Source organism: Castanea sativa, chromosome 7 (genome assembly GCF_040712315.1).
Source record: "Castanea sativa cultivar Marrone di Chiusa Pesio chromosome 7, ASM4071231v1".
Taxonomy (NCBI): domain Eukaryota; kingdom Viridiplantae; phylum Streptophyta; class Magnoliopsida; order Fagales; family Fagaceae; genus Castanea; species Castanea sativa.
Genome location: NC_134019.1, coordinates 2,980,617 through 3,052,705, shown reverse-complemented (window position 1 = coordinate 3,052,705; position 72,089 = coordinate 2,980,617). Strand labels below are relative to the sequence as shown.

Below are 72,089 nucleotides of genomic sequence, written 5' to 3'. Positions count from 1 at the left end.
AAACAAAAATTAAACACGTTTCATTTTCACCTAATACTTACTCATATAAAAACAGTTGATACAATTCAACTTGCATCACACTTGAAGCATTTGCAATCTTATGGAGGCACGAGCCCCAAAACTAAATTAGATGCTACATTTTAATAGAATATGTATCATCTTTTGGTGGGTGTCATGGGGTGGCTAGGCTAACATGTTGCTCACATGTAATCGAATTTCTAGATCTATGTTTCTAATTCAAGACATGTATTTCACTAAATTAGGTTAGACAAGTTAGGGTTCTTACAACAAATACCTTGGATGTAAACCATTTTAAATAGATAACTAATCACACCATACAATCACATTAATCAGTAAAAACTCATTTTTATACACTTATTATTCCCCCCACGTCATCACATGCTTTTGGGCACACATGCATGTCTCATATTGGATAAAGTGAGATCCAAGGTCCCATATTGATAGTTATTACTTTCCATTCTTCTTCTTTCTTTCTTTTTTAAATTCTTTATTCAATGTCTAGATTGTGTGACTAGAATAGGGAACTACCTTATTTAGATCTTTCATTGATCATGGCCTCAAAATGTTAGCCAAGATTGATCCATTTGATTGCACGAGATTTAGTGCCTAACACATTCCAATACCATACCATAACCCCAAAACTATTCTTTGGTAATAATGTGTTAGACAACTAATTGAGGGTCATTAGTCAAGTAGTTAGTGGACCAAAACTAAGAGAACAAAAAAAAAACACCAAAAATCTTTGGTCCCCTCTATTTTGTGTATGTGTTTGTTTTTCAAAAAAAAAAAATAGACAAAAAAAAAATCTTTGATGATTTCTTACCATTTTTATTCGGTTATACTCTATGCTCATGCACAAATTATTGTCTCAACCTTTTTTTAAATGCATGGATGTCTCCTCAAATCTCTCTACCAACACTATTAGCTAATTCTTAATAGATTTAAAATTCAATCCCTGCTTACACCAAAAATCGATTAGTGTATTGGTCGGATAATAAAAAACTATCATCAGGAGCGAATACCATGTGTTGAAACTCTCTCTTAAAAAAAAAAAAAAAAAAAAAAGAAGCTAATTCTTAATAGAATCACTATCTTACCAACAAAAAAGAAAAAAAGAAGAAGAAGATGCAATTTCCACCATAATTTCTTACCATTTCTTCAGTTACACTCTACCCACGTTGCCCAAATGTCTTCACCAAAATAACTTAAGTATCCACTGTTACCTATTCTAAATTATAATTCTAAATGCTTTACTTTTCCTTTTATTTATTTTTTTCGGTTGATTTTCTTTACATGTTGATGCTGTTTTACTAATTTTAAAAATTAAAAAAAAAAATCTATCCATTTTTATGCCAATCATTTATAATAAATGTCCAGTGTTTGCTCCTTTAAATTTGTAAATGCTCACAAATGTTTTAAAATTTATTTTGGTGAATTTGCTTTACTAGGTGATTTTTTACTCATTTATAAATATATAAAATATATACATTCAAGTGTTATGGCAATTAACTATAAATAAGGATTGAAATGCTCCATTCATTTTTTACCTTTTTGTTTGGACACTAATTTACACTTGAAATTGCTTTCCTTATTTCAATCTTTTAATTCTTTTCATTTGGTGGGCATTAAATTGTTGGAGCATTTTAATATTAAATAAATAAAATGAATAAATGTGATAACATAAATGTAAAGATATGGGAGTGAATGTGGAAGATGAGGAGTTAGTGAAAATGTTTAATCTCACATTGAAAATGAGAGAGACTATTTTGTTCTTTTTAATTGTGGTGATTAATGGGCTAACATGAATTGTCTCAAATATTGGGCCAGATACGTGCGCAAGGGGGAGGTGAAGGGTGGAGGTGTCAAAATTGGAAATGAATCAGCACCTTGGATCCTCCTACTTGACAGCCCAATCAGAGTAATTACCATATCCGTTGGTGAGTAAATGGCCCGAATTAATATTCCATTTTTATTATGGAAAATAATGAGCCATTAACCCACTTAATGGACTATCCGTTTGGGCTTTTCATTATTCAGAAAAACTCCTTATCTCACCATTAAATTGTGTAACTCTAGCCCATCTAAATAATATTTAGCAATTAATCTTGTAACACCCACTATATCAGAATAATGGACCTAATTAATCAGATTAATTTGGGTAGTAATTTCGTGAGGCCCATTGAGCCTATAAATAGACCCATTCAGACACAATCCAGATTACTGCAATACACACACAAAAAAAAATAGAGAGATTCTTGGCAAGGAAGGGTGTTCTTTCTGGTGGAGTTTTGGGCTTGAACACTTTGTGCAGAGGTTATTCTAGCCATACGACACTTGTTGGGCTGTTGTATCCTGGGGGAGACAAGTCAGAGACGGTCTGCACCGGTTACAAAGTTTAGCCAACCAAGGGCTTGAATCTCCTTAAAGAGAGCGAGTGCCGCGCCTCAGTCCAAATAGTGTTGTGTAATTTCTCTCTTTAAATTAATAAAAAATTCAAAAGTATTATTCAGTTTCTCTTTGTGTATTTCCATTATCTTTGTGTTTTGCACCAACATAAATTATATTTATTCATAAGATATATCTCTCATAACATGTGTGAGCCTCATATGTTATGAGAGAAAGATCTTATAAAATTGTTTCATGAGATACCTTCTCGTCTAATGCATAAGCCCTTGCCTCAATTTTCTATGTATCTCATTTGAAGGATGCAGCTCTGGCCTATGACACTAGCGATTCATTTCCCATGTAGCAGCTTCACCCAAGCCCCAACTACCTCAATCAATGGATTAACGAGATTCCCATTATTACTAATTACTATTTACTATTCAGCAAAACCACAGTCTTATTTCCCCCTCAGGAAAAAGAAAAAAAAAATGTTAGAGGAATGTTCTTCCACACTTCTTTAGAGGTAATTAACTTTAATATTCTTACTAGTTAACACCTCTTTTTGTTTAGGTATCTCCGCTCTCTTTAAATTTAGACCACGACATGTTCTCATTGCTCAGCCAGAAGGCAGATTGGGCATCTTATCTATGCAAAGTCCAAACTGCATGCAACTATTGTTGGATATTTTTATAAAAAATATCATATTAATTTTAATACTCATTTATGTGAATTGAGAAAATCAATTATCCCTTAATGTCAGATGCGTTAATTGCTAAATTTTAAAAATTCAAAATTTGAATAGCTATTGTCAATGGTTTTAATTAGAAAATCTCTGAAAATTAATGTGAATTTTAATACCATATATTGTGAGCTTTTAGTGTACTTTCCATTCTAAATGTTTTGTATTCAAACGTTCTTATTTAAATATGGCATAATAACGTTATATTTGTAAGAATCTTCAGCACTTAAACGTACAGTTATTACTAAATTATTTTATGTTATAATAAGTTACCATATATACAAAAATGTTTACTATTTGGTTTAATGGAAAGTGGTCAAACAGCTAGCAATCTTTTTGAGAGTAAACGGCAGAATTAGAGCTAGCAATTTTTGTAACATAAATCCAGCAAGAAGACTTTTGAAAAGCTATTGTAATAATGGGCCATTATGGGCCATTAAATGCTTGGGATTATAATCCTTTCCTTTTTGTTCTCAACGTACAAAAGGTTTATATAATATATATATATATATATATATATATTTATTTATTTATTTATAATCATTTAAAGTTTTAAATATAGAAAACGTTTTTACTTTTTTGGCTAATGACAAGCAACATATCTGGTTATATATATTCATGAAAGGAAATAAAAGTCAAAGACACATCTTTATTTTTGAATTACAAAGCTGCAAATTTTTCAAAAACAATTTTTTTTTCTAAACACTTACCATCTTTTGCTTCCTACTACTCACAAAAAATATTTTATCTTTTACAAAATTTTCTGGGAAAAAAAAGTACTATAGAGAGCTTATATCCTACGAGTAGTATAGGCTCGCAAGGATAATCAACAAAGGTGGCTGGGCTGTTGTATCATGGGGACAACGTGCAGAAACTATTTGTCTAACTACATCGGATATACCGTAGACGGCATGATTTGTCTGAAGACAATGACTTGATCCACGCCTCATCTCCGCCACCTCTTTTTGGTAAAATTAAATTGTATAATTTTCAAGGAAAATTCAGGTATTATCTCTCCTTTATTTCCAACAACTATTACCACCCACATGAAACTCATGCGAAAGTGGTCAAAAACCCAAACATTTATAAGTGTCCAAAACTAGTTGGCCCAAATGTGAAAACAATAAATAAATTGAAGAAATTATTATGTTTTCTTTTGAAGTAATTAAAAAAAAAAAAAAAAACTATTGGTAAGGTGAAGAAATTTATGTAATCAGCAAAATGTTGTATGTCTTTGTTAGCCGACTGCTCTCTCTTTTCGTGTGGTCACCGACAATAATTTTGCACGTGCTCAATGAGGAAATAGTTTAAATATAGAAGTGGTTTACAAATAATACAAAATATTTATTTATTTATTTATTAACTATAAAGCAAATTTGACCCTCTAACTTTTTTCAAATTTTATTTCAGTCCTTTTAATTTTATATTTATTTAATTAAAGTATTTCCGTTAACTTTTGTTAAAAAATTTTTGAAAAAAAAAATGGAAAATATTTTTCAATCATAAATTGAATTTTTTTAATTTAAAAAATTTGAAGAAAAATTTATAAAATTAAAAAATTAACTATAACATATAACAAAAGTTGATGGAAAAGTCTTAATTAAATAAATCTGAAAGTTAGAGGATTGAAATGAATAAAAGCAAAGTTAGAGAACAGAAATAAAATTTGAAGAAATTTAGAGGGTCAGTTTTGCATTTTACTCTTATTTACTTAGGGAGGCATATATTTGGTACATGACAATTGACAAGCCTAAATTATTCTAAACACCTGATTCGTGATCATGTATATCAAATTTCTTTTCCCCCTGTTTTGGTAGAAAACTTCAGGCTCGTGTCACGTCTATTATTTGCATATAACTGATTTTGATTTTGATTTTGATTTTTTTTTTGGGTTTGAGCATTGTACCAACTCCAGTAAAATAGTATGAAGCTCAAAATATTAATGAAATCCAAAAATCACCCATTGTGTGGTCATATCAAATTATGAACCGGTTATACAAGGTGAAATTTTGATATAGTGTTTATGCAAAACACTGTAACTAATACAAAATGACTTTTTATTATTTTGTTGCGTTTCTAAATAAAGAAAATAAATAATAATTGTTGTGTGTAAAGAGATAAAAATTATTAAAAAATCGAAAAATTTGATATATTTTAATAAAATAGAGCCGATAATCAAATGTGAATGTTTTAAAAAATAGTTAGTTAAAATAGAAAAAGTATAGACAGTAATTTTGACATAAAATATTGTAAATGCGGTGAGCCTATCTGGCAGTGGCTGTCCATGCGGTGAGCCTAGTCCTTATAAGGAATGAAAGCGGGGTGCAAAGACCGGTCTACTACGTTAGTAAGTCTTTGAATGAGGCCGAGGTGCGCTATCTGCCCTTGGAAAAAGCGCTTCTGGCCGTAGTCCACGCCACGCGCAAACTTCCTCATTATTTCCAGTCTCATACCGTGGTTGTTCTAACCCAATTGCCTCTCAAGGCGGTGTTACGCAGTGCTGATTACTCTAGCAGGGTGGCAAAATGGGGAACCATTTTGGGAGCCTTTGATGTCAAGTACAAGCCTCGCACCTCGGTGAAGGGCCAGGTCCTCCCTGACTTGGTGGCAGAGTTTACCGAACCATTGCTAGAAGAAACTCCAAAAGAAGTACACATGGATGAAAAATCAGTTGGTGTGATTACAGCTGCAATGCCTTCGATCTGGAAAGTGTATGTGGATGGGGCGGCTAATCAGAGAGGGTCTGGTGTTGGACTTGTTCTAACGTCCCCTGAGGGAATTGTCTTCGAAAAACCGTTGAGATTGGCATTCTCGGCTACTAACAATGAGGCCGAATATGAAGCAGTCTTGGTAGGCATGCAGATGGTACGTAAGATGGGTGGAAAGGAAATCCATGTGTTCTCGAACTCTCAGTTAGTGGTCGGCCAAGTGATGGGGACCATGGAGGCTAGAGACCCCAGAATGCAGGAATACTTGGTCCAGGTCACGCGTCAGCAAGCTGAATTTGACTCCTTCGTCTTAGCTCATATTTCTAGGAGTGCAAACACTCATGCAGATTCTTTGGCTACGTTGGCGACTTCCTCGGTTCGGGACTTGCCTAGGGTTATACTCGTGGAGGATTTGTTGGAGCCAACTCTTACTGTCGTCAGCACAGTTCACATTCATCTGATAAGGCCTGGTCCTAGCTGGATGGACTCGGTCGTGTCTTTTCTTAAGAATGACATCCTTCCCGACGACAAATCTGAAGCGGATAAGATACGTCGAAAGGCGCCACGCTTCTGGTTGTCCGAGGATCAGAAACTGTATAAACGATCCTTTTCAGGACCGTACTTGCTGTGTGTGCACCCTGACTCAACGGAAGGGCTCCTGGAAGAATTGCATGAAGGGATTTGTGGTAGCCACACTGGGGGAAGATCCTTAGCCCACAGAGCTCTGACTCAGGGTTATTGGTGGCCCAATATGCAAAGGGAGGCTCAGGACTACGCCAGGAAATGTGATCAATGCCAGAGGTTCGCCCCTAACATCCATCAACCTGGAGGAGTTCTTAACCCCCTTTCCAGTCCTTGGCCCTTCGCACAGTGGGGATTGGACATAGTGGGGCCATTTCCGAGGGCAGCAGGTAACAAAAGATGGCTGCTTGTAGGAACAGATTACTTTACTAAATGGGTCGAGGCTGAACCCTTGGCAAACATTAGAGACGTTGATTCCAAGAAGTTTGTGTGGAAGAACATTGTCACTAGATTCGGGATACCTCATACGCTTATATCAGACAATGGTGTTCAATTTGACAGCAAGGCTTTTAGGAAGTATTGTAGTGATATGGGTATCATAAATAGATACTCCACCCCAGCTTATCCTCAGGGAAATGGGCAAGCCGAGGCCGTTAACAAGGTCATAGTCAGTGGGCTTAAGAAAAGGTTGGATGATGCGAAAGGCAGATGGGTAGAAGAACTCCCTCATGTTCTGTGGACGTATCGGACCACCCCGCGCAGATCCACTAGAGAAACACCATTCTCCATGACTTATGGAGCCGAGGCGGTGATACCACTGGAATCTGGGTTTCCCACCCTGAAGATGAGTTCTTTTAACCCCGAGAGCAACGATGGACTTCTGGAGAAAGATCTTGACTTACTTGAAGAACAACGTGAGGCAGCCATGGTCCAGATGGCTTATTATCAACAAAAACTTAAACGGGGATATGATGCCCACGTGAAGCTAAGACCACTTGCACCTGGTGATCTTGTACTAAGGAAAGTTGTAGGTACTTCTAAGAACCCAGCTTGGGGTAAGCTGGGACCCAACTGGGAAGACCCCTATCGCATTGTTTCAGTAGCAGGCATAGGATCATATCGGCTAGCTGACCTAGACGAAAGAATTGTACCACGCCCATGGAATGTAAATAATCTTAGAAGGTATTATTATTAATAAAATGTGCTTTTGTCAGTTAATATTTCAAAGTTATGAGTACTTCTGACGCTTGAAGTTACAATCCTTAAGAATCAAACAGAAACTTGGTTAAGTGTCGTCCTCAGACCACAAACCTTGTGGAAATTGATATCTTGTCACTTGTTAAACAGAACCTTAGTTATGCCGGGTCCTCGGACCTCCTACTTTGGAAAAATTAACATTTGAAGTTACAATCCTTAAGAATCAAACAGAAACTTGGTTAAGTGTCGTCCTCGGACCACAAACCTTGTGGAAATTGATATCTTGTCACTTGTTAAACAGAACCTTAATTATGCCGGGTCCTCGGACCTCCTACTTTGGGAAAATTAACATTTGAAGTTACAATCCTTAAGAATCAAACAGAAACTTGGTTAAGTGTCGTCCTCGGACCACAAACCTTGTAGAAATTGATATCTTGTCACTTGTTAAACAGAACCTTAGTTATGCCGGGTCCTCAGACCTCCTACTTTCGGAAAATTAACATTTGAAGTTACAATCATTAAGAATCAAACAGAAACTTGGTTAAGTGTCGTCCTCGGACCACAAACCTTGTGGAAATTGATATCTTGTCACTTGTTAAACAGAACCTTAGTTATGCCGGGTCCTCGGACCTCCTACTTTGGGAAAATTAACATTTGAAGTTACCATTCTTAAGAATCAAACAGAAACTTGGTTAAGTGTAGTCCTCGGACCACAAACCTTGTGGAAATTGATGTCTTGTCGTTTGTTAAACAGAACCTTAGTTATGCCGGGTCCTCGGACCTCCTACTTTGGAAAAATTAACATTTGAAGTTACTGATCTAAATAATCAAACAGCAACTTGGTTAAGTCTTGTTCTCGGACCGCAGACTTGATTAAAGTTAATTTCTTATTGCGTCTGAAAATTAGTGCCTTACTGTTTGTTAGATCGGATCTTAAAGTTCTATATCTTTAAGTGTTAAGCAAATTTATGTAAGGAATGGTCCTTGGATCTTACATCCTACTAAAAACAAAACCACACACTATAAGGGTTTAACCGTTATATAAGGTCTTTTCTTTTACCAAGGCATTGTTTAAAATATCTTAACCATGTCATCTGCTGTTAAGTTTTTAATACTAAAACATGCGAATTACTGCGTGGAGGTTATGATTGTGTAATACTTGGAGTTAGATTTGTTTGTTCTGTCCCTTTTTGACTATGTACTAATGGCAATCTTTATGACAAATACAAAAAGAATAAAGTAAAACGGATGCAACATAGGTGAGAATCAAATGAAACTGTTCTTCATTAAACATTCAAATATACATTACATATTTAATTCAAATATGGAAAAAGAGAAGTCTTAAGCTAGGTCCTAAGCTTTTGGAGGGGGGTCTTGTTGAGAAGTGCTGGTGGCCTCGGTCTTTCTCAACTCCAGCTCAAAGGGAGACAGCACTTGCTTTTCTTTGTCTGCTGCCTTTGTTGGAGGGACGTTGGACTCCACATTCTGGCTCAGGTCCTTCTCGGCATCCCCGTCTCCTTCCTTTTCTTTATTGGAACCCGAAGGTTCTGTAGGATCTGGAATTAGCTTTGGGACCATGGGAGGAAGAGCAGGAAGAGTTGTTTCAGGGGTAGGAGTAGCGGCGGGAGCCTCTTCAATCTCCTCGTATCTCCGGGGAAGCCGAACATTCTCGGACTTCCTCGGATCCGAGGATAGAGGAACTCTGCTACGTTCGAGCTTCCCGGACCTTTTGACGGTACTCCCGCACAAGGCCGCAAAGGCTTCTGTCAGTTGCTCCTCGGTGACCGCTACCCTTTCCTCATAACTCGCCTGCTTGGCGGCTTCTAGAGAACGGTGGAATGCGCCGGCTTCCTCCTTCATTCGCGCAAGTTCCTTCTCCAAATCCGAGCGCTCCCTTTGGGCTTGGGAGAGCTCGTCATCTTTTTCACGAAGAAGCTTGCGCTGCCCTTCTATCTGGGTCTTCATGGTCTTCAGGTTCGCCTCGGCCCCATTTTTCTCTCTCTTTAGCTCAACCACCTCCGAGGTAAGCTTCTCATTTTCAGCAAGGGCTGTGCCCAAGGACTTCTCAGTCTCCAGCCTGATTTCAAGCTCAGTTCTGGCCTTCTTCCGAGTGTCTTCTATAAATTTCTCGGCTACGAAGACTTCCTGAATGGCCTGCAGTAAAGTGCGAGGAAGTCAGATATAGCAAGACACTTGTGAATAATCTGATATTGTTAAAAGTGGAATCTTCCTAAAAGGGTTAAACTTACCAGCGCTAAATCCCTTTTTAAAGAGAGGAATAGTTGTGGCTGGCTCATTTTTTCCAAGGTTTCCATGTCCTTGGGCAGCAGAAGAGGGCGCTCCAACACTTCGGCCAAGTGGTGGGCATGGCCTTGTTGAACCGCCCTTATACTGGATTGACAGGAGATGGGTGCACCGTCCAGCCTTAAGTCAGGGGACCAGGTGGCCGGTGCTCGGCGCACTTCAGCGACGTCCCTGATCTCCCCGCTTTCAACTGAGCGGGCCCTGCCTTTGCCTTTATCCAGCTTCTGCTGCTGAACGGCTGGCGGTTGTTGTCGCGGTTTCTTTGGTTCCTTGCCGCCTGTCCCCTCGGCCTCCCCCTTTCTTTTCTTTTTGGGATCCTCGGCTGGAAGTTTTGGCTCAGCTGGAGGAGGGGGAGGTGGCAAGGATGAAAGAGCTTGGGACCCCCCCGTCTTTCTCTCAACAACCTTCGCAGCTCTATTAGTTAGGAGACCCTTCATCCTGTCCATATCCTCCTCGGATTCGTCCTCTGGTTGGGCAACGACTAACCCTGCAATCCCAGAGGCCTCAGTGGCTTCTTCTTCCTCGTCAGAGAGTACGACGAACTGGTTCCCTCGAGGTCTTTCGGTGTCTTCAAATTGGAACTGTTCTATCTCCTCGTCTAGCGTATTTGAAGAAGACACTTGCTCCTCTAGGACAACGGTTGCCTGGGAATGTGTAGCTAGAGGGACCGCGGCAATCGGTTGTAAATACAGTATGGTGTTAGGACTGTCAGGGAGATCATGGTCATCCAAAAAATGGGGCCGGGCTACGTTTATCTTCTTTCGCCTTCGGTCACCCGCGACTATGGCGTTTTCTATCTCCTGGAAGTCCGAGGAAATGGGATTGTACCCCAGAATCAGATGAGCAGCCCTGAGTTGTAGGTCCTCGCTGACAAACACTTCGGAGCGCAGTACTCGGTTGAGATCTGCAACGTTGCAGTGGCTTAAGCGTGGGCGCACGTGTTGCTTATCTGCAAAGAAAAACACCAAAGCAAACGAACATGGTCAGATTCACACAACATATAATAAACTTAGAATAAACATGAATACATGTGAATACGTATTTTTGTGAGTGTTAGAGGAAGTTGTGCGGTGGGGGGGTTAATCCTAAGGTGTCGCACCTGGATCTCCCCACTCAACTGGGCAGTGGAGGCCGTCGTGCCAGTTCCCAGAGACGATCAGGTAGTCATCCTTCATGCCTTTGTTGGATTTGGGCAGACAGGAGATTAGCCTAACGACGCTGGAACGAGATTTAATGTAGTAGCCTACGTTGGAGAGTTTATGGGACTCGTACAGAAAGACGACATCGTGCCAGGTGAGGTTTAGGCCCATTTGCTCGTTGAGAGCATCAACGCTACCCAAAACTCTAAAAACGTTTGGGAGGCACTGATCGGGACACAATTGGTGGTTGCGAAGGTACTCCCTAGTTACAGGCTTCATTGGGAGGGTCATCCCACCCTCTACAAAGGCTATCATTGGGATGATAACCTCTCCCTCCTTTCTAGAGTCGGCCACGGCTTCCGCCGGGCAATATTTTAAACCTACATCGCCGGGAATGTGATACTTGGCTCTGAAGCCTTCCATTCCAGCGGCGGTATCAACTAGACACTTGAACTTTCCCATAAAATGTGAACGAAAGGTTAAATTCTAAAAGGGGGAGTGATTATGAGGAGAGCCGAGGACTGGGTCCGAGGAGAAAGGGTTAAGAGAAAAAAGGAATAAGAACTTACAGACTTGAAGTTGTGCGAATTTCCACGGAGTTGTGTAGACAAAAGGTGATTGCAGATGTTTTGATGGGATTAGTCTCTGGAGAAATAAATGAAGGCGCAGGTTCCCGAAGCATCACGACGTGCGAGAAGCGGCCTTGAAATTATATTTGTCCCGCCCAAATTTTCATGGAATGATAAGGACCGTTGGATGCTCATCTCACCGTTGAACGTGGGGGACAAGTTATAACTTACTGTAATAAATGCGCGCGTTTTTTAAAATAAAACCGCCAAGTGTCACCCTCCGGAACGCGAAACGGTTTTCACACGTGTGGTTATTTGCAGAAAGTGTGGAGGAGGTGTTCGTTGGATCAAAACCCTATTTTTCTCCTCGGATGATGAAAAATAGAGTTTTGAGGGGCTATTGTGGGGAGTAAAAGGACCCAAGTGGGCATATGGGCCTTTAGGCTGTAACATGGAGGGCCGACCTGCTCCAGGGTTAAAACTCTATGAGTTGGCCCATGCGCCGAGTGTCCGAGGATACAGCCGTGGGAGAGTTTCACCTCGGACAGATCCAAGAGAACTCAAGATTTCATTATAAAGGTCAAGGCACAACTCTGGAAAGACTAATGGTTAAAAGGGGACATCCTGAATCTTCTAGATGCACCAGTATTAAAGAAAATATCAAGGGTAAAGGCTGCCACCTCCGCATTAAAGGCTCTGCACCTACCTCCCTGGCCGCATTAATGGGGAGGTGACCCCTGAACAGTGAGGAGGAAACTTCTAGTCACTGTTCAAAAAGTATCAGGGAAAGAAGTATAAAAGGGGGGTAAAGGCCAAGGGGAAGGGGGATCGAAAACTAAGAAATTAATTAAGAAATTGTAATCTGTAAGGAAGAAAGAGAAATAATAAAGAAGTAGTCCTCGGCTCAGGTCCGAGGAGATCCTTTTACAATCATCGTTTGTTATTTACCTATGTTTGTTTCTAAAAACCTGTTATCAAGCTCTCAGCACTTCTAACCTAGGTTTCAAGCCCACACTCTACAAATTTTATTGTTTAAGGCTCGTTGGGCCTGAGCCCGTGATTGTCTTCGGGTCCAGGTGCAATTGTGCACTTACAAGTGTTATGGCAATTAACTATAAATAAGGATTGATTCTCAAAAAAAAAAAAAAGTATAAATAAGGATTGAAATGCTCCATTCATTTTTTACCTTTTTGTTTGGACACACCAATTCACACTTGAATTTGTTTTCCTTATGTCAATCTTTTAATTCTTTTTATTTGGTGGGCATTAAATTATATTTATTCATAAGATATATCTCTCATAACATGTATGAGTCCCATATGTTATGAGAGAGAGGACTTATAAGATTGTTTCATGAGATACCTCATCGTCTAATGCATAAGCCCTCGCCTCAGTTTTCTATATATCTCATTGGAAGGAGGTAGCTCTGGCCTACGACACTGTAGCGATTAATTTCCCATGCAGCAGCTTCACCCAAGTCTTAACTAGCTCAAGGTCCATGCTTACTCTATCCTAAGCTTCTGAACCTTAATAAGCAGCATATCTTTAAGGGTGTCTTGTACACTTGCACGAGTCATCACAATAGTGCTCCCCCTTTCTCAATTATCATCTCCTCTATTTTCTTCATCCTGGTGTGAGCTATTGTTTTTGGATCTTTTTTTGCTATGCAACAAAAGCTTTTTTTTTTTTTTGGTGAACTAAGGATTTTATTGAAAAGTAAAACATAAATACAAAGACAATACTAAGAGTGGGTTCTAGTTAGCTCAATTAGTCTGATGGTTGAATAAGAGATCTGAGGTTTGATCCTCGTCTATACCAAAAACTGATTGGTGTCGTGGTCTAATGATAAAGAGTTATTATTAGGAGGGAACGCTATAAATTAAAAATCTCTAAAAATAAAAACAATAAAGTAAGTTGTGGGCGTAATTCCTTTTTATTTCGAACCCAAAGTAATAACTAAATAACCCAATTTATTTGTCATTCCAAAATTGACCCGGCATATTCCAATGAGATGTAAATTGAATAATTTCAACCAATCAAATTGATGTATTTTTATGGTTTTTTTTTCCTATCTAATAAAATAAGTGATGATTTCATATACAACCTTGATCTAAGGGGTCAAATGACTCAGTTGAACCTCCATTTTAAAAGGCAATTAACACAACATTAAGAAACTTGAGGCCGTAGTCTCTAACATCAACGAATAAAGGCACAAATGGGAGTTCATCATTTTTGTAACCATATGGAATCATAGAATATGGTGGATGCGGCATTTAAAAAGAGTAAAATCAATCCCTAGGCAGGTGAGGTTGAAGCAATTAGGTGGGTAATTTTGGTGGCAAAAAAAAAAAAAAAAAACTGTGTCATGGAAGGTTTAAAATGCCTTAGTTTCAAATCTATTGATTTTAAATATAATTTCAAATACATTGATATTAAAGGTTTAAAATTTTTGGTGGATTTGGTCAAATCCAAATCTTTAATATTTTAAAATTATCTAAACAAGGTATCTGAATTTTGATAACTCAAATTCAAATCCAAATCCAAATCCACGTGTCCAAATCATACTATTCAATGGCACCACAAATAATTAAAGAATCACTAGACTTAGCCATTATTTTCTATGCATGTTACTCCGACTAGGTCTAGGTGTATTGGGATGCTAAGAATCGAAGAATCACTAATCTTAGAGAATGTCTTGGATTTTAGATAGAAGACGGTTAATTATTTTTGGGTAATAGGACAAAAGAAAGTTATTCCTATTGGTGTGGGCTTCAATGAGCTCATTCTAAAGTACATGAGCAAATAAATTAAAAATGAAAAAGAAAAAATAGAATTGTCATAAAAAGGGACTTTTCTTCTATAAATTAAACATACGCATATACTCTCTCTTTGCACCGATAAAATTTTCTTTCAAATCGGTTTAAAAAGAATCTCATTCAATGTATCATGTGATAATATATAAAACTATCCACATTTATTATTTAAACAAGTCATATAATTCATTATATATATTATATGATTAAAAGTACACGTGAGGAGTTTTATGATTTTTATTCATTGCCACATGCGTTGTCATCTAATTAGTGACTATGACTCTCTTAAGGTAGCCAAATGTTTCGTCATCTAATTAGTGACACGCATGAATGGATTAACGAGATTCCCGCTATTACTATCTACTATTCAACGAAACCACAGCCTTATTTCATTCTCAGGATAAAAAGAAAAAAAATGTTAGAGGAATGTTCTTCCACACTTCTTTAGAGGTAAACTTTAATATTCTTAATAGTTAACACCTCTTTTTGTTTATGTATCTCTGCTCTCTTAAAATTTTAGACCAAGACATGTTCCCATTGCTCAGCCAGAAGGCAGATTGGGCATCTTATCTATGCAAAGTCCAAACTGCATGCAACTATGAACCATCTATGGTAGGTCAAGGAGGCTCTAGCTGCTTTGTTAGCAGCAGCAAATCACGTCCCACCCACATGAAACTCGTGCAAAAGTGGTAAAAAACCCAAACATTTATAAGTGTCAAAACTAGTTGGCCCATATGTGAAAACAATAAATAAATTGAAGAAATTATTATGTTTTCTTTTGAAGTAATTACAAAAATATATATAGTTGGTGAGGTGAAGAAATTTATGTAATCAGCAAAATGTTGTATGTCATTGTTAGCCGACTGCTCTCTCTTTTCTGTGGTCACCAACAATAATTTTGCACGTGGTCAATAAGGAAATAGTGTAAATATAGAAGTGGTTTACAAATAATATAAAATATATATTTATTTATGAAAAATGCTAACGAATTTTCTTAGGGCATTGATTAATAATTTATTTGAAGAAAGTTTTTTATGAGAAAAGAAAAAAAAAGTAATTAATATTTTGACAATGTTTTTCATTTCTCATAAAAGCAGTGGCAGCTTCATGAATTTTTTTCAAGGTGTTTCTCAATAAGCATAAACTACACAATTTAATAAAAAGAAAATTTTATATATTGACAACAACAACAATAAAAAAACACGCAACTACATAAAATTTACAATTGCCTTCTACGAGTTTTCATATTTTGAAATCGTTGCATTATAGTTTCATTATCAATGCTACAAACTACATTTTTTTCAATATACATAACCAAATAATCATTCATCCACTGATCTCTCATTCGATTGCGCAGTTCATTCTTTATTAATAAAATTATTAATTATTGTTGTTTAGTTGTTTCATTATTTGTTTGTCTTTTATAAACTATAATTTGGTATATTGTTGTTTCATTAATTATAAAATTATTAATTGTTATTTAGCCTAACATAATTTAATTTGTTTGTCTTTTATAATGTATTGGTTAATTATATTGCTTTAATTATTGTTGTTTAGCCTAACAATAAACTTTATTGCTTTAATTTGTGTGCCCATCTACCCTCACCCCACTTAACAGACAAGCACAAGCCTCATGCCTTATGCCTCAATCATAAGAACCAGCTGTCAATTATAAAATTTCAAAATTATAAAATTTCAAAATTATAAAATTTCAAAATTATAAATCACAATACACATTACACTAAAAACAATTAATATCTTACCACCACCAACACCAACACCAACACACACCAACACCAATGGATAAGATAAAGCCAAAATCAAAGAGTCAAAAAAAAAAAGAAGCTAAATATTAATAAAGCTAAAATTGGGCCAACCAATGAGCCAATCACAGACTTACAGTTCAAGAGAGAGAGAGAGAGAGAGAGAGAGACTCTTAAAGATAATAAAGAATAAAGAGAGAGAGAGAAAGAGACTGAGACTCTCATTCAGTCATTCATTAATTTCATTTCATATTTTCATAGTTTTCAACTTTTCATTTCAGTGAGAGATTGAGAAAGAGTCAGAGAGAAAAAGAGAGAGAAATACCTTGAGGGAGGGAGCACCAAGCATCGGAGTAGCCGAGGCATCCTGCGATCTACGATGAGGGGCGAGCGACGATGACGAGGGGAGAGGGCGACGACGACGAAAATGTGCTCCGTTCTCCGATGAGCAAGTGAGCTGAGGCGTTGTTCTGCAAGCGAGCGAGCTACGACGATGTGCTTAGATTTGCTTTAGGCTTTAGTGATTTCTGATTTAGAAGTGGTTTCTGATTTAGTGGGGATTTGCTCTGTATTGGGGTTTGATATATATATATATATATATATATATATATATATATATATATTTTTTTTTTTTTTTTTTTTTTGAGAATCCATGGGTAGTACCTCTGTAATCTGTTAGGCTTGCCTTTGTTACAATTTTTTTTTTCTAGATTTTAGTTCAATTTTTTTTGGGCTTTTTTTTTTTTTGCTTGACAGTAGAACAAATAATTTTTTTTAAAAAAATTTGAGGGTGTTCCTAATTTTGTGACTGTGGGGGTTCCTAATACAAATCAAATATAAAAAAATTTTAATTATTATATATATATTTTTTCAAGTCAGGGTGTCCCTAGGAACACGCTGAGATGTACGTCGTGCTATCATTGCATAAAAGTAGTGTCAAAATTTTCTAAAATAAATTATTAACTAATACTCTAAAGATACTAATTAGCATGACCTTTATTTATTTAAAGAAAACATCAATAATAGTGCAAATGGTATACACTTCAGCTGCCACGCATGAAATGGTATATACTTATATTACCAAACTTCCCAAAAGGACAGGCCATATTGATTGGAGTTCTTAATCCCCTGCCCCACAGGCACATATCTGATCGAGTAAACAAAAGGAAGCTAGCTAGGGAGGCATATATTTTAATATTTGGTACATGACAAGCCTAAATTATTCTAAACACCTGATTCGTGATCATGTATATTAATTTTTTTTTCCCTGTTTTGGTAGAAAACTTCAGGCTCATGTCACTTCTATTATTTGCATATTACTGATTTTTAAAATTTTTTTGGGTTTGAGCATTGTACCAACTCAAGTAAAATAGTAAGAAGCTCAAAATATTAATGAAATCCAAAAATCACCCACCGTGTGGTCACATCAAATTATGAACCAGTTATACAAGGTGAAATTTTGCTATAGTGTTTATGCAAATATGCAAGTCACTGTAGAGAATGCAAAACAACTTTTTATTTTTTCGTTGGGTTTTTTAAAGTTTGAAGAAATAAATAAATGGTGATTGTTGTGTATAAACTTTATAAAGAGAAAAAAAATGGTTAAAAAATCGAGAAATTTTACATATTTTAATAAAATAGAGTAGATAATCAAATGCGAATGTTTTAAAAAATAGTTAATTAAAATGAGAGAAGTATGCTCTTATTTTAAAATAAACAGTAATTTTGACATAAAATATTGGCAATTCACTGTTACTTGTGATTGTTTAGCATGAGTTTTTCTTTAAATTTTTTTAACTTATATATATATATATATATATATATATAATCTTAATTTTTTAAGTACAACTAGTCAACTATACTTTTATCAAATTAATAAAAAAATGCATCAATTTACTGTTTTACACTCTTCTAGATGGGTCCATTGTACTCCAACGCAATTGGAAGCAATTATTAGCAGGCTGCCAGGTAATAACTTTTGCAGGCAATCGTGGGTGCAACTGTGTGTGTGAACTGTGTGAACAAACATATCAGAGTGGTTTTCATTACATGACTGCATTGCACATCACCATCTTATTTTAATTCCAATATAGATAAAAAAAGCCAAGGCATACATACATATGTGATATGACTAAATTTTAAATTGCACAACAATTTTCTGCTGGGAGAGCCATTGAATTGAAGTCAAAGCTACGTGACCAACTGGAGTCCACTAAGTGACACACTCCATGTATGTATTTATGTATAACTTTTTGGTACTTATACATTTATTCCTCTATATATATATATATATCTCTCTCTCTCTCTCTCTCTCTATATATATATATATATATAGAAGCATAGTCAGAAATTTTTGTTTGAGAGGTCGAGTTGTGGCACTAATATATTTATCAAGATAACTCCGCACACACATATATATATACATACATGCTTTTTTATTACATATACACATATATATACACACACATTTTTTATTTCATAAGTTATATTTATATATATACACACACAATCATCAACAACAACAAGAAACTTAGTATTTTCAATCAAAATTATATTTGATGACAATCTTTCATAAAATAAAATTCATTTTTACCATTTTCATAGTGAAATTCTTAAAAAGTATTATTTTCGATACAAATTATCAAATTTTATACTAAAATTAGTAAAAAAATCTTTCCATTGAACTAATGTAATTTTCAAATACTAGTCCAAAACTTGGAGAAATAAGTTTAGTTACGAATATATTTGAAGCTATCTTGCTCAAACACATTATGTGGCTACTAAAGAGACATTTCATATGTTGTTTTAGTGACAAGATTTTTTTAAATGAGTTAGTAACTTGTTAATCGCCACATAACGAGTTGAAATAGATAGATTCAAATATGTTTGGTGCTAAAATTTTTCAAATATTTTACAGATATAAGAGCACATTTTACAATAAAAAATAGAATTAAGAAAAATAAAGTTATATCTCTCTAACTATTAGACCAATTATTTTTTTTAAGAGTATCATTGGACCAATTCAATTATATGGAGGGCCAACTCTTATTTTTGTATACTAAATTTTAAAAATATAAAAATAATTATATATATTAAAAAAATTTTAATTTTGGGGGGCCTTGGCCCCCAACCTATTACTTACCTCCGCCTTTATATATATATATATATATATATATATATATATATATAGAGTGTGCGTTTGGGTAACGGCAGGCGTGCGCATTTTGCTTTTTTTTTTTTTGGGTCCCACGCACTGTTCATGGACCAACAAATATAGAAAAATGCAGCAATAACTTTAAAACTGGGTCCTACGGGAACTATTCATAGTTTAAAAATTATTTTGTTACAGTGTTTTTAGTAATAAGGTACTGTTTGGATTGCGTGTCTCTCATGTCCACGTTTTGCGTTTTATTATTTTATTAATTTTTTTTTCCAGGTCAACACCTCTTGCACTATTCATGTCCCATGAACATTGCAAATAGGTAAATGAACAGTAACCCGTGCATAAATAATAACTTTTTTATCATTTTCTTTATTGTTTTCAGTTTTCAACAAAATAAGCGATGTCCAAACGTACCTTAAATTTTTAATTTTCAGCAATAAACAGTATCCAAACAAACTCATAGTATCACACAAAAGATGAATTTGGTGAGATTGGTCTATCAATTTGCTACTTCACACAGGGAAGAAAATTGTTAAATGTTAATATGAGCCACTCTTTAGTAGTGCTCGTAATAAACTTTAACACTAAAACGCGGGTATAGGTCGCGTTTTTAGCAGTGCTTGTAATAAATTTTCGAAAACTATTCTTAAAATTGGACTTATACAGTAGGTTTTTTTTTGTTGTTGTTATTTATACTTTATTTGTTTCCTGTTTGATAAAAGTGACAGAGACGTAGTTACGTGGGGTACAGATTTAATTCATTGTACGTAGTACGTACGTGTTAAATGATCATTTATTGTAACCAATTCATGATTAGATAGAAAAATTTAATACGATCCTTCCACTCAATTTTCTGTTGAAAAAGTCGTATAAAATACCAAACATATTTCTATCTTTGACTGTGAAATTATGGTGCGTGCGTATCATCTTGAATTAGCTAGAAAGTAATAATACTCATAATTAATAATAATTAAGTAGGTGTTTTGATTCTTTTGGAGCTTTTTGCTTCAAGGAAATACGTGGCATCACCAAGTCAAATCCTTTGCCAGTCATACATACATACATACATATATATATATATATATATCACATCAAATGTATGAGATTGAATATTTCAACTTTCGGATTTTCATAAAACAAAAAAGAAGGTTGCTGCCCAAATTCAAGTCCAATGTAAGTATGTGACGCTGAAAAGTGAAAACGCCTGGAACTACATGGGCTGCGAGTTCAAGTGTTCAACCATTTTGTCTTTATTGATATTAGTTTTATGATAGACTTTTCCTTTAAATTACTGTAGTTTGTAGGAAAGTTGTTTTGACAATTTGAATGGCTTGTTGGATTAAAACTAATTTATAGATAGACAAAGGAACTTGAACAATATAATGGATAGGATAAGACTTCTTTAAATCGGTTTGAATTTTTTTGTCATTAATTAATCCTATTTTAGATCACATTAGATAGGTGTACTGGTAACTTTTTTTCATAGTTTTTATGTTTGTTATTTTGGTTAAGAGGTTTTAAACGCAGACCCTCTTGAGGTCTTAAGAACTACTAGGCCAATTCTCTTGAGATTATTATCCCCGTGATGTTGAATTAATTAATTAGATCATTGTATCAATCATGAGCTTTGTTTTGACAGCTTAAAAAGTCAATGGAAGAAAATGTGTCATTAACTCTATTTTAGATCACATTAAATTAATGTATTTGTTATGATTTAATATATATAAAAGCCAAAATTGAAAAAAAAAATCAATTCAATTCTAAATTGGGTAGCTAATTTTGCGTAAGGTGTTTTATCTAGATTTTTTTTTTAAAATTGTGTTAAAGTAAATAATGCATTAACATATGATATAGAAGCCAAGAGGACCAACAATAAAGACACTCGAACCTCTTAAAACCAAAATTAAGAGAAGATCCAATTAGATTCCAAATTGATTTCAATTAATGACTAATTTGATGCCAAGTGTCCAATTCAATATATTTCTTAATTTTGGTGCAGTTATTTTCAACACTTCAAGAACCTAAGAGTGCAATTAAAAAGACACTAAATAATGTAAACATAATTCAAATTTATTAGTCTTTTATGTAACACTATGAATGCATCTAATTTGATTTGTATACTATATTTGTGTAATTGTGAATGTTCTTAATTTTATTTATTTATATATATGCATGAGGTTACAAGCTAGTATGCTTTAATCATAAGATAATGTAATCAACTATGTGATTTGTTTAAATTACTTAGTAAATTATATGATTAAAATATGCACACCACTATGTTGATATGGGAGAAAATTTTGTCTCTGCCTCTATTTTAGATCACATTACATTGAAAAATTTGTAACTTTCCCCAGTTTGCTATTTTGTTTCCTTTAATTTTAAATCACCAGTGTATAATCTGTATATATGCACTGTAGAATTAAAAACAACACATGTACACATATATGAATTCAAATTATACCTTGTTTAAGTCGTAGAGTTAGAAATGAGTTTTACTCTCTCTTTCTTCATTATTTTTTGGATATACACATGAGTTTACTCTTTTTTATTGGTTTTTTTATTTATTTATAGTTTATTTATATTAGACTCTTCGTCTTTTGCACAATATTAACTTACCTAAAAATTTAAAAAAAAAAAAAATATATATATATATATATAGATAGGACACGTGGGGGAAAATTATAGTACAATTTGAATTTAATTTGAAATCTAATTAGATTTGTTCTCAGCTTTACCTATTATATATATATATATATATATATATATATATATATATATATATATATATATTCATATTCACTTCAATCATATGACCATGTAATTAGTCACGTGACTTGTTTAGAAGGCTTAATGAATCATATGATTAAAACAACTGCAATTCCATGTAATAATTTGATATTTCTTTAAATTAATTTGAAGGAAAGTTTTGTCCATAATTCTATTTTAGATCACATTAAATTGGTGGATTTGAAATCTTTTTCCAATTTGTTGTTTCTTTCCATTAACCCAACCACAAAAATGTTATTTTTTTCTTGGAATTTACCAATTTAAAAAGATTTATTTACTATAAAAGGCTTTTTTTTGGATAATTCAATAGTGTTATAGGGATAATTCAATAATTTTTTTTGAGTTAAGGGATAATTCAATAATTGAGAGAGGATGAATTTGACTTTATAGACGTTTTATTTAAAAAAATCAAGAAGAGTAAGTAAAACTATAAAACTCTTAAAAAAGAAGAACACTCTTAAAATAAAGAAGAAATTTTTTAAAAGGTTAATAAATAGGAAATAGTGATAATTTTTTTTTTTTTTTTTTGGGACGAGCAGAAAAATAGTGATAACACTGTGCAGGTGGTCAGGTTGATTGGTTCCTAACAAATACTAATTCAAAACATAGATTACTAACATATACGTGGACAAGTTTGCCAAGTTACCAATATAAGAATTAGTAGTCTTTCCTCTTCCTTTTTGGGCAAGCGAATAGGCAACTGCAAAGTTACAATCACGTTAAATATCAATATTGTTAAAAAAAATGAGAGCACGTTAAATGACAATTTTCTTTTTAAAATAAATTATAATTAAATATTTAACCAATTTCATCATTAAAAATTAAAGATTAATAACACCTATACACTCCTTGTTATACACTCACTATATACATATTCGGCACATAGATTGAAATCGTGTTTTAAAGTTAAAATCCTCAGATCTTGTTTTTCACAATTTTAACAAAAATTATATTTTAAAAATCACAAATTCAAAAAGAAATTTGTATAAAGTATGCAATAGTAACGGGTTTCAATTTACTCAACTAATAAAATCTCTAATGGTTGAATATGAGATTTAAAATTCAATCTCCGCTTACGCCAAAAAACTGATTGGTGTCTTGATATGATGATAAAAAATTATTCAAGTCTAACCTTTTATTTTATCATATATTTTCATAAATTAAAAAAAGTATATATATATTTGAGTAATTACATGTACTATTATTAAAAGGTACTAATATTTATTTGATATTAAAAAAAAAATAAAAAAATGAATATTATTATATGTGGATGGAGCGGTGACCGAAGTTGTGGTTTTGATTTGATTACTACATAACATAAAACTCTCTCTCTACATTTTTTGGATCTGAGAGGGCTTCTCCTTTTCTCTGTTTGTCTCTGTTATCTTTGAAAAACAACAACACAACACAACACAGCACAAAACTGGTCCTATATAAAAATTTAACATCACCAATTATTAGCTTCTCTTTCTCTCTCTCTCTCTCATTTCTCTTTTTCACTGGTTTCTCCTTTCTCGAACCTCCCAAAGCCATCAAGCTCGCTCGATCTTTCTCTTCCCCAAAAACCAAAAAAAAAAAAAAACTCTTCAATTTCCAAACCTCTCTTCCTCCTCTTCGTCTCTGATCTGTACAATAATAACAACAATATTCGATCTCTCAATTCGAGTTTTTCCTTTCTTTATTTTTTTTTTGGTTTTTTTAAATATTCGATCAGAAAGCTGTTTCTTGCTTTGCTTTTGTGTGTCTCTCAACAAAACCAGATAGAAGAAGCATTTGGCTTTGTGAATGGAAAAAGAGAAAAAGTTTGTTATATTGAAATTATTATTATTATAGGTTGTGATAATAGTAATAATAATTTCAATATTTTTGCCAAAAAATATACCAAAAAGAAAAAAAAAAAAAAGAGTGAAGGTCACGGACCATGTTGTATTTGAAGCAACCAAGCTCCATTGTATGCAAAGGAATCTCGAAGCTCAAGCTGTTGTTAGAAGATTGAATGCAATTACGATACTATCCCTGAGCTCTCGGCTTAGCTCGGGGGATTTTTGAAGTTTAATTTATTGTTGTTGTTGTTTCTCTCTGTATCTGTATCTGCATCTGTGTATCAATGGCGTGGTGCTTAGAGAACAACGGAGAAACTCTCTATTCTTCACAGTCCTCCATCACTGAAGAGCCTCTCGCTCCTCCTCCTCCTCTTTCCTCCAATGCTTATATGCAGAAATTCAGGCTCTACGAGACTCGATCGGTAATCGCATTTCTCAATTTTTCTATATATATATATATATATAAGATCTCTTCCTTTTTTTTTTTTTTTTTTTTCAATTCACGACTTTCGCTCAAAAATTGAGTCGTTCAAGTTCAATTGCCAAGTTTCACTTTCACTAGCAAGATCACAAAATGAGCTAATTCAAGTTGTGCATTTGAGTCACTTGTACTTGCTTCACAACTGTATTTTTTTTTTTTTTTTATTGGTTATAGAATGCTTCTATTGGTTAAAGAATTTGGAGCACCATAACTGCCCTTGTTAGATTGAACAAAGTGTTGAGATTGCTGCGTAAAATGTTATAGGTCTCTCTCACTCCTTTTGATTTTTTTATGCTATAGCAGAAGCTCAGATACCAATTATTGGGATAACTGTAAAGATTACTAAATTAACAAGCACACACACTGGAAACTTGAGAATTTACAGCACTCTACCTCTCTTACATAGCTCTCACTTGTGGGTATCTATTGCAACCCTAAAAAGCTATCAAACTACTCTTCTTCTAGGAGTTTTCTCCTCGATCAAGAGAATTCTAGAAATCTTTCTTCTAAGAGTATTTCTTTGGCTTCGGATAACTCATGTGAGAGGACCCTTGGGTCAAAGCCACCAAAAACATTCACAGTACTATCTATATATAAGCCTTCAGCTATCCATTTTCTCCTAAGTGAGTTTCTCTCTTACTCTCATTTTTTTTTGTTTCTTGCACTTTCCTACTAAAAACGAAAAACAAAAATCTGGGTCACTTGTCATTTGTCGATTCAGTCCCCATTTTCACTGTTTTTCAAGGTTGAAGGAATATGTTGGATTCTCTACCTCATGAAATCCTGACCAATGTTTTCGTTCGCCTACCTATAAAATCCATAGTAAAATGCACAGCAGTCTGCAAAACATGGAAATCTCTCATCCAAAACCCAACCTTCATTTCCAACCATCTCCACCACTCCTCCAACAACCCCCTACTCCTCTTCAGGCTCTGCTCTTCGGAGCTTGCCAAAGCATTTATTAAGTTGACTGTTGGAGAAAATGAAAAAGAACAATACGTTTTGCATTTTGACAACCAAGATTTCAATGAGTACACCAGGTTTGATGACTTCCCTCTTCATGGTTAAAGCTATGGCGGAATATTTCATGTAGTGGGTACTTGTAATGGCCTCATCTTCCTTGCTGATGTTTTATTTGGGTACCATAATAATTTCTTTCTCTGGAACCCTTGTATTAGAAAGTTTGTCAAACTTCCTAAACCCAATATTACCTGCTTTACACGTGGTGGCTACAACACCTCTGTTAGCTTTGGATTTGATTCCAAAACCAATGACTATAAGGTGGTGAGGTTTCTGACTATTGAAGAAAAAGGCCAGAGGGGTAAGGTGGAGGTTTACTCACTCTCCATTGGAAAATGGAGAATGGTTACTGCTTTGCCTCCTAGAGGTGCTGCACGTGGTCATGACCCGGCGGCTTTTGTCGATGGGGCTCTGCATTGGGTTGCTTTGAGGAAGACTGGGAAAAAATTTCTTAATTTTGTTATGGTGTTTGATTTGGGGGAAGAGGTCTTCCGTGAGATAGCGCTGCTGAAACTATCAAAATAGAGATGAGTATTTGGAGAGGGTATTTATTTTAGCGCATGGGAATTCCCTTGCCCTGTTTCAACGGGGGTATTACTATCTCAGTATATGGGTGATGGAACGCTATGTGGATGTGTCATCATGGACCAAAAGAGATCTCATAGATCACATAAATCATAGATCTCAACACAGTAAGTTTGAAAAATCTCTCAATGCAACTTTCATAGCCTTAATTCCTAAGAAGAATGATGCCTCCAACATTCTAGACTTTAGACCTATTAGCTTGGTGGGGAGTGTTTACAAGATTTTGGCTAAGGTCTTGGCAAACTGGCTGAAAGAGGTCTTGGATCAATTGATTTCTGAGTCTCAGAACAGTTTTGTGGGTGGTAGAAAAGTCTTTGGTTCAGTTCTAATTGCTAATGAATGTGTTGATAGTAGGGTGAAGAGTAAGAATCCGGGGGTTATTTGTAAATTAGACATTGAGAAAGCCTATGAACATGTGAACTGGGAGGCTCTCCTAGATTTGTTGAAGAGAATGAGATTTGGGGTGAGGTGGTGTAGGTGGATCCACACTTGCATATCCATAGTCCAATTTTCTGTCTTGTTTAATGGGTCTTCAGCTGATTTTTTTGGGAGTTCGAGGGGATTGAGACAAGGGGACCCACTATCTCCCATGTTGTTTCTGGTTATGATGGAGGTCTTCAGTAAGATGATGAAAAGAGCTGAAGGGGCTGGTTTGCTTCGAGGTTTTAGAGTGGACGGTAGTCGGGGTGGAGGGGTTTGTGTTTCGCATCTTTTGTTTGCGGATGATACGATTTTGTTTTGTGATGCAAATGAGGAGCAGATTTTACATGTTCGGATGCTTCTTTGTTTTCAGGCAGTGACAGGTTTAAAGGTTAATTCGTTAAAGAGTGAGATGGTTCCCATTGGGGAGGTTCCTAATGTCCATGTTTTGGCAGAGATTTTGGGATGCCGGATTGGGTCTTTGCCTATGACCTATCTTGGTATGCCTTTGGAGGCGTCCCACAAGTCCTCTGCTGTTTGGAATCCTATCTTGGAGAAAATTGAGCGTAAGTTGGCCGGATGGAGGAAGATGTATTTGTCAAAAGGTGGAAGACTAACGTTGCTTAAAAGCACATTATCTAATCTCCCTACATATTATTTATCTTTGTTTACTATCCTTACACATGTGGCCAATAAAATTGAGAGGTTGCAAATGGATTTCTTGTGGGGGGATTCCAAGACACATTTGGTGGGATGGGACAAGGTGTGCGCACCCTTGAAAAATGGCGGGTTAGGAGTAAGAAAATTAACTACTTTTAATAAAGCCTTACTAGGAAAGTGGTTATGGCGGTTTGGGATTGAAGAGTCAAGGCTTTGGAGAAGGGTTGTAGCTCTAAAGTTTGGGGTAGAATGAGGGGGATAGACATTCAAGCTAAGTAGAGGGGTTCATGGGTGTAGTTTGTGGAGAAGTATCCGAATGGATTGGGAGGATTTTAGCAAAAATATTCAGTTTAAGGTAGGGGTGGGAGATAGAGTTAAGTTTTGGACAGATCAATGGTGTGGGGATTCTCCACTTCAATCGACTTTTCCGGGTGTGTATGGAATTGCGTCCAATAAAGAGGCATCGGTGGCCTCTTCTCTTGAACGATTAGGGATAGAGGAATGGAGAAGCTGGGATGTTCATTTGGTTCGAAGACCAAATGATTGGGAAATGGGTGGTGTGGATGATTTTCTCCGCACCTTGGGGTCAAATTTACCTCCCACTGAGAATGAAGATCGCATACGATGGAAGTTGACAAAGAATGGGGATTTTGATATCCGATCGTTTTATAATAAGTTAAGAAGACCTTTGCCCTTTATTTTTCCTTGGAAAGGTGTGTGGAAGGTTAAGGCTCCTCGACGTATCTCATTCTTTATGTGGATTGCTGTTTGGATAAGATTCTTACAGGTGATAGTTTGAGGGGTAGAGGGATGGATTTTGTTAACTAGTGCATTATGTGTTGTTGTAATGGGGAGACAGTGGATCATCTGCTACTTCATTGTGGTAAGGCTTATAGGTTGTGGAGTTTGGTGTTTAGATCTTTTGGGATTTCTTGGGTCTTGCCAAGAACGGTTGCGGATACTTTATTTGGTTGGTGGAATTGGCTTGGAGAGCATTCGTCTAGCATTTAGAATTTAGTTCTTTTGTGCTTAATGTGGTGTCTTTGGAGGGAGCGAAATTGGAGGACATTTGAGGAGATAGAAAGCTCAGATGATCAGCTATTGACCTCTTTCAGTGGCTCTCTATTTGATTGGTCTAAGGCTTGGGGACTCACCTTTAGTGACTCTCTCCCTATGTTCCTTGACACTCTTCTTTGTATTTAGTATCTTAACTCTCCTTTTTCTTTCTTTATCTTTTCTCTCTATAATTTTCCCTCTGCCTTATGTTTTTCTGCATAAGGTAATGTTTTTGAATATATATCCTTTTTACTTATCAAAAATATAAGCCTTCAAATCCTATTCCTTAGTGTACAAGAAATATTGATTTTTTTTTTTTTGGTTGGGATAGATAGAATAATTTTATTGAAATGAGACTACTTCTTGAAAATAGACATGAAGTAGCCTAAAGAATTACGGTTGGAAAAATATCTACAAATGAGAGTCTCTATGAAGGAATAAATACAATTACTATCAGTGAGACCCAAAACAAGGCCATTTATAAAGAGAACTAATGAAGGATGCTTGAATTTGAGCTGACGTGTACTTCACAACGCTGATATCTCTCCGTCCATATATTCCACATCAAACATAAAGGAGTAAGATTCCAAATATTTGAATTAGGACCCCTACTCTGCCACCCACATAATAAATACCCATTGAATCCCAAGCAACTTGAATATCAAACTTCACAACTCAAAGGCCACACTACAATGAATCAAGATGTGGTCCACAATCTCCCCACTACAACAGCACATACAGAGCAACTCACCATAGTGTAATCCCCCTAGATGAGGTTCTCACAAGGAATATACATTCTTTTCTGGGTTTAAGGGATACCTCAGTGCTTTAGCACCTCTTGTGGAGCATTGGTAGTAGTGTCGGAACCCATCTAGCCCCTTTCCCCTATTTACCTAGCAAAAAAAAGATGGCCATTCCTTTCACACAAAGAAAACCCCCCCAAAAAAAAAAAACCAAATCTAATTTCCTTCCTCACCATATAGAGCCAAATACTTAACCAAGTCCAAATAGAGATTTGAGGCAATTTCCAACAAATCTCTACCTTGACTTAAATTTCCTCAAGCAATCTTCTTCTTTATTATCCATCACGTTAATGCAATTGCTTTTCTCAAGTAGGATGATTATTGTTAGCACAGCCAAAGACAAAGTTGCATGGGCTTATATCAAATAATTGCAAACTTGTACCAAATCTTCCCCCAAACTATACTTGGACTAACCAGGGAATTTGATACCATTTTTTATGCAATAGTGGAAGGTCTGATACCAATTATTGAGATAGCAAAAGCTCTTACACCACTTGTGTGATAACACCTCACAGATTTGAACAAATAACAGTAAAGAAAAATAAGAATACAAATGTTTACTTGTTTTATCTCAAAAAAGAAAAAATGTTTACTTGTTTTTGCAAAATGCCTACCTCCACAGAGAGGGAGATCAAATCTATTATACTAAATGAGGATTACAACACCCAACCTTTCTTACATAGCTCTTATCCTTTTGACCCCCAAAGAACTATTAAACAACTCTTCCTGAGTTTTTACCTTCTCTTAAGAGAGCTGTCCTTTTTAGAGTTTTTTCCTCTCCCCATATTGGGATCCAAATAGGTAACAAAGTCAACCGTCCTTTCTCACCCAGAAAAGCTAAATAGGTAACCACGTCCAAATGGGAGCTTGAGGAAATTTCCAACAGATATTAATGGATTTTATTTTGTAACTTGTTTTTTGTTATAAATAGTTATTTATCGGCAACATATTTCTATCTTGGCATTTTAAAATTGTGAATTATTTGGATCATACGAAAGTTTAATTGGTATATTGTGTGTAGCAGTAAATTTTCTGTAGACAAACCAACTTAAGCAAAATCTACTACGTTTTATGCTGCAGAATTTTTACATGATAGGGAGGGACAAGGGTAGAACATATTGGAGAGTGCTAAAGATTGACCGGCTGGAGCCTTGTGAGTTAAACATTCGTGAAGATTCTACTGCATATACAGAAAGGGAATGCTCTGACCTTTTGAGGCGGATAAATGAAGGAAACAAGTCCACGGGTGGACTAAAGTTTGTCACTACTTGTTATGGAATTGTTGGTATGCAGGGCCTTTGTATGCATTCTTATATCTTAATAAACCAACAACATTATGACGGTACTCATATTGGTTTGCTGTTTTCAGGATTCATCAAATTTTTGGGGCCTTATTATATGCTGCTTATCACAAAAAGAAGACAGATTGGTGCAATATGCGGTCATACTGTATATGCTGTCTCCAAGACTGAGATGATTCCGTTTCTGAATTCTACTGATGAGTCCAGTATCGCTAATTCTAGGAATGAGAACAGGTCATTAATCCATTCTGCATGTAAATGTATTTTGTCCATGGTACTTGTGAAGGGAACCATGAATGTTACTCAGCTTTGTATCTGTCTTTTGTGAAAATTAATGTCTCTGATGTGGTTCTTCCAGTTCTTCTTTCTTTTTAACCTGGTAGGAACATGCAATCTGACTTTGGACCATATTCTTTCTTTCATTTTTATGCACTTCAAAGTTATAAGTTAGAGCATAATAAATTTGTGAATGCTAAAATATGTTGTGACCATCTTAAATGAATATTATTTAGTCTATACTGACAGAATTATTCCACTTCTCCCCACTTTTAATCTTTCTTAGAGATAGCATTAATTGTATTGGTAATTGTCATATTAAGTTCAGAGCTTCTGCTTTGATTGGTTACAAATGATGCTTGATTCATTTTTTAGTTAGTGTGTAACACAAACACACACATGCCCAACCAAGTGTGAGGGGAATCTTCTGTATTCTCTCGACAGTTCCTTATTTAAACATTTATCTTATTCTTTTTTACCAATTATTCTTGCTCTAAATATGGTCATTATTGTCGCTAACTTTATATTCTTTGTTGAGTTGATATCTTAGATACAAGAAGCTCCTATGCACGGTGGATCTAACAAAGGACTTCTTTTTTAGCTACTCATATCATGTTATGCGTAGTCTTCAAAAGAACTTAAGTAATCACGAGACTGGCCATGTTCTCTACGAAACCATGTTTGTTTGGAATGAGTTCTTGACCCGGGAAATCCGGAATCACCTCCAGAATACTCTTTGGACAGTTGCTTTGGTTTATGGCTTTTTTAAGCAGGTAAGGAATGAATGATGTTTTTGATGATCTAACAATAACTAATTAAATTAGTATGGGGGATGTGGATGTTAGTATAACTTTCACATCATTCTGTTCAAAAGATTGTTGGAACTTTCTGGATTCATTTGTGAATCCTAGTTTGCTGAAACATTACCGTCATTATTCAAATCATTTGAAATTTTATTGTACCAGCTTCTGACTCTGTTCATGTGCAATTTCATGTATTAATTGATGCCCTTCTCTTTGGAATGAGATTATTTAGTTCTTTCCTCTGTATTCTCCATGTCTTTGTACTTGTTTCATATATGTACTTAAATCTTTGGAGTTAGTCTTATGAAGTGAGTATAATGCAGATACATAATATTTCTTTGGGGTATTATCATTCCTACTGAATGTTGTTATTTCTGGTTTACTACATTCGCTAAAATTTGTTGACTTGTTATTTTTAAATATTGTCTGCCCAACTATACAGATAATGATTTTGTTCCTTTTTTTTAGTGTTTTTTATTTATTTATTTATTATTTTATCTCTGATGGATTCATGCTACTCAAATCTAGGCAACACTCTCTGTGTCTGGACGAGAGTTCAAAGTGGCCCTCATTGCTAGACGTTCTCGTCACTATGCAGGCACCAGGTAAGAGTTCATACAGATTTGGCTTTTTCCTGGTTACACCATGTGCTTAGTATGGGGATGGATACACATATATGAGAAATTTACTTTTGAGTCATGTGGTTTATCAATGGTATTAAATTTAAATATAACCTTTTTGAGAAACTTGGATCAATCTTTTCCATATGTTATTTGGAATGCATTGTTCTAATGCTTCCTCGATTCAAACTGCTTATATGGTTTTATAACCTTTCAGTAAATATAATCTCTATACGGTTCATGCAATCATTGGATTAACCCAAATGAATAATTAACATAGTTCACCAGAAACTTATTTTTTTGTGGATTGATTTTGACATGACTCTCACTCGGTTGTGCAACATGACTTGGGTTCTGGGTTCTCTGGTTGCCATTGTTATAGAATAAAGATTATATGATATGGTTAAGATTGAGTATTTATATACATCCTTAGCATATTTACCTCATGTGGCATATGAGGGCCTCACTTATTGTTTACTTCTAATTTAGGTATCTAAAACGAGGTGTAAATGAGAAAGGTAGAGTTGCTAATGATGTTGAGACAGAACAGATTGTGTTTGAAGATGTTCCAGAAGGGTTTCCCATGCAAATAAGCTCTGTTGTCCAGAACCGAGGCTCAATCCCTCTTTTTTGGTCACAGGAAACTTCACGCTTGAATCTTAAACCAGACATTATATGTATGTCCTTGCATAAGTAGTGGCAGTTAAGTGTATGGCATTTATTTTTGTAACTAACTTCTGTCCTTTTCCAGTGTCAAAGAAGGACCAAAATTATGAAGCTACCAGACTTCATTTTGAAAATCTTGTCAGGAGATATGGAAACCCCATAATTATTTTGAATTTAATTAAGGTCAGTTTCTATAGGTTTAGTAATTTTTGTCATCGTTATTCTTTATCTTTTTATCATCACTATCATATATTCTTTCTATTCATTTATTTTTCTCTATATATTGTTAAAAATTTCCTCAAGGAGAGAGCTTTACACTATGAAAGAGTCTTACTGACACTCTGAATATTAGAACACTTGATCTATATTTCATGTAACTTTTATTTTAACATACATTGTGATTGATTTTTGGAATTTGGCAATTGATAGACACATGAGAAGAAGCCTCGAGAGTCCATTCTTCGTGCAGAGTTTGCTAATGCAATTGAGTTCATTAATAAAGATTTATCTGAGGAGAACCGTCTTAGATTTCTTCATTGGGATCTACACAGACATTCTCGGAGGTATACATGTGCTCAATTCTTGCCCCCCCCCCCCCTCCGCCCCCTTTTTATTTCTTTCAAATAATTCTATATTTTCTTGAGAATTTGATTTTTATTGCAAAATTGTTTCTTACTCTTCCCCTGCAATTCCAGCAAAGCTACAAATGTTTTGCTGCTTCTTGGCAAAGTGGCTGCATATGCACTTACGATTACTGGGTTCTTCTATTGCCAAGTAACTCCAGCCTTGAGGCATGAAGGGAGTCTAAGATGGCATTCCTCCGAGTAAGGGTTTTTTTTTTTTTTTTTTTTTTTTTTTTTTTTTTTTCTGGTTTCTATGGTCATCTCTTCAAATTATAATGTTTAAGATTAACTAATTTACATGTTTTCTGTTTTCAGAATCTGATGATGTGGCTGGCATTTGAAATTTGATGCAGGAATATAGACAATGGGGACTTATCTCCTCAGAGGCACTACGACACTGATGATGTGGATGCTGATAACTTTGAGAGGAAACTCAATGGTGGAAAGCATGGTGCTAGTGATGTTGCTAACGGGAATCATTCTGTCAAGGAACCCATGTTCCAAAGGGGAGTGCTCAGGACCAATTGTATTGATTGCCTGGATCGCACAAATGTTGCACAATATGCTTATGGATTAGCAGCTCTTGGACACCAACTTCATGCTCTGGGTGTTATAGACAAGCCAAAGATAGATCTTGATGCTCCTTTAGCAGACAATTTGATGGGATTTTATGAGAGAATGGGTGACACTCTTGCTCACCAATATGGTGGCTCAGCCGCTCACAACAAGGTAATTATCACTTGTGATACTCTTTCAAAGTGCTTAGTCTTTATTGCTTTCAAATTATTAAGTGTGTTGATGAAATTATGTATAATTTCCTTTCCTCTTTTTTTTGCCCTTCCTAAACTGATCATACCGAATTACTGGGGTTAGAATTTTGCTTTTAAAATTGTTTTTATTGGTGTAGGGTCTGTCTATGGATCTGATTTTGTTTCAACTGACTAATTAAACTCTTATAAAAGATAATCTGGTCTGATAGTATTATGATCTGATTGATTACTTGTATGTTTTTAAATACTAAATAATATCCACCATTATATTACCCAAGACTTGATGGTGGATGTAAGTTCTGTATATGGCATTAGATAAGGTTGTGTCCTTTTCAAAGAAGATACATATGATACCTTCACTAGGCAATTAGAAATATGGCACATTCATTGTCTCTGACTCACTGTCACTTGTTCATTCGTAGGTTCTCTCCATCTCTCTGGTTGCATTTCTATGATTTATAACTTTCCTGATCTTGTTTTTAAATTCTTTTTTTTTTTATAAGTAAATAATCCTTAAATAAAATTTGTGCAAAAGAGGCACTCAACCCTAATACAGCAGGAAGTATACAAGAGATAAGACCCCAAAAGAAAGAAAGAAAGAAAAGATTAAAGCCAACTTCTAAAATCCAGAAAATCCGAAAGATGTAGCAAAGAAGAGAAGGTAAGCAGCAGGAAGAATCCATCCAAGCATGAAGGAACAGCAACTTTAACTCCAGTAATGATGGCTCATGACCCTCAAATTTCCTAGAATTCTTTTCCCTGCAAAGACACTATGTTAGGCCTTCCATCTGTCTTACTCCTACTATGCCTACCAAATTTCCCTGTCCAACAAGCAAACATGTTGACTTCCAACTTGGACATTGCCCAATCTATCCCAATTGAACTAAATACAAGCAATCAAAACTCTCTAGCCAAACTTCATTGGAGTAAAAGATGGTCCACGGTCAAACTCTCCCAATCTTACTTTGCATCACTCATTACTTTCTAAACATCTTTCATCTCTGAGCTCCTTTTATATATCTTTCTTAATTGAGTCTAATTTTCTGGATAACATTGATTAATCTTCTCATCTCTGAGCTCCTTTTATGCATTCTCTCATTCATCTGCAATGTTATTAGACTGAATGTTGTTTCCTTGTTAAATCGGATCACGATATATGGAATGTATTCTGATTAGTCTGAGTCGATTCGTTCATGGGCCTAGTTAGCCGGAGTGCATCCTTCTAAGTTTCCTGGTGTGAGAATATAGCTTTTATGACAGTTAAGAAGTGGACAGGCTGCAAAAACCGTATATGTCCAATTACTCATTCCCTATGGTCTTTTATGATTCAGGCCTTTGGTATTCATTGGGTTATGCCAGGTTTGGTGGCAGGTTTGCTATCTTGTTGGCATTAGTGGCTTGGGAAGCATAATTCGGACATTTGGAATTTGGTTCCAGGGTGCTTAATGTGGACTGTGTGGTTGGAACGAAATCGTCGATCTTTTGAGGATAAAGAGAAGATGTTGGATGAGTTAAAGGTTTTGAGCCATCGCAGTTTTTTGGAGTGGTCTCGTTGTTGAGGTTTTACCGATTGTTCTTCTCTCTCTGAGTTTATGTCTTCCCTTAGCTTAGTTTCCTGATTTCCCTCTTTGTGTTGTGTTGTGTTGTGTGCTTTTTTTTTTTTCATCATCATGAACATCTTGTACTTTTCTCTTATTGTTTTATCTTTAATATTATTTTTCTGATTACCTATCAAAAAAAGAAGAATATCTGTTCTGGGTTGTTTTGACACAAGAGATCTCCTTTTTCAGAATTGTGGATTCTAAGCCACACTTGTGTTTAATAGGGTGGACTTGTTGTCCTAGTTGTCAAGACCAGCTCTAATTAATGCCTAGCAAATGATGAACTAAATGTGGCCTTGCAAGTCCAAAAACAGAAGAAGTTACTAGGAGGAGGGTTCACAAGACTTGTACCAAAGGACAAGTAGACCATGATATCATGATAGTGAACTATTAGTTCAAAAGCATAAGCTGTTAGAAAGTAGGCACATACTTGTAACATTAATAGCTATGCTCTCCATATTTTGAAATGTAAACTGAACCATAGTCTTAGGGAATTTGATGTTAAACTATGCAGTATAGTTTGATATGGTTACTGTAATGGGTACCTGGTTGTGGATCAACCATAACACTCTTACAAGTATTCATTATGTTTCCTAAGTAATTATCTTAATCTTTATCAATCTGCTTCATTTGTTAACCTTTTCAACTTCTGGTGCCATAGATATTCTCTGAGAGAAGGGGTCAGTGGAAAGCAGCAACTCAGTCCCAAGAATTTTTCAGAACTCTTCAACGGTATTACAGCAATGCTTATATGGATGCAGAGAAACAAGATGCAATTAATGTGTAAGTCTTGCATTTGAAATCTTGTATTAATTTTTTGGAGAAAGAAAGGTCTATTTCTGGTTAAATCTTCTGGTGCCTGCCAGTAGTACACCGTTCTACAAGTTGAATATACATGTTGATTACTTGTTCTCTAGTCAGGGCATTTGTTTATTGGAGTCTTGGAATTTTTTTGGCTCAAATAATATAACTTATCCTCTTGCCTTTTCTAACTAAAGATGGGGTGGCAGTGAGATGAGCTTTAAAGTGTGGTTTTACAGCAGTTTTATCGGGTACTGGGCTTCATAACCAACCAGTATGCCTCCTCCTTCATTAGGGGTCCAGTGTTTTTATAGATGTAATGGGTACCAGATTATTCTTGCTGAGGTATGGAGGACATCAATTGCTGCAATGGTTGGAAGTCATGAATGGCTTTCACCTGCAATGCTCAAGATCTCCCCTGAAATTTTAGCTTAATCTGAAAATCCTAGACCAGGAGAAAAAACAACTTTCACAAAGCAACTGCCCTACCCCTGGATGCCAACTGTGTCCTTGCGGTAATCTCTTAGTTTCTATGCAGTGGAGACAATGAGGTTGGTCCATTAATTTTCCTTCCTCTTGCTGCATTTTGCTCCAAAGGGTTGAAGGGAGATAGTGCATTAAATTGTTTGCAATGGCTAACTTGATCCTAAAGTATAAGTGCTTGCAGTTTTGTATTAAAATTTTATTTTTCAAATAATTTGTGCAGATTTCTGGGGCACTTTCAGCCACAACAGGGCAAACCTGCACTTTGGGAACTGGGTTCAGACCAGCACTACGATGCTGTGAGGAATGGACAAACAAATGTGGATGAAGATGGAAGGTAAGTAGCTGGCTAAGTGAAGCCTTGAACTTCATCAGTTAATTGCACCTGGTGGATAAAAGATATATTCTAGACAAAAATAGATATATGCCCTCAAATGTTATCTGCCTTTCTTAATTTCTAGTTTCACTGGATCTCTTTTCTTTCAAGAAATATTCTTTAACAGGCTTGGCTTGAAACTGAATGACTGCTAGGATATGTACTTGTGAAAAGTTAGTGGTTTAATACCAAATAGACTTTCCATCCATTAACAGCATGCAAAAATATCTTTTTCATTGATGGTATATAGGATGTGTTTTTTACTGATGGCTTATTGTTTCAATGGTATGAGATAATTACTGATGGACTTTGGGCCTAAGGCATTAATAAAACCAGGTGTGGCACTGAACTGATGCCTGAGTTCTATGGTGCCTTTTTGCCTACTAGTTAGCTATGATGAAAATTTTTCTTCTTTGTATATAATTTTAAATTTCAAAAATGATTTAATTGTTGAAATCAAAGTATACCATGTAAGATAGTAAATGTTATCCAAAGTGCAAAGAATCATCTATGATGGGGGTTAAAATCCTACATACTTAAAAGGTAAGGCAATAAAGCAGCTTATTTGTTGACAAAAATATGACATTGATATTAAAGAAAATAAGTTTGATATCATGATTTTCTGAGAATTTTTATGGGAAAAATCTAGTGGGTCAAGATCATGCCTACCTTAATTTTTCCTCTCAAACGAAAAAAGAAAAAAAGAAAAAGGATTTTATAAATTACTAATGGTAATGCATACTTTATGGATTGCTGAATTTTTAACTGTTGTGCTTACTTTAACCAAAATATCTGTTACAGCCATTGCTGCTTCAGCTTATTTGATAATTGTTGAGTTTTTTATTTTTCAAGGTCAATTTTCAAACGATCCTTATCAGATGGGAACCTTCTTCGTGATATCAGCTCACCCATATCAGCCACAAATGTGAAGCAGGTGAAAATGTCTCACTCCGCTTTACCTGATCAATCACAAGGAGCAAGCAACTTTCTATCTGAGTCTTCACCAGAAATCTCAACTTGTGGCAGTGATATAGCTTTTTCAAGGTTTGGTTACATTGCTGTCTTTGTTAGATTCCTTAAGCCATTGTTCAAACTTCAATTGGTTTACCATCATTTTCCTTTTCTTGTTCTCTTGGTGAATACACTTCATGGATATAAATACACATAAGATATGATTTTCTTTTCCTTTTTTTATTTTTTGGTTTTGTTTTTTGGGGTGGTGTTTGCTGTGTTGGTTTGTAGCTATGCTTTGTAATCTGATTTTATTTTTTTCTTCCGCTACCAGTTTGTAGTTTCTGTGGGTTTAGCATTTGTTGTCTTTTGCCATTAACCGCATGTTATAAGGATCATTGTGCTTAATAAAGTTTTTGCTCATTCATGGGGGAAGATTTGGGGGGGGGGGGGGTTAGAGAGAGAGAGAGAGAGAGAATGGTTGGAAGGTGGTAAAGTAGGTTTAGGGTAAAAGATAAAAGGCCTATGAACAAGTCCTCATATATTTGTCCAAAACTAAGGTTAAAGAAAAAAAAAAGTTTATATATTGGTTTGGACTGCATTGTCTGGCTTGACAGGCCTCAGATAATTGTACAAGACTGGCTAGATATGGGCCAAGTGTGTCAGGTTGGGTGGGCCACCTGGCCCATGATTGGGTCTAATACCAATTGTTCTAGAAGCTTAAACTGTTAAGAAATTGTGAATTTAGATAATTTAATTTAAAACTCTCCCTTCATGTGTCGACCTAAATTGCCCTTATTAAGTGGGGCCCAACGTGTGGGAAATTTTTTAAATTGGAGGTAAGGTGGAGATATGATTTGAACCCAAGACTGCTTTGCTACTATGATACTTACAAAAGTTTAAGCTGTTAAGAAATTTTGAATTTAATCATTTAATCTAACAGGGTTCATGTGTTTCTGATTGGACACGGAAATTCTTGCTGGGTTGTTAGACCTGTTTGAAAGTTGCAAAATAGCTATTTTGATTTTTTTTCAATAAACTAGTTTCATATGACGTATTTTTGACATTTTCACCCTTATCCGGAAACGCGCCTGTTCTTCATAGTTTATTAGCAACTAATTGAGTGGCGCCACCATTTATTAAATTCATATAAGTGAATGCATTCATAACGATATGCAGCATGGTTTACTTTTGGGATACATTAGACTAATTTGGTCCGTCTCCTGTGGATGTCTTTATGTAGGTATACTCCTTCAATGCCTAGCAGGCAGCTTTTTGGAGATATGCAAAGAGATCGATGCCTTGAGAGTGATCGTATATACTATTCTGAACATGGTGATTCATCTACCTGCTCAAATTTTGTTGACCTAGACTGGTTATCTTCCTCTGGGAATTCATGTGAGGAAGACCAATTTGAGAGGTAATTTTTATTTAGCTCTAAGATGGTGATAATCTTGCTAATTTATTGTGCAAAAGCCCAAACATAAAAAATAACCATCTAAGCATGAAAAAGCTTAGAGCAAGAATCACAAGCTTCTTTGTTGCAATGGTAAAAATCTAGCATGGTGAATAGAAAGTGTGTACGTTTGATTGTTTAGAGTGACCACTTCACGGAAAATGTTTAAAATTAGGCTAAGTATGAACATGGAAGGTTGGAGCAAGAATCACAAACTTCTTTGTTCCAATGGTAAAAATCAATGAGGGTGAATAGCAAGTGCGCATGTGTGATTATTTAGAGTGGCCACTTCATGGAAAATGTTTAAAGTCAGGCTAAGAAGCACGGACACGGACATGACACAACACGACATGAGACAACAATTCTTGAAAAGTTAGGACATTACACAGTGACGATACGACGAGTAATTAATTAATTAATATATATATATATCTTTGGTTATATTTGATTTATTTTCAGGCATTTTTATGTTTATTTTAACTTTTCAAAAATAAATAACTATAAAAATCTTTAAAACCATATCCAAAATCAAAGGAATTTTTTTCAAATAATTTTTTTCACCTCCCTACACAATGGAACATGCATGAAGGAGTGTTCCCAGCATGTCCATGCTTCTTAAAAATTAGGACCATATCCAGATTACCCCTCTCAGTATCCTCCTCTTGTAGGATCGTTACTGGGTAATGATCCTGTGAGAGTAGATTGTTTGTTGTTGGTGTGTTTCCTTGTAGCTTTTGTAACAAGGATGTTAGCTCACATTTGAACTATAACTGAAGAAGTTCACCTCTCCAAATATGGCTGCAGGACATCAATGCTCACAAATTCTCCACCTGCTGGGCTCTCATCAGAAAATGTTGTCAATGGAGTGATGGGAGAAACTACCCCATCCACAAGTGAATATGGATACAGCATGAAAGTAAGTACCTCCTTTGGATGTTAGTAGCAATGTAGCATTGATGTGCAACTAGTATTTGTTATGAATGGACAGTACTTAGATAGAAGTTGTCTCAAATTATATGGGAAGTATACATGCAATAGTTACTTGTATACCAAACTTGAAACATTAGTTGATACACTGAGATATCTCATTTGCAAACACCTTTTTAATTGTTATATTTTTTTCTAATAAAATATAAAAAGATCAAGAAATTTTATTTTGGATAGTTGTTCTAGACAATTAGTTGTCATGTTTGTTAAGAATTAGTTGAGGTGTCAATTTTACAATTTATAGTTAGGATCAAGATCCTCTAGAGTTCTTAGTGAACTCTACAACATAGAGTTCTTTAAATCCTCATTTTTTCTTTTTTATACAATAGAGGGCCAAGATTATGCCACATCATTAATCCACTGATATAACCCTAAAATAGTGGTTTAAAAAAGAATCATTCTTAATCAATATGACAGTTAAACTAAACCATGTTTCTAAGTGGCAAAGATCCCCAAAATTAAGACTGCCCAAGGTTAACCTGTCCACCTCCCTCCCCCTCTGATGGCTAGTTGCCAGAATCATATTCTCGATTCAAGATGAAAGGTGGCAACCAAAATAAAAGCAGCCTATTGCTTTAGAGTTTGGATCAGGCTCCTAATAAGCCTGCAGTGGTGGGAACATTCCCCAATCTCTTTTTCTCTCCCATACTTTTTCATGTCATTCAATGATGGAAGTCTTAATCAAAATAAGAGATTCCTTTAAGTTCTCCCTTTCTCTTAGGCTTGCTAGCCTTTAGAACTAAAAAGACAAGACAATGCAATCCCATGATATGCTCAGAAAATAAATAAATATATAAAAAATAAGGCCTTGTTTGGTTTGAGAGTGAGCCATATTCCATCACTCATTACTCAAAACTCATCATCCTATAACTCTTTTTTTTTTAACTTGAAAACCCCCAAGACCCATCTCAACTCTGTTTGGCTCATAAATCTGGTAGAGCTTTCTTTCTAAAAACTCAAATATTTTCACTTTATGTGGGACCCATGGACTGAATGAGTTCAGACTCTCTCTCTAGCCAGACTGCTTCTTCTAATTTCTCTCTCTCTCTCTCTCTCTCTCTCTCTCTCCGGACCCAAGAAGCTCCTTTGAAGCTTCAGTCCATTCATGGCTGACCAACAAGGTCAGCCGCTCCCCTCTCCTCACCGGCCGCTACAATTTGAGTGATGGAAACAAAAATTGAAAACAAATTCAAACAAGCTTCTCATGCATGGGACCCACCATATTTGAGTGATGAGGGATGAATTTTGAGTGATGAGTGATGAGTGAGTAAAAACATGAAATCCAAACAGCCCCTAAACATTTCACGAACGTGTGTAAAATTTTCGGTGTTTTAGATAAAAAGGAAGACAAGGGAGGCTGTTTCACAAATAAATCAGAACTTTTGATGGAGATAGACACCATAGTGATGTAATGGAAAGGCACATAGGTTTTGCTTGTGTGGCTCTTGGAATCATAAATGTCATAAGAATTATTTTATTTTTCAAACCATTACTATGATGAAGTTGAACAGAATTTGCTTTGATGGAGATTGACATCATAATGGTGTAATGGAAAGCTAAACAGATTTTTCTTGTGTGGCTCTTGGAAATGCAAACATCTTAGTGATAAGAATGATTTTTCCTTTAAACCATTATTTTAGGGTGGATGGATGATGTGGTATAATCTTGGCCCTTTTTAGGATCTTGATGCTACCATAAAATCTAGACTCATTAGAGCACATACTTTTGTATGCTTACCATTTTATTTTATTTTTTCCTCAAGAGAAATGGCATTACAAAAGGTCTTAAATTAAAGTATTTTCCTTACAAATATACAACAAAATAGATACAGGTAGCAGGTAGGTCTGGAGGCAATTGGAAATCTTGGGCACCATGCTTTTCAGCCCATTTGACTAGAGAGTATGCTAAGGCCATACTCACGGATATGTTATCTTTACAAATATACAACAAAACCGTGAGTGTGCTACCTTATTTTTATCCAATCAAATTGAAACACAAAATCCTCCCTACTTGAAGCCAACTCACGGACATCATGCAGGACATACCCCACTTCCCATTTTGAGCCACAGCACTTGCATTCTTGATTGTGACTATTACCCTTTAGCGTCACTTTTAATTATGACTTTCTCCCTTCTCAAGAGCCACTTCAACTGTATACCGCAAATTGGAAAGAGCCGCTTCAACTGTATCCCTCAAATTTATTGTTGTCCATCTTTAAACCTCATCACCAATCACAACCTCAATAACTATTTGAGACGTTAAAATTTTTACTTCAATAACTGGTTGAGACATCAGCCTTTTTACTGTTGTACTAGCTATTTCTTGATATGCACGATAACTTTAAAAATTAATATATGTCAAAAAGAAAAACGTTCCATATGCACATAATAATTAAAAATATAAAAATAATCTCACTTTTTTTTTTTTTTGAGAAATAAACTAACTGCTAAACACATACTTAATTGCACTCTCTCACGAAGCTCAAACACATTACTTAACCCAAAGTATCACTACAAAAGGGCCTAACTCTCTCTCTAAAATGTGGAATACATGGAATAGTAATTCAAAAGAAATAGTTATTCATCTCTAAGAAGGTTGTAATAGTTATTTCTTGATACGTGTAATAACTTTAAAAATTAATATAAGTAATTTTGTTTCTATATGCACATGATCCTTAAAAAATAATCCCTCTCTCTCTATCTCTCTCTCTCTCTCCCTCTCTCTCTCTCTCTCTATATATATATATAATGTTGGGTTTAAGTTATATCAAGTGTAACTTTAAGCATTGATACACTACATGATTTTTTTTATTAGATGTGAATTTTGATAAATCTTCCGTGACATTTTCTTCTTATACCCTCTATGCATAAAATAAAATATTTTATGATAATAATCTGAGATCAAGAACTATCTCATCTAATAAATATTTAAATTTAAATTTTTTATTTCAAAATTATTTATTAAATATAAGTTTTTAGATTGAATAGTAAATAACATTCGTTAGCACAAAATTTGGCATGCGTGTTAAGATTATATGTAATATATAATCCAATGATGAGATTTTTATAATATTATTCTAATAAAAATTATTAAGTGGTGTAACATTTCTTAAAGTTGATCTTGACCCATATATTCTTATAAAAAAATAAAAAATTTATAAGAATTTGAAACTAAGCATAACTTTAAAAATATTTAATTTTCAGATAATTGAGTCCAATGTAAATATAAATATATGAGTAAGATGTAAATATAAATGTAAGATATTTCGTAAATATAATTTATGAAATGACAAAGTTTGGTTACAAATTTAGTTATAGTTAATAGTTACAACTATCAGTAAAAAAATTACCATGACTACATATTTTGAAAATCTAACTGTTGGATTGTATGATCTTTATGTTCTTAACACGCATATCAAATTTCATTCCAATTAGATGTTATTTACCATTCTATCCATAAAATTATTTTCTATGCATAATTTTAGACTACAAAAACTTGAAATTTAAACTTTTGATTGATAACATAGTTATTGATTTTTGATTTTTCTGGAAATTTTGAAAGCATGGAAAATATAAGGAAAAAAATGTAATCCAATGGTGAATTTGTCAATAAAATGAGAGTGGAGTTGTAGCCAAACTTTTTTCTTTGTGAAATACAAGCTTGGGTTTGTTTGAATTTTATAACCAAACATATGAATAGGATACAACATCTTCTATTACCAATAATACATATTCCTGTACCTAATGAAATTATCATCTGGTGTATCTTAATGTGCCCTTAGTTTTACCCAACCATCCCGCTGTCTTTTCTCAAACCTCTCTAGAGACCCTTCCATCAGCACCCCTTTCCATTAGTACGTGGTGTCAACTTTAAACCTCCAACAAAACTACAATACTTCCTGTGAATATTTCTCACTAGTTCTTGTGTGTCCATTCCTGATCTGTCAAAACAAATTCTGTTCCTAATTTACCATAGAGCATCCAACGTTAGTGCTCCTATCAATAATATTTCCTCATCTTGTACATCTCCCTTTCTTAGCAGAGATTGGGGAAACGTGTTACTTCAAAAGTCCTATTGCCAAGGTAATTCTGATATGATCAAATCTTGGATCCCATTGAGTGCCAAACCAAGCTATCCTTACAACTTCACAACAAAGAAATAGATGAATTTTAGTTTTTCTTTCTTTACCACATAAATGGCAAAGATCATTCTCCTTATTCAAGTACTTTGCCAATTGACGCTTCAATGAAAAGTCAACAGTGTTTTCACTCTCCATGGAAGCATTTTGATCCATTCATGTAGTTCACTTTTCCAAATGCCTGCTCACAGCATTTTGCACCTCATATTGAACCGGAGTATTTGATCTGCCCAATATTTCTTGACCAAGAACATCAGTTTTCTATCCTCAGGCCTCTCAATCTGATCTTCCCTTGGCCCTTGGCACAACAGAGAGGAATCATTATAATTGCCTGCACAGATTCATCCATAAACAGCTGCCATAATCTATGTTCATCACACTCCCATCCTTCTGACATTTAGTAAATTTGAAATAACCAATGGCTGGTTCCTGGCTTATTCAGACCTCATAATTGGCTTGAAGCCTTTTTTGATAATTCAACAATTGAAGGAGGGAGAGTTTGATCCCTAGATAATTCCTTTGGAAACATTAGGAGGTGCCAACCAAATGAGCTACAAGGCTCTTGGTGGTTGGCTTGAAGCCTTTGATCCAAGTTATCCAAGGATCAAGACAAACATCCACATTCTGACCTCTATTTAAGCTTAAATTGTTGGTTGGTCTGATGGTTTATACTATTACTTTCAGTATTTAGAGAATGCGTACTTTAGTTTTTATTCGACAGGTGATATCTGCTAATGCAACTTCTTTTCCTGTGTTATGCGTATTGCACAGAATTCTGAGGTTCTTGAGGACTATTCAGACTGCTTTGTGAGATGGGTGGACCAAGGAGAGGCGCTGTGTCATTGAAGTTAGGCTCATTTCCTCCCCTAATTTAGTATATTCCCACTATCATTTCTTAGGCTTCTGCAACGATGCTGATCGACTAAGAAGAGACTAATGAGAGTACGCAGGCATAGCGGGAACAAGGGATACAGGAAACAGTGAAACCTGGCATTCTGTATGACATATTTCCAAGAACGCAATCCATCTGGGCTCTGTGACTAAAATCATTAATATCCATCGAAAAATCCCAATCAGTACCCAATAGCAGTAGAAGAGTAAATAGGCAACGGTTAAAATTCTTTTTGGAGCTCATTGTTCACTTCATTCTTCACTTCATGTGCCGCGTAGTCACCATTCGTGTAAATATTATCACTCTGCTCATGGGAGCTCCACTTGTAGAATTGCAGGTCATTGATTCTTTTTGTTTGCTTCATCTTTATCTGTGGTCAAGCATGCTTGCGATCAGGTGTTTGGAGGATATCCCTACCATTGTAGGAACTGTCGTTTGAGGTGTCTGGTCCTAGAGTCCGAAGATAAGTCCCTATGGACCACGTGACTTTGGTTCATTGAAATTGACATTTCTTTACGCCAAGCTTGCAAGCTTGCTGGCAATTAGTGTATGGAAATCTTTGTAACAAAATTGTAATAGAAAAATGTGCGGAATGTTCTTAACTAAGCTTGATTAAGCTGCCATATGACATGCCCAGCTCAAGAGAGAGAACTCATTTAAGTTTGTGAAAGCTAACTAATTTGCACTGGCCATTGCTATTTACAGCGGATGTAATAAATTGTAGAAAAATAATCGTAATATTTGCAAATTGCTCAATTGGACTCATCTTTTACTCAACAAAGTGGTTGCGTTTTGATCCCAAAAGACAGGATTGTCAAATATTGGGAGAAATGTGGATCAAGAACTGACATGTAAAAAGTAAACAAACCTCTAATGAATTGCATCATTGTCACGTGATACTACCGGTATCACTTTTAGAAAATGTGGTATTAAATACACAATACTTGCTTATGAGATTTGGATGAAGTAGTTGGTAACTACTCTCGTGCCCAATTAAAAATATTGTATCTAATGCACTAGAATCCACTTCTACGGGGTTAGAGAGGTTGCAAGGCAACCCTCAAATTTTTTTTTTTTTTTTTTTTAAATTTTTTTCTTATTCTTCGTTAAAGAGAAATTCACAGAAAATTTCATCAGCAATCAATTCAATAGTGGCCAATGAATGACATACGTGATAAATGAGGAAATCGCCTACTTGGGATGGTCATGATTCTAATGTTAAACCCACAATAAAAACCTTTTAAATCAATGTTAAAGTCAGGCCACCAGGCCGCCTCTTAAAAAATGCAATGCATCAATTCTGTTGAGAATATCTCTTGGAAACAAGAAAATTTGTCCAAGGCGCAAGATCATTAATACCTCGAGTATAGCAGCATAAAATAATTTTCAGAATAAACCCAAAATACAACAAAACAGAGTCACGGTGGTCTGCCCAAGAGTAGCATATCAAAAAATGAACCAGAGTGTGAGGATGGCACCAGAACTAGTCCTAAAATCCCAATGCTTCAGCTCAGAACACAAGATAGAACCCAAAAACTCCTATTCTCCAGCGGAAAGGTCAACCAAGAATGGGAAAGATACGGGCTATGTGATCAAATGGAATGCCATCTGCATTGTTTTTCTTCAGCTCAGGATGGTTGAATTCACTGCGAGGTAGGACAATGAGTTGGCCTCTGCCATGACCTTTCTCAAGGATCCAACCACAATTCGCTACCTGGTGCTCGAGGAATTTGTCCAAGGACAGACCTTCAATGTTGATAGCCTGCATACAGATGGGAACATGAAGTTTTACACAGGAAGACAATTATATGAAGCAATAATAAAGAAATTCTAACACCACAAAAAAGCTAAATAAAAGAAAACCAATACCACACTCAATGACTAATCAAATATAGGGAAATTTGATAGATTATTGGAAAGTAGAATAATAAAAGTAAATTGCAAATAAATAAATAACCCATGACCCCTCTTCGTATCTCATCAGAAATTACTGGTGCTCACATTACACAACCCACCACGTTTTAGCATCATAAATCCTACTGAACATAATCTTGAAACGACTTTTTTTCAGTTACTACTGAGAAGTATCTTCTATATCAGCCCAGTGTTACCTCCCTAAATGACACAAGCCCTGTGCCAACCACTAATAGCTAGCCATCAAACAATATTCAAGAAATACAAAACACTCTGCAAGGAAAGGACAAAATATCAAGGCATACCTCAGCAAGCACAGGTCTGGGAACTTTTTGATAAGTCAAGGAAAGGACATGAATTGCATAGGCTTGGATTGCTTGCTCAAAACCTGCATTTTATTTCCTTATAAGCAATAATGCTCACTTACGCACAAAGAGAGAAACAAGTAGACAACAGCAGCAGGGGAGCTAACAATAATGACAGAAACAATATAAATTGAGCAGCAGACAAAGTCATTCTTACTATTTGTTTCTAGATCAGAAAAAATAATGAGTCATCAGCCATTTCAGCATCAAACAGAAGACATCAAATGTTTATAGCAAAAGAACTTTTTTTTTTTAAGTGGTAAATTCCACACACCTAGTGGGTCTAGAATTCATGACCTCAGCCTCTCCATCCCATGGTTGTGGGAGAAGGAAGTGTCAGTTGCTTTAGTAAACAATATTATATTATGCCAAAATATGACAATGACGATACCACCACCACCACCAACAACAAAAACATCGATTTAATATGCTTGTGAACATATCATGCATACAAATCTCATACTAGCAATTGGATCAAAATTATTGAGAAGTGAAAACCAACAGATATCCTAACAATAATATCAATAGTTATAATGTGTCCAAAGGAGAAATAATATAGAGGGACCCCATCAGATTATCCTAATCTATAAGCACATCAGGAATCTAATATGTGGCTGTAAAAAAAATGTCTTCTCCAATGTGTCGAAGGCACTCTTTTGCAAGAATTATGCTCCTTTTTTCTTGTCATAATTCCATGATCTATATGTATAAGTGATTATTCTACTAACAACATGAATCCATGATAAATGAAACAATTACATTTATTCAACTGGACAATAGAAATATCCAAATAATATATGTATGATGGACATACACTAACACAATTGATTACTACCTGGCACAGCTTCAACTATGTGACGACTCTTAGCTGCTTCATCCCAGAACTGACGGAATCTTCCTGTCTGCAAAGAAAGTAGGTGTTCACATTTGATACATGCATGCTGAGTTAAGATTAAGAAACACAGCAAAAACATACCTCCAAATAGTGTGAGAGCACTATCAGGGTCTTGAACTGCTCCTCCATTTGCTGATAATCAGATGAAAGAAGGAAGGAAAATTTTCATCAACAATGGCTACGAGGAAGCTTGTTAAAACCCAAAAAGTGGAAGTAAAAGAACATCTATCAACTAAATTTAACAATCTATTAATTTATAAGATCATGAAACTGAAGAATCTGAATGCCGTGTGCTGCTGTAAACTCGGTGAACCCTGTGCATAATTTCTCTCAAAGTGTATATCTATATATTTTACTATCTATTAAGAATTTCTAGAACATATTCAACACACTTGTGGTAGATATGCATAACACTAAAGAAAACTATGCAAAAAATTGAAAGTAGAGAAAGAGAATGATACCACTCTTTCTGGAATCAAAAAGAGACAGAGGCTAAAATCTGGAGCTGGCATTGCCATGAGTGCCTAATCAACAAAAAATCAAAAACCCCAAAAAAAAAAAAAACATAATTTAGCAATAATATGTTGGTGCTGGGAAATAAATATGAAAATGTAAAAGTTAAGTAAAAGGGTTAAAGGCAAAATCAATTAAGCAAACCTTGACCAAAATGCGAGCCACAATTTGGGTACTCATTCGCTCTGGTTCAAACTGCAACAAACACACACACACACCCACAAATCAATTTTCCCCTAATAGCTTAGTACTGCTACTAATAAGCCTAACAATTACAAAAAATAAAAAACACAAACAACTCAGACCCACCAAAGAAAGCTACCTGATAAAGGCGAAGAAGGCACAGATTTGCATCAAGACTGTATGTTTGTGAAGACACCTACAATTATTATATAAAAAAAAAAAAATCAACATCTTTCATTACCAGATTCTCAAAAGCCCACAATATTAACACTCTTATAATTATTTTTAACAATATTTAAAATAGAGATGATGAAGTACCTGTTCGTTAACGTAGTTTTCGAGATCAGGAAGGATGTCTGGATTGTACGGATTCACAGCCACCAGCTGCTCCACCGTATACGGCACCGTTTGTTGTTGTTGTTGTTGTTGTTGTGGTGGCTGAACAACCTCTCTCCCCATTCTTTAACTTTTTTTTTTTTGTTTTAAAACTTAAAACTAATACTATTATTACTATCTCTCACTTTTTCTTTTTCTTTTTTTTCTCTCAAAACCTTAAAAATTCTGTGTCTATAACACAAACTCAACTATAGTTTAGAGACAGATTTTCAGAGAGATAGATGGGCAGACACACGCAGAGACAGAACACAAAGAGACTCTCTCACTCACTCACGAACGCACGCACGAACAAGGGTTTTTACTTCTTTTCGTTTCGCTAAGCCTGTTAACCTTAATATATTTAAATTACCTTTATGTCCCCCACCCTTACTTATTACAACAAAAACGTCTTTGTTTCTATCATTCTTTTCGTGACGACTTCCACGTTTGCTTTACAATACATATTTACTACCTCGGGAGTGTGTCGTGTTAGTAAGGCACCCAACACTTTACGAAGGCGACTAATATCTTCTTTATTTTTTTTTTTTTTTTTTTTTTTTTTTTTTTTTTTTTTTAATATCTTCTTTAGTTAGTAATCTCTCATATTAATATTGGTGTCATTTACTCTTTTTTTTTTTTAATGAATAATCTATATATCTATGTATAAAACCAAAGCTTCTGAAATTCTTATATTTTTTCACGTCAACACAATATTTAAATAAAATTTTTTTTATTTAATCCAATTTTTTTTTTTGAAACTTTGTTTAGTTCAAATTTAATAAGGAGTGAAACTCTATCTTTTTAACAAGTCCAAATTAAATTGAAACTCAAACTCAAACTCATCATTATCATTAATATTAATATTTAAATAAAATTATTTTTGTTTAATCCACCGAAACCTCTGAAACTCTTACAATTTTCCACGTTAGCACAATATTTAAATAAAATTGTTTTTTTTTAGTCCAAATTTAACAAGGAATGGAACTCTATCTTTTTAACAAGTCCAAATTAAACTCAAACTCAAACTCATCATAATCATTAATATTAATATTTAAATAAAATTATTTTTGTTTAATCCAAACTTAACCAGGGTTGAAACACTATTTCTCTAACAAGTCCAACTAAAACTAAAATTCAAATTCATCATTATCATTTTTAAAAAATATTTAAATAAAAATATTTTTGTTTCGTCTAAATTTAACAAGGAGTGAAACTCTATCTCTGTAAAAAAGTTCAACTAAAACTCAAACTCATCATTATTATTTTTTTAAAACAAAATTATTTTTGTTTAATCCAAATTTAACAAGGAGTGAAACTATAACTCTCTAACAAGTCAGATTTTAACTCAAACTCAAACATTGATAATTTATTTCTAAATTTGTGAGGTTAATCATGAATACTATAAAAGCAAATCAAATCCCTATATATATTTTAAAGCTGAGTAGAAGTATAAGCTATTTTTATGTTTTTTTTTTCTCCTCTATTTTCTTTAAAAAATTTATTTTATGGTTTTTCATGTATTTTTAAAATGTAATTTTCGTACATAAACCACCAAACTCTCTCTAGCCGATTTTTACAAGATAAAAAAGTTTACAATAATTAAAATTATTCTTTTGAATGTAACTCATCTTTCTCTTATATTTCTCTATTGTTTAGTCATATATATCTTGTTTTATTTCAATAATTTTTAAGTCATGAATAATCTGATTCTTTAATATATTTTGGTCTTTCAAAAGTTTTAATATCTGAATTTTTAAATTATTTTTTTGCTGTATTTGAAATTGTTTGAAAAATTTTTTATAAGCCATTATAAGTTCAAGCAATGACTTCTTCATCAAATTGTAACACAAATTGAAATCATACAATAGCAAATTATACAATGGTGTAGTTTCTTAAATTTTTTATAAAATTATTTTTATCTACCTCACAAATAAGTAGGCTCCTATACATAGCACGGATTAGCGACTAGTAACTTATATATAGATATGGAACAAGGAATGGTCCTAGACTCCGAGCCCATCTTAATCTTCAGGAGAAAATGCCCAAGAATGAAGAGATGAGATGGAAACAAGCGGGATTAAATTGTGCGGAAGATAATTAATATCTCCCGATACAAAGAAAACCCAAACAAGATAGGAAGTTAAGGGCTAACTTAAAATCTCAGGGATGTGTAGAGAGCAGATTTTGCAAAGCATCAATTACACCTTTGGAGTCCCCCTCGAACATAACATAGAAAGACTGTGGGAGACATCAAATTTAACAGCTTGAAGGGTTGTTTGAGTTTTTTCAAGGGTCGGATCTAATGGAGGAAATACACTCGAATGAGCAAAAATGATATCCCTAGCTCATTTCTTCCCATCGTGATAGTAAAGTTAGCATGAGGTCTAATAGTTACATCAAAATTTATCATGGTCCAGCCTGATTGAGGACTGGGCCATGTGAACTTTAGATTTGATGAGAGAGACTTCCAAGCATTTAAGTGTTCGACATAGGCCTTATATATTGCTTTAACATCTTTCTTGGGATCCAGCTTGTGATTGGAAAGATGACTTGATTCCTTAGCCTCCAAATTAGGGGCAAAACTACAACCAAGGGGTGTGGGAACCATGGCCACCCAATATTTCTTTTAAAAAAATCCTTTATGATATTTATAACTATTAAACATTTTTTAAGATATAGCCTACAAAATAGGAATTGGCCCTCCCAAGCAAAAATTCCTAGTTCCACCCTGCTCCAAATGTTACCAAAGAGAATAGGTGCAAATAGTGTGAGGTTGAGACCTTCCTCTAATGAAACCTAAAAATGGTGATGAGGGAAAATAGTGTCTCAAAATATCACTTGAAGTGCCATTACATTGCACTACATATGCCATTTCATGTATACTTAAAATAGTGATTTTTCAGTCTAAAAAAAAATTTACCAAGCAAACTTTCCACTCATGCCACCGCATGCCGGTATTAAAAACGTTGTCAACTTGTAGGGGAATAAAATAGATGAATAAGTTCTTCTTCTTCTTCTTCTTTTTTTTTTTTTTTTTTTTTTTTATGAGAAACAGATTAATGAGCTCCATGTTTTACTAACTTCATTTATTTATTTATAAATTTAAAAAAAAAAATAGACTCCATGTTGCACCCAGCATCACTAATATATAGTCTATAATAGTAGAATAGAATGCTACTACAAAAGATCAAAACGTTGTCAACTTATTAGAGAGGAAAATAGATAACCTCCATGCTCCCACCACTACAAAATATGTTGACAGTCTAATACTACCGCTACTACTAAGTGAGTATGACAACAATTATAATTTTCATTACTGTTATCGCAAGTTAATTACAAGGCAGCAGAAAAACAAACATTTACTCACCTATCTAGGTACATAACATGCACAGCTTGCATGGCAAAATTTCCTTCTATTTCTAGATCAATGTGACGGAGAATTTAAATGTAGTAGAACTACAAGTGTTTTGTTATAGATTTAACAGATTCGATATCAAATTCCAGCCCATCCATGACTTCTTATCTGAAGGGTTTGCAAAGCTTAGCTCAAACATCTCCTTACTCTGTTCACCGGATTCACAGAAGCCAACCAATTTTGCAACTATTTCAGCACTCTCTTTAATGTGATCCATGTCATAAGGGTTTGTCCACAACTTGTTCACCAATTGTAATCTCCTTTGTTTTCCGCCCGAAGGAATTTCCCATTTTGAGTAAAGGGATTCTATTTCATCTGCTGTTAGTTTAGAACTCACCCTCTTAGCTAGATATTCCCTTTCTTGCTTAAGAGCCTTGACACTGCATTCAACACCAACAAAAATAATTATTAGCACAAGTCATGAGAAATTAATTTTGGTAACATGATATTGCCTACTTGTATCAATCATAGGTTGGTCTAAATCAATGTTACTGTGAAACAAAATACTGTTGGAACTACTACAAATGTGTAAAATACCTTGCTGAAACAGAGCCTGCAGGTTCATCACCTAAAAGTGCAGGACTTGCATTGCCAAGCTCTGCAAAGTGCTGCTCCAACCATGTCAACCTTCTGAGTTCAACCTCCATATATATCTCATCAGCAGGGTCTCCCTTGAATAATAGAAAAAATTGAGTGCGGTGAACAAGTGAGACATGGCACAAATGCCACAACATTACAATTTGCTTCCTCTCATCCTCGAACTTTAACTTCCATGGCTTTAATGGACTCTGATCAATTATATTAGGCTCATCGGTTCCAGCCACAGTCTCTAGCTCCAATACCTAAATCAATAAATGAAATGAAAGTGAATTAAAGTGAAGATACCAGCACTCTTTGTGTTGTTCAACATAATAGAAAAATTACAACTTAGATTTCACATTCCAGTATTAAAGAGTGATTTGAAATACTAATCAAAATGACTGTCCAGCATGGATAATCATCCATGCAGGTTTTGGGACATGGAATTATAATGGATGAATTATTTGAAGAGGTAATTTCCTTTAAAAGAAAATAAGGGGGACAAGCCAAGCAATTTTGAGACTAAATGCCAGATAAATAAACATTTCCATAATTTTCTCAAAAACCAGAACTTAATGCCTAATTGATAAGATGGTAAGTAGCATAGCTCAATTACTCTTAATCCATGAAATAGAAACTAGATCATGCTGGTCGAATAAGAAGTTAAATTGTGAGGTAAGATACAAGGAACTTTGGGCCATATAAATGGTTCTTACCTGGCAAACAAGAAGCTGCTTTTGGTATTGAAGCTTTGCTACCCGTTCTTTTAACTCAGTAACATAGGCTCTAATGCTCCGTATGTTCTCCTCAGCAGCATTCTTAAACATCCTCTGCATTTTCTTCACGTTAACTGAATTTGATTGCTGTGAAGCAGGAGGTCCGTCCTTTACTGGAGTTGCTTGAAATGGCCTGGGCAATGTATCACTACTAGGCAAAGCATCTTTATTCTCAGGGACTTTGTTCTCCAACTCGTATTCCATTTTACGAGAAGTGGACAAAGGTGAGCAAGGGGATCGAATTATATTTTGCATGTTTGCATTGTTGCTGACAGCAAAAGGAAGAAATTTTTTCTTTTTGGATTGGGTCTTGCACTCAGGAGTCTCCTTGCTACTTGCGAAAGATGAAACCAGCTGGTCTATAGATTCCTGAACACTCTCAAGTTTCTTTTCTAAAGATTCAATGGTGCTTCCTTGAGTCTTCAATCGGGATATTTCTTCCATCAGGTTGGTCTTATCTCCAATAACAATTTCTTCAGGAATGAAACTAATTGCTTGCATGTCCTTTATTTCAGACAACAGCTTCGCAATATTTTCACCAGTTTCTTGACTCCCTATTCTATGGGAAGAAACCTCCTTATGCAGTACTTCAAGCGCCCGATTTGCTTCCTCACCAAGCTGCCTCTGCCGCTGCTCAAGCTTTCGTATTTCATGCACAAGCATGGATGGATCCGTTGAAGTAACAGATTGCCTCACCATTGCCTGCCTTCCAACTGCATTTCTTGGTCTATTTACTGGTGTAGTTTTACCAGAAGCTGATTGATCTTCATCAGGAAAAGAAAGACACCTAACAACTTGACAAGAAGGCCCACATTGGTCCAAACCCTGAAAGTGTTATATGATTTAGACAAACACTTAAATGAGTCAAAGACAAAACTATAACCATAAACATTTAATAGTGTCGCCATGGACCTTTTGTGCCTTGCGTGATTTTCTCTCTTCTTCAAGTTGGTGCTCTACAAGGTCTCTCTGTCTCTTTAGCTCTTCCATCTCCCTCTCCATCTACAGAACAGATTTTTCTTCACGGTTAAACATACATAGAGATTGAGAAAATGCTCCACCCCACCCCTCCCCTTTTTCAATTTTCAAATCATGCAAACAACTTTGCCTCTTTTTCTATTTTCTTTTTGCTTGATAAAAAGAATAATAACATATACTACATATTGATCAAGTAGATGCCTAAAAACCCAAGTCATTAGGCCCAAGCCCAATTCAACAGCAACAATGTAAAGAACACAATGTCGTAAACGTTAAGCTGGCGTATATCTTAGTGCATGTCAAATTTATATGTAGCCAAGGGTTTAAAGGGGAAAGAGGATGCAGGTAGCTGTAGCCCTTGGGTAAAGTTCATTGGAATTTCATTTTTATGAAGCCATTTACCAGAAGGTAAGACTCACACAAAATCTCAGTGGCTAAAAAAATACCACAATTTAGCCATGTCATTTAAGACATACGTATATAATGATTGACTGGAAATGTATTTAAGTTAAATAAAATTATGGTTATGGAAGTTCCAAATTATTAATTAGTCAAGAAACAAGCATACCTGCTGTATTTTTAGGTCCTTCTCCAATAGTAATGACTTCAAACATGAAGATGAAGAAGACTCAGGACTCTGTAGCTTTGCTTCAAGCCTAGCCACTTCCTTCTGCAAATCCTTCAGGAGTCGCTTGTCTGAAACAACCTAAACAGAAAATCCAGTAGCAACTTGAGCTGTAATTATTGTTTCAGGTACTTTGTATGTAATTCATGCATACAATGTATCAACACAATCACATGACAAAATAGAAAGATCTACAATTACATATACACATGCATAATTGCATAAAAAAAGATATATAAAATATCCTTGTGTTTCTTTTTATATCAACATTTACGTGGATAAGATTAATATAACCTTACATTGTTATGGTTTCTTTACAAGCAAACTTTTAAAAAAGGAACCCCAGTGCACACAGGTTATGCAACTGACATGACACTAAATAAGTCATTACTTGGGTATCTCATGGTAAGTGATTCCTTCGAAAAGAAGGAGCTTCAGAGGTCACAAAAAAAATATTTGCAATCTTTTTTTTTCTTTTTTTTTTTTTCCTTCTCAGTATAATTAGTGCAAAATTATTCACGGTGGGCTGAAAAGTAACAGGAACACATTGTCCTCAGTGACTGCAAGAAATTCCCAAAAGTAACCTATATGCATGTGCACCTACATATAAATGGACACATGCACATTCATATAAAAAAAAGATGTCCCCCTAAGTGCCCCTTCTTGAATGCAAAATATGAGCTTAATTGCTTTATTTCTTATAGACCAAAGATCCTACCTTCTAGAAAAGTATATCAGCCTGAATTATAGTTTCTAACAACTTTATCTGCATTAAACTTAGATCAATACAAAAGCAATGAAGAGCTTCTGCTGGCTTTTATAGAAAAGCACTCCCTTATGACAATATTAGTATAAAACATTTAACCACTAGACATTCAGGACAGAGAAGTGTTTACTATAATTAATATCACTGAATATTGTGTGCTTGAGACGAGTATAATATAATTTTCACCAACTAAAATATTGGATTATCCTACCATGTTTACTTGGGCATTATTGGTAACTTCCTTTGCACTAGTTGCAAATGAGAGTGTATTCCTTGTTTGCTCCACATGACTTAAAGCAGGACTCATGGTGCAAATAATGGCTGTACGAGCATTTCCCCCAAGTGAAGACTGCAGTATTCGTGTAAGCTTTGAATCCCTGTATGGTATGTGACCACTCCTTTTGCCTTCGCTGAAAAAAAAGAACCATAAGATAAATAATAAAAGGCAGTTAATTTACAGTCCTAACATTTTCCATCTGTCAAGATGAATACTTTTTTCTTATTGGTTAGTTACACACAACCATTAGGTTTTGAAACAATTAACCTCACCCCCTCCCCTTCACCACCTTACTCTTACAAGAGAGGAGGAGATGTGATATGAGCTAGAGATCATTGAAGAAGACAAATATCAAGATACTTATATATAAAATTTACTTAGAATCTCATTTTACAATGCCTGTATAGATTCATTCATCAGAATCTGCTACTAAGTCATTCATTTGAACAGCTTTTCAACCATCTCTAGTTCAATTACCAATAATTTTATATTGGGAATTTGATAATAAAGCACTAAAACAATTTTAGAAAATCGGAAGTTCCAGATGTATTAAATGGTGGTGCTTCAGCTTATGCAGTTGCTTACCTTAGCTTCCTGATCACTTTTGTCAGTGTCAACAAGCTACGGTTGATGTGACTGCCTTCCTTCAATCTTGTGCCATCTGCATTTGTTTGAGAGGCACGTTCACTTCCAGCAAGATCCACAAGATTCTGTATGGTTCCAGAACTCCAATCAACATAACAGAACAATTCTTTACTAACAGGAAGCCAAAATGAGGGGAAACTGACATGCATACCAAACTTGCTATGAAAGACTTTACACATCCAGAACTTTCCCGAAGGCTACTCTGTACAGTCTGCAAGTACAAAGCCAAAAAAATGAAAATTCCAGCCTTATGCATGAACACATAAACCGTAAAAATAGTGCATCATCATAAACGCAAATAAGAAGATGATGGATTGTGTCTGTAACCTAAGAAAGTGAGAAGGATATATCTAAGCTTGATACTCCTATAAATATAATCCTGATAAAGGACAGAAGAATGGGGGAACAACCTACTCCATCACAAGAAAACTAGAAAATTGAGAGAAGCCTAATAAGGTAAGAAAATCCAAGTCAAAATAAAGCCTACTACACTACTGATTAGCATATGTGAAGTTTAAAATTAAGGCTTAAAAAAAAAAATAGAGAATAAACAGAGTTAGCAGCCCTTCAACCCCCCTCCCCACTTCCCCCTTCCCCAACCCCTTCATCCCCAAAAAACAGGAGGAAAAGAAAATTGATGACTAAGGTATTGTCATTTTGTACTCAAAAAGTTTAACAACATATGCAGGATAATTTATATTGGAAAAAAAAAAAAAAAACTCATACAAGTAATTAATTAACTCTATATACCAGCCTTATTATCTGATGTGATCTTGAGCTTTTATCATTTAGAGCAGTTTCTCCCACCTGCCTTTGAGCTGCACCAACAAATTTTTCTTACCATTTAGAGCACATAGAACATTAAAGAAGATGCAACTACTATCTTCTTTGTTAATATAATGGCTAAATATTTAAACTCACTATTTCCTAATAGCTTAAACTTTTGGAACAAACAGTAATTTATAATAGTATCAAAGCAAGCGATCTTAAGTTTGAACCCTATCTCTACTCTACCTCCCATTTATTTTATTTTAAAAAAAAATTCAAACGTGTTGGGCCCCACTTATTAAGAAGGCAAGGGGAGTGTTAGAATAATGATATTATTCACAATTTCCTAAAAGGTTAAGATGTTGGGATTAGTGGTAATTTATCATTATTAAACGTAGTAGGCTTTCTCTTCCTTTACACATTTAGATTCATTTAATATTTATAAGGAGATAAAAAAGCTAGTTGATATTAAACACTTTAAGTAGTTTTGTTAGTTAACAAAGCAAGATTCAAATCATTCAATTCCAGTAAATATTAAGTTTTCATTTTAAAATACAAAAAAAAAAAAACTAAAATCATATAATCCCTCCTAAATGAGATTGATTGAATGTTTATTAGCTTTGCTAACAGACTGATTAGTCATTTAAAGAAAACCCTAAACAGCCTCTCGGATGTTAATGCTGGTAAAGTAGGAACCCATGCTCCATAGAAAAAAAAATTTATAGCATATAATTTGCTTAGATTCATAGATTACCTTCACAAATTCGAATTAAATGCTGCAGATGTTGGCCATCCTTAACAACCTCTTCAACAAGTTTTTCCACAACAGTACCTTTCTTCTGTGTTTTAGAAAATGAAAAAAAAAAAAGAAAAAAAAAAGACAGAAACTAAGGGTTACAGCAAACACATAATGAATCTATCTAAAAACTTCTTCAAGGGCAGGTTACCTCATGATCATCCAAAAGCCGAAGGGAACCAGATTCCCGATTCAAAAGGTCAACAACTGTCTCATTGTAGATCTCTAAAGCAGAAACCCTCACAACAAAATCCCTCTCCTGGTGCTGTGGCGAGATTTAAATAATTTTACACAACTTGAAAGATAGTATAAGATTATAGATAATAGTAAGCTATGAGATTTAACATGCATGTTTTTCCTTCATAAGATAGTATGTTTCAGCTTGATTTACAAGTGTGCAATTACTTATCATATTTTTCAATGACAATACAAAGGAAGGTCCCAGAAGAACTTACATTTCTGATATGTTCATAGATATCCTTAATAGCATTTTCTGTGATGCCTCTCATGGTATAAGTCTTGCCACTGCTAGTCTGCCCATATGCGAAAATTGTAGCTGAAAAAAAGAACCAGTTATCACTCAAAAAAACATAATTAAAATTACAATTTGCTTGGCTAAATAAGCAGTAGGCTGCAGTTACCATTAATTCCAGTAAGTGCAGATAGAGCCACATCCTTAGCACCTTCTTCATAAACTTTCTGAGTCAAGCACGTAGGACTAAAAACTTTATCTGTATCACATTTGAATAACAACAGAAAAGCAAACACTCGTTATTGTACATCGTCTGTACACATGCCCTTTCGCGTGTTACGCGTGGACATACTTAAAAAATGTGAACAACGCGTGTGAAATTATGGACATAACAAAATTCAACAAGAACATTTTAAAAAAAAAAATTAGTCAATTTAGATATACCAAAGGTGTATGTGGTTGCAGGACGCTCGTGATTCGGGTTGTTGAACACAATGCTATGCTCATCCACGCAATCCCACGCAATGAGATCATACATAGCTTGTTCTTTTCGGCTCAGCGGCCTCATCCTCACAGTGACTAATATTTTCTCCTCTCGAAATTTTGAACCGCCCGGGGTGGATGAAATCGTCCTTCGAATCTTATTCAAAGGAGTGACTGCAGAAGATGTTCGAATCATCTTCGCCTTCTTCACTCACTAGTCTCCACTGTATGTGCAAAAAAAAAATTAAACAAACAGCTTATGATATCAATTAATAAATAAATAAATAAATAAATACTAGCAAGAATGAAACCTAGTTTCTTGAAATCTCAATTTCTCTAAGGAATTCTTAAATTCGGCGATTCTCAATCAATCACACATAGACTACGCAATTTAATCTTGAAATTTCTTGCGCATTGATTCAACAACTTTTTTTTTCTTTCAAGAAATCATAAAATCAAATTCAAATTCCTCATAGAAAATGAAATTTGTGGTAAAATTTTCCAATATACTAAATCCAATGGATCGCGTATTTACAAAAATAGAAAGTGAAAAGAGGAAAACTCTGATTTCTTGTGTATTTATTTAACTATCGCAACAACAAAAATCACCTGGAATTGAAAAGCCGAACAGAAAACATTTTCAAAGAGAAAAAAAGAAAAGCAAGATTTTAAAGTAAAGAGAGAAATGAGATATATATATATATATATATATATATATATATACTCACCACACAGAGAAATCTTGAATCCTTCAGAAGTTGTTGAAGAGCGCCTACCGAGAGAATCAAGAACCACCAGCGGAGTAGAAAACGACAGCGTTTTTGAGTGTGCTTTGTTCTTCTTGTCAGTGCTTTGTGAAAACTATTTTGAAAAAAAAATCAGTGACAGTAGTGAGAGTTGAAGCAGAGAGAGAGAGAGAGAGAATAATGTAACGGCTTTTTCTTCTCTTTTTTTTGTTTAATTTTGTTTGTACCGTTCACGTTCTGTTTACGCGCTCCTGAACAAAAAATATAATAGTAAAAGTTTGAATTTTGTGGGGCCCACAATCCTTTTCGCAAATTAAATATGTACACGTGTGTACATAGATCATATCCCGATGAGATATCTAAGCAAATCGGGTTGGGGCCCAAATTTCCCTCTTGGGCCCTTGATACCTAATTGGGTCTGATACCTTACAAGGTGGCCCAGTACTTATGGGTTAGAGCTTAATGGCCTTTGTTCCGATAGAGCTATGAAACTAATTTTATTTTTTTTATTTATTTATTTTTTTTTGGAAGAGGGGAAGGGGACCTAGGGTTCGTTTGGATAAAATTTATTGGTAAAAACTGAAAACACTATTACAAAATAATTTTTAAATGTGTGAATAGTATCGTGGGTATAGTGAACAGTGCACTTTGTCAGAGAAAATTTAAAACACGTGAACAGTGCATGGGTTGAAAAGTCAAATTTTATAGCTTTAAAAAAAAAAAAAATTGAAAACTCAACGCAGTAGACGTGGATCCAAACAAATACCTAGACTCAATACCCAAAACTTTTTTTTTTTTTTTTTGTGATTTGGAAGAGGGGAAGAGGATACTTGGACTCAATACTTAACGGAGTGGAATAAGGACTTAAACTCACACGCCAACTCCAAAACTACATGCGGCAGTTAGAGTCGTGGAGCGAGTTATAAGTCCCTCTCCTAACACAGACCTAAGCAATGTGGAACTAGACTCGACTATGAACTGATTCTTCTTCTTCTTTTTTTATGGAAGAGAGGAAGAGGAAATCTAGACTCAATACTTAGCGGAAACTAATTTTATTATTATTTTTAATCTATCACACTAATGCTATTATTAATCAATAGTTCCTGCAATGTACAGAAAATTTTAATATATATATATGATATTTATTATGAAAGTAAAAAAAAAAAAAATGTCTTTTGTAAATCTTTTGAGTGTATGTAATTTTTGTATAGAAATTATAATCTTTTTGTTAAAAAAAATAGTATTTTTTAATAGTTTAAAATTTTATAATTGAATTAGGATCATATATCATGATCTAAAACGTAAATCCTTCCAAAATTCAGTTGAATTTTTAAACTGAACTAATTCCATACTCATTTAACTAATTGTAAACTGTTAAAAATCTTATAACTCAATTGACACTTCTTGATATTTCTAATAAAGAATATTAGGATTCAAGTTCTCCTCCCCCATTGAAAGTATCAAATTATATATATATATATATATATATATATATATATATATATATATATATATTTTAAAAAAACTACTCCTAAACTTAATCTAATTGGTTATGATATGTTAAGTTGGGAAAACCTGCATACATATCATAATTTCTTAAAGCCACAGACCAGTGCACACTAATTGGACATGGAGTGAATCCATGTATCTTGTGTCTTGTTTAGAAGTTTGCTTGGGCCTTAAAGCCCTTAAATTACAACCAACTTTCTTTCTTTTTTTAAAAACTGGAAAATTACAATCAACTATTGTGATAAGGATTGACTAGACACGTATGTAATGTAATTAATTGTCAACACATGTAACTAATACATGTAATTAATTGTCATTTCTCTTTTAGTAATCACATTATTCAATAACCCCCAAAAATTTTGCAATCAATCATTAATATGCAGGTTAGGTGGGTGGGAACTTGGGTGGATTGGAATTTGGAGCCCACCCTTGTTCTCAACACAGTGCAAGAACCTCAAAATCAAATATAATTAACCCTGGACTAAACCCCCCATCTATTCTCTTTCTCTCCTTAAAGTCCTACTTTGGATTTTTATATTTATACAATTATTATGGTTTGCAGCAACAACACCAACATTGAACATACACTCCCCTTCGTTAGTCTCTTTCCATTGAAAGCGGCTTTAGGCACGTGAGAATTGCAAGGAACAAAAAAAAAAAAAAAAAAAACTCTTATGAACTTCAATTAGCTCAATGAGTAAAGTTTTTGATAATTAAATAAGAGATATAGAGTTCAATCTCTACTTATACCAAAAACTGATTAGTATTTTAGCTTAATAATAAAGAGTTATCAGTAAAGAGAAATATTATAGGTTGAAACTCTCTGAAAAAGACTTCTCTTACTCGCTGTCAAAACTGAACCCAAATTCAAATGCAATCTTACAAACCAACCAATATGGTTTTGTTAGAAGAAATTTTCTATAGTTGGTTGCAGGGGGTTCAAAAAAAACAGAAGATGAAGAAGAAAAAATGAAAGAAAGGTTAAAAAAACGTATATAGAAGTCAAATTTTTTAAAAGTGGTTCACAGATAACGAGACAACCTTATCTTATCTACGTGGCATGAGGCCAAAAAAAAAAGTGTCCCACACACCAGACCTATGGCCTATGGGGTTATCAGAGAGAAGCTCACTAATTTATCAAAACCAATTCAAAGTGGAATTATAAGAGAGAAAGTAGCAATCCTTCACATCAGCATTTCTTACTCCACCAGGTTATCAATAAGAAAAGCTCACCAATATATCAAACTAATAAGATGTGGGATTTACCTATCAAACTTAATCCACGTGGAATTTACATTATGACATAGTGGCATCTGTCCCATTCTTATGGGGTCAATTCCGAGTTCAATCTCTCTCAACTTCACTTAATAATAATAATAATAATAACAACAACAACAACAATGTGAGATTATTATAAGATAATAGTAATTTATGTAATGTTCAAGTTAATTGCTAAATCAATGTTACAAAAGAGACAAAGGTAGTGTTTGGATCCGGATGAATATGCGTCTAGCGTTTTGCCTTTTTTTTTTTCCCCTTTTAACGCCTCTTGCACTGTTCATGCATAAACAGTGCATCTAGTCTAATGAATCATACCAAGCGCGTGAACAGTAACTTTTTTATTATTATTTTTATTGTTTTAGTTTTCAGCAAAATAAGCGTTATCCAAATGGATCAAAAATAATATTTTTTATTAAATATAAAATTACATTAAGTTGAGCACTTAATAACATGAAGACATTTAGTGTGTGTTTAACTTTAAATTAAAAAGTTTGCTTATTTTATTATTCAACGTATTTTTTTTAATATTCATGGCCCCACTACACTTTTTGGTACTATTAATGGGTCTCACTGTACTATTTCAACTAACTTTTTCATCTATTTATAATACTTTTAGTAAAAAGTTTTCAGTTTCAGCAAAATAAGCAAATTTCAAATAGGCATTTAGAGCAACCACGCTAGCATGTGTAAAGTCTTGCAAAATAGAAAAAGTTACCCATTTTACACATTTTGATCCAAGAAAACACCCACATCAGTGGATGTAAAATTGTGCATTTAGGCGTAATTGCTACAGTAACCGGTTACCGTAGCTCTTGCATTTATTATTTTACATTTTTTTCTCTCTCCTTCACCTCACTCTTTCCTTTTGATGACTTTGTTTGTGGTGTCTGCCGCCAGCCTTTTTCTTTTGCCACTGCCAAAAGAACAAAACACAAATTAGCTAGAGAGAGTGTTGCAATGAAGGAGAGAACAAGATGAGCGCGATAAAGGCGGCAATCGGGGATGCAATACTGACATTTATGTGGGTATTTCTCTCATCAACCATGGGTGCTATGACTGTGCTAATAGCCACAGCTCTTGGTTTAGAAACCCTTGTCTGGCCTTCTGTCTTAATCACTACCTCCATCGTTTTTGTTCTTGTTTTCATCTTCAACTTGATTAAAGATGCCTTGGGTGGCACTAGCTTCAATCCCACTGCCACTGCCTCCTTATATGCCGTTGGCCACGACCCCGACACTCTCTTCTCCATGGCCCTCCACTTCTCTGCCCAAAATCACTGCCCTTAATCAAACCCAACCCAAAATCATCATCTATAATAAAAGTATAAGAGCATTTGCAGCAGTGTAGCTAAATAGTTATATAGCTATTTTAGCTACACCAAAACACCAAAAAGATGGCTGTAGCAGTGGAACTATAGCAAAAAAAAAATGTGGCTTCTAGCTATAGTGCACATCTAAAGATAGATATGCACTGTAGCTCAAAGGTAAAAATAAAAAAAATAATTTTATTAAATTTCTCTCCCTTCTTTCATTTAAAAAATATTTTCTCTTTCTTTCTTTTTCTCTCTCTCTGGCTTCTCTCTCTTCTTTGTTTCTTTTTTTGTCTTAGTGGATTCAGTTTTCTCTTCTCACTCTGTCTTCTCTGTTTTTTTTTTTCCTCTCTTGGTGGATTCAGTTCTCTCTTCTCACTTTCTTGGTGGATACAGTGGTACTGGGCATAGAATCGATGACTTGAATCGGTGGTTTTGAGGCTGGGGCTTGATTCGATGGTTTCGGGGCTGGGGCTTGAATTAGTGGCAGGGTTTTGCTCTGTGGCTGGGTTTAAATAGGTGGGTTTCTCGCGGTTTCGGTGGGTTTAACTTGGTTTTTTCTTGGTGGTTGTGGGTTGCTGTAGGAGTGGGTGTGGTGGTTTGGTTGAATCGGTGTGGAGATTGGGTATTTTGGCTTGGGTTTTTGGTTGGTTTTGTGTTTCAGTGGTATGGATCGGCGGTTGGTTTTGTTGGTTGATTTTGGATTGGATAGGTGGTGGTTGGCGGCATTGGGTTTGATCTGGTGGTGCGATGTTGGTGGTGATTTGTGTGGTGGTTTTTGGCAGTGGTTGTGGGTGGTTGTTCTTGGCTTGCTAGTTGTTGTTTGGTGGTTGTGGGCGGTTGTTCTTGGTTGGCAGTGGAGGTGGATCGGTTTATGGTGTTTTTTTGTTTTTAAGTGGAATTGATTATTTTATTGTAGTAGATATATTATTTTATTGTGATGTTTATATTATTTTATTGTATTGAAAGCTAAAATAGATCCACTGCTGTAGCATGTTTTGTAAAGTGAATAGGTAAAATAGATAAAGTAACTTTTTATGGAGCTAAATTGCTAAATTTTTAGCTAAACTGCTGTGGATGCTCTAAAACCCAAATTGTAAAAGAAGAAGAGGAAAGAAAAAGATTTTCAAAAAAAAAAAAAGAAGAAGAAGAAAGAGAGGCGGAGATAGAGATAATGACAAGAAGAAGAAGAAGGGATTGTATTCAAAGAAAAAGGTAGCAAGTGTTAGGTGGGGGTAGGTGGGAAATAATAAAAAAAAAGTGAGGAAAAATACAATTTTAATAAAAAAGTATGTATAATAGATAAACTGATATAGGTGTTTTGTAAAAATGAGAGTGTAAAATAGAAAAGTAAGTTTTAGATATGCAAATTTACAAAATTTTTGCATCCACTAATGTAGATGCTCTTAGTATGTCTATATTAAACCATATTATGTAAACATGTTCTATAAAGTATTTAACCATACTACATTCCATCAAAAGTTGTGGCCCAAAGTGATTAGGGTCTTAGTATGGGGTAGGTTTTGAATTCAAGTAATAGCTTTTTATTACCTTAAGTCATGATGTTATAACTAGACCTAAGGTCAAGTTATGACTCAATCCACCTAATAAAGTGCATGTCTTGTAGCATCGCATTTGACTTGGTTAGTCTATGTTGAAGGAAATTGATAAAACACTTAATGTTGAGTGCACCATGTTATGTTTTAGCGTGTTTATAGAGAAAAACCAAAAGTTAGTAGGACCTCACAAAGGGAAAATAACAAATGGTAGAAAGATTTACATATTACTTGAGCAAAGAGAGAAAAACCAAGTAGTGTCACTTGCTCTCCTGTTGGTGTCTTTATCACTCTTTATATAAAAAATTTCACTTCCTTCTTTTTAGAGGTGTAAAGGGGATTATGGAATAAAGACATATTTGAATCTTATTGGCTAGTGACCCAATACATAGTAGGACAAAATCCCTAATGAGGCACTGTTACAATGGGGTGATTGTTGGGTATATAAGTGTGCATGAAGTTTCACATTGAATAAAAATGAGAAGAGTAGTGAGTGATTAATATAACATAATTTCAATCTTCCCCTTATATATAAGTATTTTCCTTTTGTACGTGGGCTTCCTAACTTCTATTTGGGCCAATGAACATGTCCTACTAGCTCCCATTACCTATGGGATATATTGACATGTGATTCCCATGGATGGCGTACGAGAGGCCCATGGATGACACTATAGTGAAGGAAAAGCTCATAGGTAAGGGGGAGCGAGTAGATATTTTTCGTTGGCCGAAAGAAAATGTTAGAGATATAAAGACTCACACATGAGATAGTGGCGAGCTGGCAGTTCTAGGATTTCTTTTCAGGGGGTTCATTAGGAAACTTAAGTTAAACAAAATTTAATAAAAAGAGAACTTAAAAATATCGAGTTATAGATAAAAAAAAAAGTCACACACAAATATATGAAGTCCTACAATTTTCTTCTACAAGTTTTTATATTTTGTTAAGTTTGTATAACATTTTTATTTTTATGCAATTGTCATTATCTATTCCCTTATCTCATCTCTCTTCCCCTATATATGTGTGTGTGTGTTTCTCAAAAAAAAAATTGTCATTATTTTTATAAAAATATTTTAAACTAAATGACAAATCTGAACCCACATGCATTGAATTAATTATTAACCCAAAGAGCTACATTCATCCATACATATATAAATAATACACTATGTGTCTCCTTAATCAATCAAATGCTTAAACAATCATTAACTTTACTTTCTTTCTTTTTTAAGTCACTAACTTTATAACAAAATGTTATTATAATATGATAACAATATACACTTGTAACAAACCCTATATATTTACTAATTATTAAATTATATTATATTTATATTACACAAACACACATTCATACAAATAACATTATAAATAAATATAAATAAATAGATAATGCACACAATCAATATCAGACACACACTCACACAAATAATATATAAAATTATAATAAAAAGAGAACTCACAAACATTCACTCTTTACTCTTAGAGTCAAAGATACTGATAGTCAGATAGAAAAAAGAGATTCATGAGAGTGAGAGAGAGAGAGAGAGCGAGAGAGAGAGAGATTTGTGATCTATATTGTTGGTTGGTTTTGGGATGGGCTGATTTGTATTGTTGTTTTATATATATTATTTATTTATTTATCAAGTCAAGGGTTCATTTGAACCCTCTAAAGAACAAGTAATGTCGTCCTTAATGTGAGAGAAAGATTCTTAGGTATACATGTGTGAGTAAAGTCCGACACTAAATAATAATAAAAAGATGAAATGATTAATGTATCATAGTTGGATCCAAACTTATAGGTTTAACCTTTTGGGTAAGTGGTGTCACTATAATATGTTATATTAACCCCACAACTAGAGGCTCTCAAGTTGTTATAAGCCCGTTTGGTAATATTATTCTAGTAACGTTGTTTAAGTATTATGAAAATACATGTGAGTGAGTGTTGTAAAAATACGTGTTGTGTTGCTTAAATAACGAAAACTGTTGTTTAAACAATATAACCATACAAGCTCTATATGCCTAACACTTACGCTCCGTTTGTTTCAATGGAAAATCTTGTGTAAAGATAGTTTTCCTTATTTTTCAGTATTTGGTAGCATAAAAAAAGATAAGTCAAAGGAAAACTATCTTTGGTCAACATAAAAAATATGGCTTATTTTTGGAGATTTTTTTCCATTAAAGTTTTTTGGAAAACAACTCTATCTCACAGCAAGCTAAATAAGGGAAGTTAGGAGGTTATTTTTTCAACTCATTTAAAGTTACTACCAAACATTGGAAAATAAAATAGTTTTATAGAAAATACTATTTAGAAAATAACTCATTTTTTAGAAAACATCATTGTTGAAACAAATAGAGCGTTAGTGATAAATGACAAGAGCAAAGTTCCTTGACTTTGACTTGAAAGAAGATGATAGAGGAGGAGGAAAATAGTTGTGTGAGTAAGAAGAAAACAATAGATTGGATTTGGAAAAAAAAAAAAAATTTATAAAAAGAAAGAATAATTAAATAAATTAGAGAGAGAATATAAAATCTATTTGGAGACTGCATTTGGAAAGTGAACAAGCTAATAGATAGATTTTATATTAAAAAAAATTCAACGTTAATTTGAATGTAAAATTGCCCACATTGTTGGAGATGTTTTAAGAGCCAATCCTAAACTAAAAAAGCCCAACAGTCGTATAACGCAACAACAAAACATAAGCATAATCTGAATGTGTGTTGGGTCAGGTTCCGCGCAAGTTTGCAGCCACTTCTGAATCCAAAATAAACCAAACACATGCCACAGTGGCATTGGTAGCCCCTTTCAAGTTTCAAGTCATTACAATTTACACATGCGACGAGGACAGTTGAGGAAGCAAGCAATTGGGTGTTGATCCCTCTATACTTCAAACAAAGGAAACAGCACAGGGATGTGGCTTGATGGAAAGATTCTTTGTCCCAGAATCTAGAGAGAAGTGGTTCGAGTGATAATTCTAGCAAGGTTCGTATGGTACACGTGGTATTGTCTATTATGGTTACGTGGCATGAGATTGATGAGTCCATATTGAAAATCCCTTTTTAATTAAAAACAAAAATAAAAACAAAGGAGACAGCATGGCATGATACCTTAGATTCAAACTCAAGTAGAATTGCATTTCTTGATATAATGTTTTTGCGAGGGGACCATCCAACTCATGACTAAAAAAAAAAAAAAGTAGTATATAATTTTACATTACCAATAATGACCTATTATTGACGCTTAGAGTAGAGTGAAAGAAAAGTCATGTTCACAACTAACAAATTGAAAAGCGATTAATTATTTGGAATTGGTGCCCACTAACCTACCAAACTACCCACTATTTTTCTTTCTAGTAACAGTACTTAATCATATGGGGTTAGTGCAGGTGCAAGTAAAGGACTTTTTAATGTCTCTGTATCATCACCTATTAACAGAATATCATTATAAAAAAAACTGTCATTACCTATAATAATATTGATTAGTGATACAGTGATTAGTTCATACGGACCTTAAAATTTCATTTTGGAGTCTACATGGACCTTTAAAACCTTCAGTTCTAACACATTCCCGAAAACTGAGGCTATAAATGGCACCAGCACTTGAGGCAAGAATAATTGGGTTGCCTTATTTTGTTGGTTCTATTTTCTCTGCAAGTTAATCATTTAGTTAGGTCCACACACACCTTTCTTTTGACTTTGAGTCCTCATTGTAAGTTGTAACTTAAATTTTAAGACAACTAATAGTTTCGGCTGTGGATAGAAAAAAAAAAAAAAAAAAATGTCATTTGGTGAAATGAAGGGAACAGAGAGACTAACTTTGTATGTATTCTAGTCTATCTAAGAATAGAAGCAAATAGGTTAGTAGGTTAGTTTGATTCAACATTAGCACATTCCCTCTGCAGTTAAAATGTAGTCATAGTGTAGCAAACACGAAAAATCAGTGTCCGTTTGGTTTGCGTTTTGGATGGTTTCCGTCTGCGTCTGCGTCTGCGTCTGTGTCTGCGTCTGCATCTAGCTTCTTCTTCTTTTTTTCATGGGACATGAACAGTACATCAAGGCAAATGAACAGTGTTTTGTGAGTGTGAACAGTAACCGAAATTTTTTTTTTTTTTTTTTTCATTTTTTAGCAAAATAAGCAATATCCAAACGCACATTTAATAAGTTGTAATGATCTACTTTACAAATTTATGTCCTATATTTTCTTAGGTAGAATTTTTTTCGAAGTCTCAAGTCTTGTTAGGTACAATTCATGTGTGTGGAATAATTAACTTTCCTTAAAAAATATATTGGTTAAAAATTATGAGTGCTCAAAAATCCACTAGACCCATAAAAGTCTTGTAAGACTCAACCCAAGTCGTTTTGGACTATTCTAACTAAAAATATAATTGTCAAGAGTCTTATAACTGAATTAACACCTCTCCAAACACTCAAGGGAGGAAAAAATTCTAACGGTCGAATTGACAGCATATTGTAATTATCTTTTTTTTAAGAAAAACTAAAAACATAATTATATATAGAAAAATAAAAAGTTTTTAAAATATCACATCACTTAATGCACATTTAGTAAAATTTAGTTAATCTAAAACACAAGCTTATTCAAATTCAATTTATTTTTATCTCACACATATATTAATATATATTCAAAGTCATTAAAAGTTTTGTAATTTTGTGATATAACCTAGTCTCTTTTATAAAGAGAAACAAAGTTCAAATTTCCTCTTTTTACTTGTAACAATTGAATTATGGACTTGACTTAGATATCTAATGCTCTTATACATTGAATTTGCCAAGATTATGAGACGTAATCAAAAGCGAACATGTTCCATAATTGTGACTAGTTCAACGCAAAGGAGTTTTGATTGGACGATTGGACCTAATCTTTGCCATAGAATTATTTGTATATACACACCAAATTTTACTCTTAAAAAAAAAAAAAAAAAACCAAATTATTTATACATGCATGGTTGCCTCCACCAAATTGACTTAAGGTATAGTCCATGAAATATGAGTCACGTGAAAGGTATACGAATGACCGGTGTGCATTTGAAGACCTTTGTAACGGTCTATATCGATCAGCAATTCCAATCTGCATGGATTCCAAATTTTCCAATGTATACAGTTTGTGGGAGAATTAGACTTGACTTTACGTTAAAGGTGTGTTAGGCAAACCGA

The 72,089-nt window shown here is 34.6% G+C and overlaps 3 protein-coding genes across 3 annotated transcripts; 1 reads left to right on the top strand and 2 right to left on the bottom strand.

Moving 5' to 3' along the window:
• The first annotated feature begins 23,681 nt into the window (after positions 1-23,681).
• On the top strand, positions 23,682-46,374 carry LOC142643313 (phosphoinositide phosphatase SAC3). Its single transcript, XM_075817882.1, has 16 exons — positions 23,682-24,355; positions 30,039-30,243; positions 30,328-30,493; positions 31,086-31,308; positions 31,867-31,943; positions 32,448-32,635; positions 32,710-32,807; positions 33,054-33,187; positions 33,320-33,448; positions 33,601-33,976; positions 36,280-36,401; positions 37,126-37,239; positions 38,131-38,322; positions 39,473-39,649; positions 40,490-40,601; positions 45,582-46,374. Exons 1-16 carry the CDS (start codon positions 24,218-24,220, stop codon positions 45,654-45,656), a joined length of 2,526 nt encoding a protein of 841 aa, XP_075673997.1. The 5' UTR covers positions 23,682-24,217; the 3' UTR covers positions 45,657-46,374.
• Positions 46,375-46,982: 608 nt separating this feature from the next.
• LOC142643264 (eukaryotic translation initiation factor 3 subunit K) lies at positions 46,983-50,380 on the bottom strand. The gene is made up of 8 exons (XM_075817809.1): positions 49,891-50,380; positions 49,712-49,768; positions 49,534-49,584; positions 49,338-49,400; positions 48,958-49,008; positions 48,817-48,883; positions 47,922-48,004; positions 46,983-47,464 (listed from the first exon to the last, which is right to left on the bottom strand). Exons 1-8 carry the CDS (start codon positions 50,029-50,031, stop codon positions 47,261-47,263), a joined length of 717 nt encoding a protein of 238 aa, XP_075673924.1. The 5' UTR covers positions 50,032-50,380; the 3' UTR covers positions 46,983-47,260.
• A 2,863-nt stretch (positions 50,381-53,243) lies between these two features.
• On the bottom strand, positions 53,244-61,393 carry LOC142642441 (kinesin-like protein NACK2). Its single transcript, XM_075816788.1, has 15 exons — positions 61,256-61,393; positions 60,489-60,751; positions 60,214-60,303; positions 60,028-60,128; positions 59,724-59,837; positions 59,531-59,615; positions 58,759-58,826; positions 58,160-58,219; positions 57,949-58,073; positions 57,298-57,496; positions 56,264-56,401; positions 55,630-55,719; positions 54,658-55,542; positions 53,900-54,204; positions 53,244-53,742 (listed from the first exon to the last, which is right to left on the bottom strand). Exons 2-15 carry the CDS (start codon positions 60,721-60,723, stop codon positions 53,418-53,420), a joined length of 2,820 nt encoding a protein of 939 aa, XP_075672903.1. The 5' UTR covers positions 60,724-60,751; positions 61,256-61,393; the 3' UTR covers positions 53,244-53,417.
• Positions 61,394-72,089: the final 10,696 nt, after the last annotated feature.

What these genes read in the sequence shown, in the direction of transcription:
- LOC142643313 (XM_075817882.1), top strand. Translation starts at nt 24,218, where the DNA reads ATGGCGTGGTGCTTAGAGAACAACGGAGAAACTCTCTATTCTTCACAG. An exon ending in AGTGATATAGCTTTTTCAAG is followed by an intron (nt 38,323 to 39,472) that starts GTTTGGTTACAT and finishes GTCTTTATGTAG; the next exon opens with GTATACTCCTTCAATGCCTA. An exon ending in GAGGAAGACCAATTTGAGAG is followed by an intron (nt 39,650 to 40,489) that starts GTAATTTTTATT and finishes ATATGGCTGCAG; the next exon opens with GACATCAATGCTCACAAATT.
- LOC142643264 (XM_075817809.1), bottom strand. Translation starts at nt 50,031, where the DNA reads ATGGGGAGAGAGGTTGTTCAGCCACCACAACAACAACAACAACAACAA. An exon ending in GCCTTCTTCGCCTTTATCAG is followed by an intron (nt 49,585 to 49,711) that starts GTAGCTTTCTTT and finishes TGTTTGTTGCAG; the next exon opens with TTTGAACCAGAGCGAATGAG. An exon ending in CCAGACCTGTGCTTGCTGAG is followed by an intron (nt 47,465 to 47,921) that starts GTATGCCTTGAT and finishes ATCTGTATGCAG; the next exon opens with GCTATCAACATTGAAGGTCT.
- LOC142642441 (XM_075816788.1), bottom strand. Translation starts at nt 60,723, where the DNA reads ATGATTCGAACATCTTCTGCAGTCACTCCTTTGAATAAGATTCGAAGG. An exon ending in AAAGTGATCAGGAAGCTAAG is followed by an intron (nt 57,497 to 57,948) that starts GTAAGCAACTGC and finishes CTTTTTTTTCAG; the next exon opens with CGAAGGCAAAAGGAGTGGTC. An exon ending in AGCAGCTTCTTGTTTGCCAG is followed by an intron (nt 54,205 to 54,657) that starts GTAAGAACCATT and finishes TTATTGATTTAG; the next exon opens with GTATTGGAGCTAGAGACTGT.